General features: G+C 47.2%; 2 protein-coding genes across 2 annotated transcripts; one reads left to right on the top strand and one right to left on the bottom strand.

Moving 5' to 3' along the window:
- The first annotated feature begins 14,295 nt into the window (after window positions 1–14,295).
- Window positions 14,296–35,531, top strand: MASP1 (MBL associated serine protease 1). Its single transcript, XM_021692395.1, has 9 exons — window positions 14,296–14,570; window positions 16,151–16,282; window positions 18,465–18,661; window positions 20,159–20,306; window positions 21,606–21,724; window positions 22,670–22,748; window positions 29,034–29,171; window positions 30,011–30,085; window positions 34,068–35,531. The coding sequence occupies exons 1-9, from the start codon at window positions 14,495–14,497 to the stop codon at window positions 34,949–34,951; spliced, it is 1,848 nt and encodes a 615-aa protein (XP_021548070.1). The 5' UTR covers window positions 14,296–14,494; the 3' UTR covers window positions 34,952–35,531.
- A 26,182-nt stretch (window positions 35,532–61,713) lies between these two features.
- On the bottom strand, window positions 61,714–64,232 carry RTP1 (receptor transporter protein 1). The gene is made up of 2 exons (XM_021692616.1): window positions 63,961–64,232; window positions 61,714–62,233 (listed from the first exon to the last, which is right to left on the bottom strand). Exons 1-2 carry the CDS (start codon window positions 64,230–64,232, stop codon window positions 61,714–61,716), a joined length of 792 nt encoding a protein of 263 aa, XP_021548291.1.
- Window positions 64,233–71,416: the final 7,184 nt, after the last annotated feature.

Here is a 71,416-nt window from a genome sequence, read left to right on the forward strand (position 1 = left end):
TCATGAGTACACACAATTCCACTGGCTTCTGTTAGCTGCTCGTGCAAAGTCACCCACTTCTCCTATCAAGCCTCTAACCTTGACCTACTCAACATTTCCGCCATGCTTCCCACTGTTCACGCCTTCGTTCCAGTCTTATCCCTCTCACCTAGTCTATTGCCATTGTCTCCTAAATGTCTACTGGCTGTCAGTCTGTCCCCATCCAGTCCACCTTCTAGAGGCACGTGTCCAGAGAGATCTTCTTAAAACATTTTTTTGATTGTGACACTCTCAAATCCTTATATGGCTCCCTGCTATCTATGGAATGAAGCCTAAGAATCTCAGTAAGAACCTACTGGAAGCTGGACACTGCACCAAAGACAGGGCCCACGAACGTGAGTGAGACAATACCTGCCCTCGAGGAATTTGCGATTTCACAGTGTGTCATGAGACAAATATCTAATTAATAAATTAAAGCTGCACAAAGTAACACAAAGGATGTGAGGCAGTATAGAGATGGGGAGTAGTCATTCCTGGGTGTTCAGGAAAGGCTTTGGATGTTTGAGGTAAGTCTTGAAGGGTAAATAGGAGTTCACAGTGCAATTCCCTAAGCTTCTCGATCTCCCTAAGCATCAGTTTTATCAGTTACAAAAAAGAAAAAGAAGAAGAAGTTCCTCACAGGTTGTGGGAGGATTTTTTTTTTTTTTTAAGATTTTATTTATTTATTTGACAGAGAGAGAGCACAAGCAGGGGGAGCAGGAGAGGGCAAAGCAGGCTCCTCACTGAGCGAGGAGCCCGACGCAGGGCTCCATCCCAGGACCCTGGGATCATGACCTGAGCCGAAGGCAGACGCTTAACTGACTGAGCCACCCAGGCGCCCCTGTGGGAGGATTTAAACGAGATGCTGGCTGTAAGTGAAATTCCTACTGCAAGAGGCAAGCATGCCCAACGGTTTCCAGATCAGGCTTTAGACCCAGAAGGACCTGGGGTAGGTCCTGCCTCCACCTCTTACTGTAAAATGGGGATAATAATAATAATACCTATCTCATGGGTTTATTGCCAAATGAGGCAAATGTTTTCATGACATATGTCCAGCACCTATGTAATTCACTCAGCAATACTGTTCGAGCGGTAATGATGGCGGCACTGTGAGTAATAAAGTGCATGCTGTTGTCACCAGGTGCTCAATGAACATCATTTTTCTCATCTGCTCTGACTATACCACTAACTGGCTCCCTATGACCTTGCTCATGTCGCTCAGTATTTTCAGACAATTTATGGAAAAGTACTTTGAAAGGACCGATCAGATACAAGAGGTTATTTCCCGTGTGTGTTTACCTTGTAGTAACACACATTAATGCAGTTTCTAATTTATTGCCACACTTGATTCTCGTGGAATAGGAAGAGCCGGGATGATTACATCTCATTTATAGCAAAAGGAATAGCACAGGGGCCCCCGGGTCGCTCAGTCGGTTAAGCATCCAACTCTCGATCTCAGCTCAGGTCTTGCTCTCAGGGTTGTGAGTTCAAGTCCCGCAGGGGGCATGGAGCCTATTTTAAAAAAAAGAGAAGAAAAGAGAAACAGCACGAAGAACCTGAGTGGATTTGTCTAGTCTCTGTAGTTCTCAGCCCCTGGTCTGCTTACCCCCAAGTCATAATTTCATCTCTCCATGTAGTCCTTCTCTGTTAGAACACATTTGTCCTGGAAGAGACCTTGGTGTGCTTCCTGGCTATGTATTATTCCTAAGGCAACACTGCCGGTCAGGGTAATTTAGTAAAATTTATAAAACAGAAGGTCCCTGAGGGTCCTTGTGTTGTCTAGATTTTGTTAAAGAACTTTCTCTTTTATCCTACCTTTGAAAGGAAAAACATTTTACAGAAATAAGAAGAAATAGAGAGTGAGCTGTGAGGGATGAGAGTACTTGATTTATCCGTTGGTGGCGCACAAGCCCTAAAGGTGAGCCCCAGCTCGTTCTCGTAGACCGTCAGCCCCGGGAGCTCCGGGCAGTCAGCACAGTCTCGGGGCAGAGCAGGAGAAGGCCTATGGCTCCCAGCATGGAGCACAAGGAAGGGGCTCTGGTCTAGAAGTCAGCCACTGACTCCTACTGAGATGCTGGACAAGTGAGCTCCCTGCTCTGGGCCTCAGTTTCCCCATCTGCCCAGGGAGGAAAGTGGACTTGCCAGCCTCTCCAAGCCCTTCCAGTTCTGATGGCCTACCACTCCCAGTCCAGTGCTCCCTTCCCCAGGCCTCGCTGGGTCAGTCTGCATCCTGCTGTGTTATTGAGAGATAAGTCCCTCCCAGGGCCCTGCTCCAAGACTGACTTCCCTGACCCGCAGGCTCCTAACTTCTGTGCAGTGCTCTGTGTTTACTCAGAACATGCCCTCGACCTTCAGGCTGTGGCTGACCCCAGCAACAGCAGCAGCTCTGCTAATTCTCTGGGATTAGACAGGCGGCCTTGGCCCCTGAAGGAAACGAGAAAAGGAGAGATGTTTCTCATGAATTTCAGTTGTAGTCCCTAGGGGGATTCTTCCACTCCTGAGATAGCAGATTCTGATTCTAGGCACACGGGAGTCAGAAAGTGGAAATGAGCTTCCGAAGAGTGTGACCAAAGCTCATTTTAGGCAGGAAGTGCCAAGCACACAGGCTCTGGGTGGTGGAAAACAGAAGGGAGGTCCCAGTGCTGGGACAGAGAACACGGGTGAGCTCAGATGAGTGTGAAGTGGGAGTGCTCTGGGGTGCCCATGCACCTGGTGTGCAAATCCGCATGCTCGTGTGGACACAGGCTGCTCTCTGATAGACCTCGGTAAGAAGCAGAGCTTGAATTTCCTTTGGTGTGCTCGTAAAGGGAAAAGGTAGGCAATGGGAGGTATTCGTTTATTCATCTATTCAGCAAATATTTACTGAATGCCTACTATTTACTAGAGCTTAGGGTATAGCAGTAATTAAAACATACAGAAATCCCTGCCAGCAGGATGCTTATATTGCATTGGGGGAAACATAATAAACACTAAACATAATCCACAGATAACGTCTACAGCGAGTAGTAAGGTGAGAGGCAAAGAAGTGCAATAGAGCAGGATAGAGAGGGACTGGGTGAGGAGGGGTGAGGGCTGTGATTTAAATATGTTGGTCAGGGTAGTCCTCAGTGACAGGGTGACCATTGAGAAAAGACTTGAAAAAGCTGAGGAAGTTCGCTGCGTGGCTTTCTGGCAAAAACCCTTCCAACCAGAGGGACCAGCGAGTGCAAAGACCCCGAGGGGGGCAAGTGGCTGGTGTGTCTGAAGAGCAGCAAGGGGGCAGTGTGACTGGAGCAGGAGGGACAGGGACGGGAAGTGGAGACAGAGAGGTGCAGGTCGGGAGCAGGGAAGGAGGGCCAGATCACCAGAGGGCTGGGAGGTAAGGCCCCTGCTCAGTGCTGACAGGCAATGAATGACAGACTTTACAAGCTCTTTCCATGCCATGTTTCATGACCTCTTGACTCTTCAGAGGACAGCATTATATACTGTCCCCACCTTAGATGTTTGTGAGCACGGAGGCCCGAAGACGGTGTGCTTGTAAATGATTAACATGTGGCTCTGGGACCGGGGAGGAGACGAAATGCTCAGTAGCACACCACGCACCACGCACCATTCAGATATGCTAGACGGTAATTACCTCGAGTGCAGAGGTAACAGTCAAATGCTAAAAATAGGAGAGGATGAGTTTTTGTATAATTTGTCTTTAATACAATTTAATTAATTGCAACTTTATGAAACCCAACTTCGAATGATGGCTGTGTTCAACAACAGGGTCCCCAAATCTCTGAAAAGTTGACAGTTTGTGCTTATAAACAGATACGACCCAGCTCCGGCACACTACTTACTGCCTGGGGAGGTTCAAGTGACAAGTGACCCCTGACATAGGAGGGGCAGAGGGGGAACCAGAACCCAGGTCATCTGGTCCTTATTCCAGCGCTCTGTGAGGGTTTCCACGTGAAGATCTGAGGATGTTCGTATAGGCTGGGGCCGGACAGGGTCCTTGGTGGTGGCAGAGGAACACGCCAGCTCACACATTCCCAGGAACTCAGCCTGGCGACACTGGCCTGGGGCAGGTCCCCTCACTGCCCTCAGCTCTTACTCAATCACTGCTTTCACCCCCGTCCCAACTGTGACATACCTTGAGCCAGGCTGCCTCTGCTGCAGAAGAACACAACCCTGCTGTGTTTTCTTGTCCTTGGACTATTTTCCAGCTCCGAACAGTCTGAGACCCAGCCTCTCAGTCCCTGAGGGGATTTGCATGTGAATGAGCTTGGCTCTGAAGTCCCAGAAGGCATGGGGTGGGGAGTCTTTCACAAGCCAGGGAGAGTGAATCTTTCCTGGCCCTCCTGCCCAGCCCCTGTTCCCAGACTCTCCCGCCTACCCCCTCCCAGACTCGCTCCCACTGGGACGGTGGGCACTGCCAGTTTCCCACCTGCGGGACGCCTGCTTCCCAGGCTCCCGGAGACCCCTCCCTGTCAGCCCTCTTTTTCTCCCCTTGCTCCTGCTGCCTGGAGACCATCCCCTCTTCTGTCCAGAACCCTCCTTGCAAAAGGGCAGTCATTCTGGGAACAGTGGGAGTCTTGGACTCCAAGGACCTGCCCACCATGGCTCAGGCCCCACACTGTTAATGGTGTCTAGCATTTGCATGGACACGATACCTTCTGAGGGGTTCACCCCAGCTCCGTTAGGAGCTTTTTACTCTGATCAACACGTAAGTAAGAACACTGTACTGGGACTATGGTACACCTGGTCCCTGAGCCTCGTTCTGCCATCGACTGTGTCATGTGACTTTGAGCCAATTACTTCATTTCTCTGAGTCTCACTTTGCCCATCTAAGACAAAAAAGAGATGAACTTGATAGCCTTTCATATCCTTTCTATCTCTGACCTTCTATGGTTCTCTGATTCCAGTTACTGGACCAGGGCTGGAAGTCAGGCCATCAGGATTTTGTCTCAGGTCTGCCACTCCTAGGCTGTGTTCCCTTGGGGACTTATGTCACCTCTCTGGGCCCAGAATCGCAATGTCTGCCTGAAGTGCATTCACTGCAAGACTGCCATCAGAAGCAAATATAATAAAGAAGGTGAACATACCTGTCTGCTGGAAAGTTCCACACAGAGGAGGGAGATGACTACTACTAGTATTACTGTTATTTATTATTAACCTTACGGCCAAATGACCTGGCCAAAATCGAAGCATCAACCTCCAGCCCCTCTCAGATGAGGTCGTCTTGAGTCTTAGACTCACCAGCTGTGCTATTTTTACTTCCATGGCTTTCAAGAGCTTCTGGAATGCAATACACAACATGCATGTGCACACACATCTCTTTTTTCCCCTAGTCCCAGGCTCTTGTCTGGAATCCTGTAACTTTAATTTGCTCCTTCTGAAATCTGGGCAAGTGGGTAAAGTAGCAAGATTGGGCTGTGGAGCCCTGGCTCGATCCCTGGAGGTGATGGACTTAGTGAGAGGGTGAGCCCGGGAGCACAGAGCACTCCCTTGTGAGTCAGAAGTCCTGGGCGCAGGGCTGTGAGTGAATCACGGGCCTAAACTCACACATCTAGAGCAATCCTTTGAAACACAGGGAAGTGGGGAAGATTCCTGGACTTATATTCTCTTGTGGGATAGAAGCTTTTAGAGATCCCTCCCATTCCTCTGTGAAATCAGTATAATACCCTCTGCCTGTCACCCACCTCCCAGGATTGCCAGGAGGCTCCTCAGAGGGCCAAAGGAACTGAAAACAGATGCCACCTGCCAAATGAAGTGGCCAGACTGTGAGGGCTCTCGAGGTTCCCCTCCTGCGCCATCAGCCTGGGCTCCGGGGTCCTCACAGGAAAGGAAGTCTGTGCTGATGGCTTCAGGGAGATTAGGAAGGAAGGAGTGGAACCCGGAAACCAGAGGGGACCCAGGGACAGTTCCAGTCTCTCATTCTTCTTCACACTGGGAAATAACCCATGCCCACCTAGCAGGGAGTCCAGAAGCGGGTCATTTCGGATGACGGGATCTCAGCAGTCCTGTTCTTCTCACTGAGGTACTGAGTACTGTCTAGATCCCAGGGGACTTTCTAAGTGTTTCACGTGTATTAGCTCATACGTGTTCGCAATAGTCCCATGATACATCCAGAGCATATCTGTGTCCTAGGGCCGCCATGAAAAAGTACCACAAACGAGGTGGCTTATAACAGGAATGTATCCTCTCATGGTTCTGGAGGCTGAAGCCTCATATCAGAGTGTCAGCAGGGCTGTGCCCTGAAGGCTCTGAAGACTCTAGGGAAGAATCCTTCCTTGCCCCTTCGAGCTTTCTGGTGGTTGTTTGCAATCCCTAGCATTCCCCGGTGTGTGGCAGCATGTCTTCAATCTCTGCCTCTGCCTTCACACTTGGCTCAGCGTGTGTCTCTGTGAACAAATGTCCCACTTATAAGGACACCAGTCACTGGATTAGGGTCCCCCCCTAAGCCAGCATGATGCTATCTGGCCTTGATTACGTCTGCAAAGACCTACCTATTTCCAGATAAGATCGAGTCAAATCCAAGGGTTAAGACTTGACTATATCCTTCAGGGAGGGAGGACACAATTCAACCTACAACACAGAGAGTTTAAGTGATTTTCCCAGCATCTAACAATTGGTGAAGACTGATGTGTGACTCATATAAAGATGAGGTCCCTCATGATCCAGTCTCAGTAAGGGGTTTTCAGTAAACAGAAAACTTTTAAAAATTCAAAGCAATTCACAATTCAACTCACTCTCTTGAGAAACCAAAACAGAGCAGAGATGTTCTTACCACAGTCTTAAATGCCCAATCCCTCCCACCTCCCTCCCTCTCTCTCTCTCTCACACACACACCCACACACACACACACACTCTCTCTCTTTCTCTTTCTCTCTTTCTCCCTCCTTCTTTCCCACAAAGTGTTCATGAACTCCACATTAAGGGACTCTTCTTCCTCCCCTCATCCATCCATTTACACCCCATCCACTGACTCCCCCTTGCACTTCACGATCGCAAAGACCATTTCTTGACAGGAGACTCTCCTTGCCACACACTGCCATATGTGAATTTTAGTTATTCTGAGTTTCTTGATTGTTTTATCAGAATTTCATTTTTCACCGTATAATTTTGTGGAAGTAAAGCAAAGATCTCCATGTCTTTTTCAGCTGTGTTGGGACCCAGGGGCTAGAAGAAAAGGTTAGGAAGTGACAGAGTGATGAAGAGTCCCCATACCAGAGACTCAGGTGGTTATGAGAGACAGAGGGGTTGCAAACCGACCCTGAACTTCCAGGCTAGGTTAGTTGCCCCTCCTGTGTGTCCCTTGTTTGTTGACCCTAACTAACGAAGTTTATGCCATTGACAGAAGCTAGAGGGAAGTAGTTGTGGGTCCAGGTTTCTTTTTAAAATACTTTTAAAATATAAAAACAGAGAAAAAGGAAAGATTACCTGTAGTTCAACTAGGCATTGTTAACAGTTTGCTCTGATTCCTTCTCCTTTTTATTTTCAAAGCATACCTTCACCATAGTTGTGATTTCACCATATATATGGCTTTTTTTCCTTTTTTGATTAATATAACCTACTAAGAAGGTTTCCAGATCATTGTAATTTTTCCATTAATGTGATAAGTAATAGCTGTCTAACATTTACTAAGTCAAGGCTAATTTAACTGTTCTCCCTAGAATTGGATATTTACGTTGTTTCTGGTTTTCTACCATTATACATGACTGCTATACACATCTCTGTTCACAAAAAATTTTTCCACACTTAGAACATCTTCCCCTAAGTTATATTCCCAGATAGGGGGCCAAGAGAGAATTTTCTAAGTTGAGGATAATTCAAACGGCCTGATCTATCTTGGAAGTTAGTGAGTATCTCATCTTTGCAATTGATTGTGAAAAAGTGGCATGATTTTTTTATAAGGGTGTGGTAGAAAGATAAGAAGTTAGACTAAGTAACTCTCAAGGCCTCAAGAACCCATGAGATTGAAATTCTCCAAGTGTCAGTTAAAAATGTCAGTCTTACCCTTTGTCGCAAATTGCTTCCTACACCCCATAGCGTATCTATTGCCACTCTAAAACTCAGTAGCAAAAACAACATCCATTTTATTTGCTCAGATCCTGTGGTCAGAGGTTTGGGCTTGGCTCCGCAGGATGGTCCTTTGGCTGGATTTGCCTGAGGCTGTTCCTGTAGAGGCTTGACTAAAGCTGGAAGGTCCAAGATGGCCTCACTCACCTGTCTGGCAGTTGATGGTAGCTGTCAGCTGGTTGGTCTAGAGACCTCAGTTGGGACATTCATCTCTGCCCTATGTGACCTTCACTTCTCCAGTAGGCCTGGCAGCGCTTCCTCACACAGAGGCCCCAAGGCAATACTCCACCTGGGAAAGAGGTACAAGGCCCCCTGATGCCTGAAAGAGCTACCGGGCCCCTTGGAAGTGGCACCCTATCTCCGCATATCACATGCCTTTTGTCAAAGCAAGTCACAAGGCTTGCACACTGAAGACCTACTTCTTCCTGAAGTACCTTGCCGTATACAGCTAGGAACACATACTGACACTTTCAACATTGCCTAGAGATCTCCTTAGCAGAGCCACAAATTTACTGTGTACCTTTTTCTACCTTCTACATTGCCATGGGCAAGTTGTGTCAAATGTTTCACACTACACGACTCAGGTCGCCTTTGCAAGCTTCCAGTAGCAACTGGCTCACTGCTTTTCTAGCCTCGACGTGCTGCCAATCCCAAAACCCAAGCCATGGGTCCTAATTGTTACTACAGCACTGGACTTATGATTCCAGTAACTGTATCAGCCATAGTTCAGTGAGGAAAGCGGCGCCTCTGTGAGCAATGTGAGGTAATGGCTATTTTGGGTATCAGAAATCACATGACGAGAGGAGGTGCTGGGGCAGTGAAGGGCGGGGCTGGGGCGTTAGAGGACCAGTCACTAATCAGCTCCTGAAGCCCTGGCACGTGTGGAGATGTTGGCATCTGCAGGAGAATGTGAGAATTCAAGACCATCTAAGGAGCCAAAGTGCGCCTGTGAAGGGGGGCCCCTGGGGAGAGGTCTGTGAGAAGCTGTTGGCTCTGAGCAGCTCCCACCTCTGTGGGAGCATCTGGCGGTAGGTCTAGGCCACCGCTGGTCATCAGAGCCAGTAGCTGGAAAGAAGTGCTGGATGCAGAGTGGAGGAGAGTGAGGACAAGTTGGAACCTATCAGGCACATTTACATCTGCCCCATCTCTGTATCTGATCACAAAAGGGCACATGTACGTCTGTCCATCTCTGTATCTGATCACAAAACAACCTTCACAGAGCAAGGACGATTGTGTTCTAAACTCACACAAGTGTCTCCTCTGGCCAACTCTACCTCGGAACTATACAGGAAAGGAGATTCTAGGGAATGTAGTTCCCAGACTAACTAAATCAACAGCAGGACAATCCAGCACACTCCCTGAATATCTGACTACATTAATTCTGAAAAGCTCTTCAAAGGCCCAGAGAAGATGTCAGAGAAGCTCCAAGATACAGCTTGGGAACACTGACAAGCAAAGCCTTGAGGTATCTGGGTCTGTAAGACAGCCTTTGTTTGTTTGCCTCAAGCCTTGAAGGAACAGGAGGTTACTGGTTAGGGAATTGGGATGCTGCAATTATGGGCCTGAAGCCACCACTCGGTAGATAATGACCTGGCCTGATTCATTTAAATTATCTGGCCTTGAAGGTTTCCCTTTATAAAATGAGAACAGGGACGCCTGGGTGGCTCAGTCAGTTAAGTGTCTGCCTTCAGCTCAGGTCATGATCCCAGAGTGCCAGGACTGAGCCCTGCATTGGGCTCCCTGCTCAGCGGGGAGCCTGCTTCTCCCTCTGCCCCTCCCCCCTGCTTGTGTGCTCCCTCTCTCTCTCTCTCTGTCTCTCACTCTCTTCCTGTCAAATAAAATATTTTAAAAGAATAAAATAAAAAAGTAAAATAAAATGAGAGCAATCACTTCTGAGTTACCTTCTCCATCATTGCTCCAAGGACTGGTGGATAACTGTCAATGTATCCGTTCAACTCCAATGAGATGACTTTAGAGACACGTGGAAAGGAGCCACAGCTGTGCTCTCACAGAAATTGGGCCGGCGTGTCTGCTGCCCTGCCTTAGTTTTGCCAAGGTTTGTGCTGTTTATACTAAGGCGAAAATTCATAGAAAACAGACTCTGGCTTTTCCTCCTTAGATCTCTCTTCCCGGCTCCCTGACCTCAACAGAACCCTTCCTATGGCAGGTGGTAGTGGGAAGGAAGGGACAGTTGAGACCCTGAGTATCTCTGGGACTTCACTAGTCCCTCATCCTGAAAGCTCTTCCTGCCACCCCCTGCCCTCCACCTACTACTTCCATCTCCCTAAGTCCTATTTATCTTTCAGGCCTCAGCTCAAAGAACATTCTCTTCTTCCTAAATGTTTTATGATTTCCCTCAGCTCGATGTCATTTTTTTTTTTGCCTTCTTTGATCCCCCTGGGGCTTCCTATCTTTCATTGCAATAACTATGCCCTGACAATTCCCTACACATACCCATTTGAGCACCTATATTACTCTCCTAATAAATTTCACATTCCCCGAGGCAGGGGACTTACTCTTTAAGCTCATGCAACAAATAAATAATTTTTGGCATCCTCCACACTGTAGTCCAGACAGAATTTGGTATATAAATACTTTTTGAATTGAGTTGAAAGAATACAAATTGAGGACATGCATCCATGTGTTGGCGCCCTAAATAACAATAGCCTGAAAGGATATGGTTGCCATAATAAGAAATAGAAAAATGAAGAGTCTGTGACTCCCAGCCAGATGGTTCTCTATTATGAATTTTGTGTCTTCATTTGATAAGGTACTTCCCTCCATCATTAATATGATGACCCCAGAAATGGGACAGTCCAAACAGAAGCCAGGGCTCAATCTTCTGCCTGCACTCAGAGGCAAATGATTTCTGTAGAATTTTACAATTCATAGCAGAGGCTACACATATTAACCAAGGTCAGTGACCCCTCTGTTTGCGTTATAGTAGGAGCTGTCACTGAGCCACATCCTCTCTGGGAGACAGTCCATGCACCCAAGATAAAGTTTGAAGAGGCCCTTGAGCCAGAAGAGTTGTTTGGCAAAGTGCCTATGTCTCTTGTCATGTACTCTCTGGGTTGGTGGGTTCCTTTCTTCAGGGTCACAAGAGTTCCCAAAGCAAAACTGACATCGGGAAATGGTCGTGGTTATCTCTCTACTCCTGAGCAAGTCACTGGCCCTCTTTGGACCTCAGTTTCCGCTAGAAGGAGGGGGATTGAAATAACTTTTAGAGGTCCCTCTTTCCCAGCTCTGATATTCCAAGACTCCATTCTGAGCTGCAGGCTGAATTCCTAGGCTTTCTGGGCCTTCTCTTCCCTGCTCCTAAAGGTAGAGATGGCTCAGATTTTCCCATGGGCCTCAGCCAGAACATGCTTACCTGTTCACTGAAATAGTGTGGCTCTGCATGTGATGACTGTTTATCTGCCATCATAAAAATGTCCTTTGTCCGGGGGAAGTTACAAGAGAGTTATTATCACAGACCTTCATTAGGTCTCCCCCTGATCCAAGGTATCTCTGGTTGGTTTCACTTGAAAGTGTCCATGCTGTAGACAATAGCTTCATGGAAAGTGTCCATGCTACAGAGAGTAGCTACATGGAAATTGCCCATGCTATAGAGACTTTGGGGATACCAAAATACGGAAAGGAAGCTGCTGAGTCTGAAAGTATTCATGCTCAAGGCATCATTATTCATTAAGTAACTGACTTGGTATTACATGGTTATAGATCATGAAGAAGTTCAAGTTCATCAAGTTCTTCAACAGAAAGCAATCAGTATGTTGAAACTGCTCACCATCTTTGAGTTGGCCTATTGAATGTGTGGGTATGATGATTTGTTAGAACACTAGTATGTCAGATTGGAAGAGAACATATAGCTCAGCTAGTTCAAACCCCTGTTCTACCAAGTGGATAACAGAGCTAGAGAGGAGGCAGCCATATAACAGTTTATGGTAGTCAGGAACAGACTCAGGACCTCTAACTGCCAGGTCTGTCTACCTTATACTACTCCCAAACAGAAGTCACCAAGGGCTCTCCCCTTCATGCCTTCCTTAAGCCTTCACTATAAATCTATTTAGTTTTATTTTTATTAAGTTCTAATAAGAGCAGCTTAACTAGTTTCTATTTTACGACGTATTTCAGTTAACAAACTGATAAAAAAAAAAAAGACACAAAATAAAACACTACATAAGACAGGGGAGGCATAAGAATTACAAAGGAATTATAGTCTGGGATGTTCCATGCAGGGCAAGTAACATGACACAACGCAATATCCCCAAGATGGTTGACTTTCATAATAATGTCCCGGGATCACCAAAAAGGGTTAGCATGTTTCACCTAAGAAAGCAGGGATTTGTATAAAGCACTTTAAAAAGCATTACACCAAATGATGATGATGATGATGATAGTAATAATAATAATAACAATAATAAATTATAGTCAGGTAAACTCCAGCTATCTGGAAAACTCAGATAACCAAAATCACAAACCAGCCGTGGTGGGTAGAGGAAGTGACTGTGGGCAGATAGGTACATTCTACAGTAATAAGGCTGGTGTGAGTTTGGTTAGTATCTGCAGAGAAGAGGAATAAACAGCAAAGCCATGATCTCATCTTCTGTTTACACTTCAATTCCCAAAGTTAGTGATTAATTGTCCTTGTGTTTTGTTGCCAGGGCAAATTGTTTTTCTTTAAAACTCCCACTTATCTTAAATAAATAAATCATTAGTTTCAAAACAGAAGTGTCAAATGTCAAGATACTTCTGACATAGTAAGCTAATGAACAAAACAATGAATGCGTTAGAAGCTACTAGAGATAGGCAGAGCTTTTGAGAACTTTCCTTTAATGACTTTGAAAGGCAGCAAAATCATTCTTGCTAAGAGGATTTTCTCATGCATCTTGGCTAAAATGTCAATCTAGAGGTTACAAACACAAACACAACCTTAAAAGAACCCAGTTAGTGTAAATGATAGAGTGGCAGGTAGGCCAAGTATCCATAGTCAAATAAATATACCAACCAGCTACCATATTGTGCTTCCCAAACCAAACTCACACAACATCAGCTTACGCAACCAGTTTAGGATTTCTACTTGGGTCCCTGAATTTACACAGGGCCTCTGGTTCTTCCAAAGTAGGGAATTCTTTTAGCAAATAGGTCATTTTTGCCTCTGAGTCTTAATACAAACACAACCATTTCAGGGAAGATTCCAGTCATTTCTGAATTATGAAGACCACCTATTAAATATAGTTCTAATTACACAATTTCCCTGTTCAAAAGTTCTCAGTGTCTCTCCTTTACTCACAGAATGAAGAGTCACATAGTGTTATTATGGTATTCAAGCTCAGTCATAATCTCATTTCAACCTATCCTGCAACATACCACTCCTCTAATCCTCACAGACTCCCTGACTTCTCATTGTTCTCAGAACAGCCCTCGCGGGGCACCTGGGTGGCTCAGTGGTTAAGCGTCTGCCTTTGGCTCGGGTCATGGTCCCAGGGTCCTGGGATTGAGCCCCGCGTCGGGCTCCCTGCTCAGCGGGAAGCCTGCTTCCCCCTCTCGCACTTACCCTGCTTGTGTTCCCTCTCTCACTGTGTCTCTCTCTGTCAAATAAATGAATAAAATCTTAAAGAAAAAAAAAAAAGAACAGCCCTCGCATTTTAGTTCTTGACAACAGAGATTTGTTGGGTAACTGCTAAGCACTAGTCCCCACTCCACATACTGAAAACACATCTGCAAAGAAAACAAAGTCTCCGCTTTCCTGCAGTTTCCATTCTGATGGGATCTTTCATCTCCTTCCGAGTGCGTGATTCCCAGTGGTTGTGTTCCTGTTGAAGCCCTTGTCACACTGTATAATAGGTCTGTCTGTGTTTCCATCCATCTGAACTCTGCCTCCCCATGCACAGCTCCCGTGCTTTGCTCACTGGCAGGCACCCACTGAATGCTCAGTGAATGACCTGGAGTTCGTCTCTCTTCTTTGGAAATGTGATCAGTTCCTATTGCATATGGAATCTATCCGTGAGATTATCGAACTCTTCCTGAATTCTAAAATTGAGTTATTTTCAACAAATAAGCCATTTTGTTGTCAATAGGAATGACAGATGTCAAGCTACTTCTGATGGACCCTATAAAAGTGAATGAAGCAGTGACTGAACAGCCACATAGACTTACCCCATACTGTGTCTTTCCTCAAGTACCACAATCCCGAATCCCCTTTCTCTGGGTTTCCCAGGCTGCCTGGTCTGCTCATGGGCAGGCTCTTCCTCTTTCTTCTGGAGACCAGCAGGGAAGCTAATTTGGGAAGCTGCTCATCTTGTTTCCTCTCTCTTTGACCCCAAAGGTAGAAACAGAAGAGCAGGTGTTGGCAACCTTCTGTGGCCGGGAGACTACAGACACAGAGCAGACCCCTGGCCAGGAAGTCGTGTTCTCCCCTGGCTCCTTCATGTCCATCACTTTCCGGTCAGATTTCTCCAATGAGGAGCGATTCACGGGCTTTGATGCCCACTACATGGCCGTGGGTAAGTGGGAGAAGTGGGTGGCTCATCCCTACTAGGTCTCCCTTTCTCTCTAAAGACTGAAAGTACTGTATGCTCTCTTCTTTACAATAAACACCTATATACTCACCATAGAGATTCTGCCATTAATATCTTATTACATTTTCTCTATCACATATCTCCCATCTGTCTATCCTCTATATATCCATCAATCCATCCTTTTTGATGCATTTCAAAGTAAAATGCAGACAGCAGTACACTTTTTCCTAAATAACTCAGCACGCATATCATTTTGCTGAAGTTCAATATCTATCCACAATTTTCTTTCTTTGAATATAAAATTTACATTCAATGAAATGTATAAACCTTAAGCACACTTGTTGAGTTTTGAGAAATTTATTTTTATGTGACCCAAACGGCTAATAAGATATTGAACTTTACCATTGACCCAGAAAAACTCCCTTACTTCCTTCCCAATCACACTCTGCTCCTATCTCCCTTAGAGACAACAACTGTTCCAATTTTTTTCCACCATAGATCAGTGTTGCCTCTTCTTAAACTTCATATAAATGAACATACACAAAATATATTTGAAGTGAGGATTCTTTTCCTTAGCATAAAGTTTTTGAGGTTCAGTCATGTTGCAACGCATTGGTAATTTGCTCCTTTCCTGGCAGAGTAATTTTCCATTGTATGAATACACTACAATCTGTTTACCCATTCTTCCACCTGCGCTCTATCCATTTTTTTTGGCTCTCATTAAAAAAGTTTCTATGAGCCTTCTTGTACTAGTCTTTTTGTGAACATGATTTCACTTCTATTGGGTAACTATCCAGGAGCAGAATTGTTGGGTCATAGGGCAGGTGTATATTTAGTTGTATAAGAAATTGCCAGACCTTTTCCAAAGTGTTTTTGCACCATTTTATATTCCTTCACCAATGTATGAGAGTTTGATGTTGTCAATATTTAAATTTTTAAAATTTAAAATTCCAGTGGGTTATGTAGTGGTACCTCATTATGGTTTTGATTTATATTTCCCTGGTGACTAGTGATGTCATGCATCTTTTCATGTGCTTGTGGCCATTCCTATATCTGTTGGGGGAAAGTGTACCATCAGATCTTTAAATTGGGTTGAGAGCATACTTTTTAATGTTTACATTTCCACTGCCCAGGGAAGTAGGATGTAGAGAGAGAGGGGCAGCATGGACTAGAAGGAAAGAATGGGTTCTGGAGCCAGCCTACCTGGGTATGAATGCTGACTCCACCACTTACCATCTCTGTGACTTGGAGTAAGCTCTTTAAAGGCCCCAAGTCTCTGTTTCATCATCTGTGGAATGTGGATGGTAAGAGTCCTGCTTGCTGACCACAACTGTTAGAGGGCAGTGGCACCACCAAGAGTCAGCTTGCCTGGCCTTGAACCTGGCTTTCTGTGATCTTGGGTAAGTTGCCTTGCTGCTCTGAGTTCCAGTTTCCTCATTTGTAAATGGAAGGAATGGCTACTTTGGGGCTTTATGTGAAGCTAACACGGGGAGTGGCCCATACGACGTGCTCTGTAGATATTGCCTGTTGTTTTCATCCTCACACATGGACTGATTGCCCTGCAGATGTGGATGAGTGCACCGAGCGGGAGGACGAGGAGCTGTCCTGTGACCACTACTGCCATAACTACATCGGCGGCTACTATTGCTCCTGCCGCTTTGGCTACCTCCTCCACACAGACAACAGGACCTGCCGAGGTGGGGCCTGGGGATCACACTATATAGCACCATTTCGTGCCATGTTTCTCAATAAGATTAGGGGAGGCTCGGAGGAGGGACGGATGTGGAGTAGGAACAATTAGAAATGAAGCCAGAGATCTCTGCCTCAGATACCACATGGACGAAGATGCTGAAATGCCCACCAGCGGGCAAGTCTGGGTTCAGGTTCTCAAAGGACCACATTTGAGAAGCCCTAGCCTCTAGGCCATCTTTCTTCCTCAGCAGCAGGGATTTCTGCTCTCCTACTGTAGGTAACCAGCCTGGCCAAGTTATGGGAAAACCTAGGTTTCCCAGTCCCCTCTCTCTGAGCCATGAGCTTGATCTCACCCAGCAGTTCCTTTTCCTCTTTGCTCCCATGGTCTCCCAAGTTCCTCTGTGATCGGAAGAACCTCAGTCCAAAGGAAAGATGTAGGAGGAGAGACGCAAAGAGAGACAGCAAGAAAATGCCCCATTCCTTCTATCTCTCTTCATTTTCATGTCTAGTCAACGTGCCCACCCAGCTGTTGTGTCCAGGCAGGGCAGGGATGGAGAAATGGAGAAATGGAAGGCTTCAGCCACTTTCCATGAGAGCTTCCCTGGCTAGTGGGGTAATCGCCACAGAAGTAAATGGTGAAATGTAGTCAATGCTGTAAAAGAAGTGTGGGCTCAGCACAATCTGATCTGAGTCTACACGGCATGGCGAGCAGACATGTCTCAGAGATAGTGGCCCTTGGCAGAGATGGAAGAAGAAGGAAAAGGAGAGTGCTCCAGGCAGAGAGGACAGCTTCTGCAAACATTTAGAGGCCTGATAGAACTTGGCATATTTGGGGCATTGACAGCAGATTAGTATGGATGACTACAGGGTAAGGATCTGCGTTTTAGGAGGATCACTTGGAAGCCGACTAGGGGATCATTGGAGGAGAGCAAGGCTGGAAACAAGGCTTCCTTTCCTTCCTCCTTCAAATACTTCCCTTGCTTCTGAATAAAACCCTCATGTGACTCATCATTATAAAGCAGGCATATACAGAAGTTTTCTTCAAGAGGGCTATATTTTCCATGGTTTTCATTCAGTAGGTGTTTACTGAGTATCTACTACATGTTAAGTACAGTGGGGGCTAAGAATGAGCAGAGCTTCTCAATCTTTGTTTTCAGTTTCTCCTCTGCCTCCAGGAGCCTTTTTAAACATTATCTTCCTAATTTCCCCTATCTGTGAAATTTTAATACCACAGATAATACTATAAATGAGTTTATGTACTCTGTCCATCTGTGTATTATGCATAAAAAGAGTAACCCCTCCAAACAATTTTAGCCCCCATGCGGGCAATGTCACCCCCCAGAGAGTGCTTGAGGTAGGAAATGAAAACAGGTGAGGATTCAAAAGCCCTCTCCTAACCATGCTCTGAAGCTCACAGCTATAGGACTTCACATTAGCCCTGCCCCCTCTCTGAGCCAATTTTGTCACTTGCAAATGAGCACAATAACAGGGGCTTAGGAAGGACTGACATCCCAGATCTAGGATGCGTCAGCCCAAAGAGAAAGGTTTTGTGCCCAATAAAGGGTCTTTGCCGGGCTAAGCCATGGCCAGGATCCCAGGACACTGGGTCCTTGTTGCAGCTATAGTGGGGAACAAAGCAGAATCCCTGAACTCAGGGAACATACAATCTAGTGGGGGCAAGAAAATCCACCGGCAAATATATTGCATAATATCAGGTAGTTGTCAGCAGCAAGAGGAGAAACAGCAAGTCCAGGGGCCAGAGAGTGAGGGTATGTGTGAGGGTCCTGTGTTGGATGAGGGATCAGGAAGACTTTGAACAGACAATGGAGTCCTGGGCTGAGGGGAGAACAAGACATAGGAGGTCCAGATGTCTCCCCCTACCACTCCATCTCAAAACCTTTCCATCTCAGACCTCTCCTGCCCCCTCACCAATACCAGAGAATCTGATAAGAAGGCTTATCACACTTACAGCCTTTGAGTCTTGACTCTGAAAATTACTAGGTGTGTGATCTTGGATAAATTACTTCTCCCTGAACTTCAGTCTACCCATCCGTAAAATGGGGATAGTGATGCCTTCCCTGATGGCCTCTCAGGACCAGTGGGAAAAATTGTACAGTAACAGATAAGGGAGGGGTTGCTGTGGCCATGGTTCTGATGTGCCACTTTGCTCTGGTATGTTTCCCACAGTGGAATGCAGTGACAACCTCTTTACCCAGAGGACCGGCGTGATCACCAGCCCGGACTTCCCCAACCCTTATCCTAAGAGCTCAGAATGCTTCTACACGATAGAGCTAGAGGAGGGTTTCATGGTCAGTCTGCAGTTCGAGGACATTTTCGACATTGAGGATCATCCTGAGGTGTCCTGTCCCTATGACTACATCAAGGTAAGCCTACAGTAGGAGGCTCCACCCCTCCTCCTTCTTGCTGGGAAATCTTGGCTGAATTGGGAAAATTGATATTCTTGGCCCTCTACCTTCTCCCAGGATAGGGGACCAAGCTGCTTGCTTCCCAAAATAGCATCTATTTACTTAAAATAGCATCACCAGCTTAATCAGATCCAGCCTAGGGGATTTTCCCTGATTGACACTAGCTCCTTGGCCACCTGTAAAATCCCTTTTGCCATGTTAATTGACATCATCATGAAGTGATGGTCACAGGGAAGGTGAAGGTCACAGGGACCATCTTAGAATTCTGCCTACCATACGCAGTATCCCAGGAGCATTGCTGTGAGCCTTCTCCAGGCGTTTAACCTCATGGGGCTTCACTTTTTCCCCCAACCACAATAAGGGTGATAAGATGGAGATATCACTCAGGATTGTAGAAGTCACCAGGTGAGGTTCAGGAGTCCTGGTCCTTGGAGATGGAAAGAAAAAGAGTTAGAGGACCTGGGCCTGAGAGTCAGGAAATCCAGATCAGCTAATAGTGCCTACTTCCTTCCCTCCATTCCCCACTGACTCCATCCTAGGCTAAACCCCATTATCTCCGCTGCAAAGCTTCCAGCTGGTTTTCTTGCTTCCACCCTTGCCCTACATAGTCTGCTCTCCATGGCATCGAGGCTGATCTTTATAAAAGCCATATTAATTCAGGATTGCTCTTGGAAGTAAATGTAATTCCTCAACACAATGTGGCGCTTGCCTGTCTCTCCTACCTCATGCTATGGTACGCCCTCTGTTTCAGCCACTCTGGCTTCCTTTCTGTTCTTAATACTTGCTGAGCCCTTTCCCACCTTTGACCTTGACCTTTACATATGCTGTTTTCTCTCCCTGGAAAGTATTCTCCCCTCCTCCTTATGTCTCAGTTCCAATGTCACCTCCTCAAAGAAGCCATTTGTGACCACCTATTTAAAGTTTTATTAAAAAATAAATAAAGTGTAATCTATTATATAAATAATGAGTTAGATAGGTTACTTAGATTTTATTACATAAATTATAAATATATAGCATATATTTATATGTATATACCGTCCTGTTTATTTTTATAAGTCTTGCCACAGCATGTAATTATTTTGCTTATTATTTATTGTCAGTCCCACCACCCCCCCATCCTTGCCATCCTCGACTAGACTGCAGGTTCTTTGAGAGCGAGGCCTTTTCTATCCTATGAACCTGGACAGGGCTCTGTCCCTTTCTGAGCCATAGAATATTCATCTTTGAGCAGAGGGTTATTAGCCTGCCTCATCCACTTCCAAGACTATTGTAATCTCTAAATGAGAGAGTGGCAATGGAACTGTTTGGTGAATGGTAATGCCCACTAAAAATATGAGTGAATACTATGGATTCACATGGAGACTTCCAGAAAACCAGGGTGCAGTATAGAGATGGTCCCAGCAGCTGCCACCACTGCTCAGATGTGACCCTTTTTCTCTACCTTGCCCCTCACAGATTAAAGCTGGTCCAAAAGTTTTGGGGCCCTTCTGTGGAGAGAGAGCACCAGAACCCATCAATACCCAGAGCCACAGCGTCCAGATCCTATTCCGCAGCGACAACTCAGGGGAGAACCGGGGCTGGAGGCTCTCATACAGGGCGACAGGTAACACGGCCTCTCTCCGTGGGTCATGCTTGGTCACTGTGCTCAGCCCTTGTGGGGCAATAGCTGAGGGATGAGGGGTGCAGGCCTGGGACTCCTCTGGGGATGTGGCAGGACCCCCCAGCTCTGCTACAGAGGAGGTGGAACCAGGTACATTCTCTCTCCTGACTCAGTTTCCCATCCATAAAAGGGGGGCAAGGACAGCAATAATGGTGGGTTTAGACTAGACATAGTTTTCAAACTTACTACACTTCTGAATCACATAAGGAGATTTAAAAAACAACAAACAAACAAACAAACCCACCTTATTTCCTGAATTCTACTCTCACTCTGATTCATTGGGCCTAGAGAGAACCCTCCCAACTGAGCCTTCTCCAAGCCTCGGGCAAGAATTTGAGTGTGGGCCTGTAGCTCATAATGTTTCATCATGGCGGTTTGACTCCTGTAGCCCCGGACTGGCAGCATTCACAGACCTCATTCCCCAGTACCCCAAGGCAGCCAGTCCTGCCCCAAACCCTGATAGAGTCATTTGCCCCAGGAGTCTGCAGTAAGCCTCAGAAGAAGAGGGTGCTGGGAGTGGCTAATCCAGCTCATAGATCCTGGTCTGGTATCCTGGCCTTGCCTGCATTATCACATTGGTGTCAAGTTCTAGGGAAGGGAATGAAGAGACTGTTAACAGAGAGTTTGTCCAGGAAAAAATGTCAGGGATAGACTCAGCCTGGGAATCCTGTCCAACGTAGCCTTTGGAAGGGAGAGCTCAGAGGCATATGGTCACAATCTCTCTAACGCTTGGAAGAATGGTCTTGGGGAGAAAGAGTGATTAGAGTCATCCTGAGCAGCCCAAGAAGACAAACTCTGCCCCATGAGAGCAAATTACAAGGATATAGATTTTGGTTGAATAGGAAAACACCGTTCCTGAGGAATCCAGTAAGAAAGGTATAGGTTTGGGAGGTATTGAGCTCCCTGTCCCTATAGGAATGCAAATAGGTGTTTGATGTCTACTATGGAGGATGTTGTAAAGGCAGCCTCAGACAAGGGTTGCACTCAGTGACATTTAATGCATGGTCGTGATGAAATCATTTGACCAACCACCTCATTTTACAGATGAGGAACTAGAGATCCAAGTTGGAAAGTCTCCTGCTCAACGTTCCAGAATAAGTCTTCATAGCCTAGAAGGTGCAGGCCCCCAACACCCAGTTCTGTGGGTTTCCCCTGCACCACACCTTGCACTGCGGGGGCTGGCCACCTGCTGCAGACTTCTCCTTGTTTTCTTGCCCACCATCCTTTCATTGCTCCCATCAGGGAACGAGTGCCCAGAGCCAGAGCCTCCTGTCCACGGGAAAATCGAGCCCCTGCAAACCACGTATTCCTTCAAAGACCAGGTGCTCATCAGCTGTGACGCAGGCTACAAAGTGCTGAAGGTACAGGGTGCTGCTGGGGGAGGAAGAGCCACCAGGCCAGAGAAATGCTCCAGTGCCTCCCGAGGCAGATGGGCTTCCAGAACTTGTCATGATCCCACCACAGTATTCGCTAACTTCCCCATAAACCTCCAACGTGTTCCAGAAATTCAGTCCTCTGAAAATCCAAAGCGTGCATCCCAGATTTTCACATCTGGACATGGCACAGAAGTCTTGGGCTGATTTGAATTTCAAAAACAAAGGACAAAGGACAAACAACCTTAACAAAGCTCATCTATCAGGCTTACTGGGGGAAACTGGGACAGGAAGTGGAGATTTTAGAGGTGGCAGACAGACATTGCTCACTCTCCTAGGAATCACCTGGCTAATTTAAAAATAATACAAAATCACCTCCCAGGCCCCTCACTTGAGATGAATTAAAGCAGAATCTCTGGGGCGGGGTCAGTGATTGTTTTTTCTGTTATGTTACCCAGGTGAGTCCAGTGTGAGCCAAACTAGAGGAAGGCTCTCAAGGAATGGGCTTCCACGTGGGATCCCCACCACAGCAACACATCACTTATTAGAAATGCAAACCATGCTCTCCAAGCCAGACCCACTGAATCAGAAACTCTGGGGGTGGGGCCCAGCAGTCTGCAAAAGATAATGATGCCTACTCATATTTGAGAGGCACTACTCTAGAACGAGAGTCAGGGGTAAAAGGTTCCCCTCCCAGACAGTTGTCCAAGCCCTTTCTTCCACACAGTCCTTGGCCCTCTCCAGAGTAGGAAAGGGGACTATGAATTCAGCATCTCCCTTTTCCTCATCATCAAGCTTGACCTTGGAGGCCCATGGTTGGAAAATCTCAGTCAAGGACAACTGGGTTTGGAATTTGAGCTGGTTATACTGGGAAACAACCACCGAGCCCACCCCTCCTCCTTCTTGCCATATCTTCTTCATGTTTCTTCCTAGGATAATGTGGAGATGGATACATTCCAGATCGAGTGTCTGAAGGATGGGACGTGGAGTAACAGGATTCCCACCTGTAAAAGTAAGAAAACAAAATTGGTCTATGATAAGGATAATGAGCTCCCTAGCACTGGTGGGTTCCAACCAGAGACCACACAAGGGTGAAAGCCTGACAGGTGTGCTCAAAGAGGGGTGGCGGCAGGAATTCAGTAAACACATGAGGGCTGGACCAAAAGGCTATTAATGTTTCTTTGAGCAATAAGACATCAAGTTTCCAAAAGAAACTTCTTGTTGGTCCCAGTTTACTTCCTAAATGCTAATTCACCTCTGTCTACAGACAGGTTGCCACACTTGCTAAAGGAATAAGTAGCTTGTCCCCAGCTTTGAAAGTAGCTCTGGCAATTGCTAATTCAGGAAACTATTTCAGCACCAGTGCCCAGAGCTCAGTGACCTTGCCAGTCTCCATGTGGCCATCAGCCATACCCACTAAGGTTTCTGGAACAGCTCATGATTTAAGGCCTGTCAGGAAAGGCTGTGAGGGCAGTGCAGTGGGTATGTGTAAAGCAGGGGACACAGCTCTGCATGGGCTCTTGAGACCCAGAGTTCTTGCATTGGCTCTGCTCCTAACCCACCCTGCGACCATGGACAAGATCCTTCACCTCAAATGTAAAATAAAAAGTTGAACTAGCTTTAATACTCTAGAATATATTGAGGTGTCTCTCCAATAATGTAGTCCATATAAATCACTTAGTGAGCATTGTAAAAATATAGATTACCAGCCACCACCCTGTTCCCTTATCCAGGTAGTTCTGGTTCGAGACTTGTAAAGACCACAGTTTTAGGAAATTCATTATGGCAGCAGTGAGGAAGGGAGGTGTGGTGATGGCAAGGGAAGGAAGAGAAGGGGAAAGGGGGGGATTGGCTTTAGGATGGAGAGGTGAGAAGTCAAGAGTTAGGGTTGGTCCCGCCCGGCCCCATGACTACATATAAACTGTGGAGTGGTGTCCTTGTCCCTTCTTCTAAAAGGCTCAAATTCCATAAGCAGACAGATTCACTCCCACAGCCCCAGGGGGGACAATGTCAGGGTGAACTGTCTTTAGGCAAATCCCAGGCAGAGTTTTGGAGAATATTCTTGCTTTTTAATTTTTCTTTTTTAACATGATGATGTGGCTGGAGTCAGAGCACAGTGTGGGAAAGGGGGGCATCTTATGGCTTCAACAAACATTTACTGGATGCCTATAGGGAATTCAGATAGAAATGACAAGGTCCAGAGACTGAGGAACTCAAATGCCAGGAGACACATCCACCACCTCGTCCGACACGTTGCTCACGTGTAGTGCTGTGACTAAGTTCTGTGGGAAGAAAAGCACTGTGCAGGGCAAAGCAAGGGGGCATTCTGAAGGAGGAAGGAAAAGAGAATGTGGTGTGTGGAGGACAGGATATTTTTAAAGTCAGGAAGTTCTAGATCAAATCCAGACTCAACCAGGTGAATGTTCCCAAGCAATGTACTCAAACTTTTGGCCTCAGTTTCCTGCATTCTTGATTCTTCGAAGGAACAATTGAGTTACTGTACATATCATACCTGTGGACCAACCAGGAATAAGTGAAAGCCCAATAAAAGCTCCTTTCTCCACCCACCCCCCATTAGGCAGTGGTTTGGTTTCTCTCGTTCATGCTTTTGGAAGGTAGAAAACTTTAATAATAATTTTCCCTCTAATAAAGCATGCACACTTTTTTTATTGTAACAGAAGAGCTGATAAGAGTAACACACTACCGTATTTGATGGTACCATTTTATGCAACTTATGTTAGTATACAAAAGAATGCCTGTCATTTTGTACTAAAGAAAAGAGGAATTTTTTTTTTCTCCTGAATATGACCTAGTTCTTCCAGGATAGCCCAGATTACGATTATTAGAATCCCCATTCAGACGTTCCTGGTGGCTCTGCTCATTCACTGAGCAGGTTCTTACTAAGCATCTCTCTGCCCCAGGCATGGGCTGGGTCCTAAGGGAGGTACAAAGATGAGCAAGACTGAGAAATTTCAAGTCCCTGGGGATTGTGGGAAAGAGGTGGGGAACAGACAGGAAGTGTGCATGTGTGGTGAAGTCACTTGCACTGGAACAGGAAGTGGAAATTATGGGTTGTTGTCCCGACCCTGCCTCCACCTTGCCACGGTGACCCAAGACAAGTCCTGCTCCACCCTGCATGCCGTGTGCCAAATGAAGGTTTGGACCAGATGAATACAAAGCTTGCTCCAGGGGCAGAATGCTGTAATCCTCATGAGCCAGGACTTGTGACTGTGCAAATTCTCAGAATGGTACAAATTCCACAATCCCAAACTGTCACCCACACCGGCTGTACCTCAACTGCATTCTTCATCAGTCTAGTGGAGCGATTTCTGTATTTCCTGCATGAACTGTTTCTGCTTTGCTTGCTAATTTTTCTCTTTCTCTTCTTTTTCTCTCTCTCTCTTCCTCTCTCTGTTTCCTTTCCCTGCACCTCCTGACCCTTCTTTGAACTTCACCCTGGTGGCAGAAACCGAAATGGATGAGGAGAACGAACTCGGGTCAGAGCAAGAGACAGAGTGAATGACGGGACCCCACAGAGTACAGACGTCCAGGAATGGACCACTCACAAGACCCTGGGGTCCTAGAACTACTGCACCCCTCCCCACCCCGCCAACACTCCATTTCCAATTTCTGTGCGGATTAGTGTGGATGCTGAACCAGGCAACACAGTCAAGCAGTTGAAACTGCTGCGGACAATTACTGCCCACCTCCTCTCCGCTCTCAGGGGCACCCCTGCCCCTGAGACAATTCTCCACTGGAGGGCTCACTCATCATTCAATCAGTACGCTAGAAAATAATGAAAGGACGAGGGGGATTTTTTTTTTTTTTAGCACCTCCAAGTGGACGGTACTCTTCTCAAAGGACAAATGACTTTGGTCCTAGAGACCCAAGATTTCATATACAACCACATGCCCCTAGGCTGACCAGGTCAAAGTGGGCCCTGGTTCCTAATCCACTCCACACTTGAAGCTGAAATGGGCCAGAAGGCCTGTGACTTGATGACTTTAATATTTTTATCTGTGGCTACTTTCTAATAACCAGGAGTAGGTGAAACTAACAATAACTCATAGAGCATGGGTTTTGTAGGAAACCTAGACATAGTCTCATCCATGAAAGTTTCTATTCCACCTGCACCTAACCCGGGGCTGAAAGTGCATTATCAGAGGTTCTTTCCTCTGGGCCGGGGCTTACAATCTTGCATTTCTGAAAACTTGCTGATTAAAGGTTTCAAAAGAGGTCTCACCCTCAAAAGCAGCAGTCCTCAGCTTTGGTGCAGTGGGACATCACTGGGTCCCACGATAAAGGGCTCTGTAGTGGTGGTGGGAACCTCTGCTTCAGCCTGAACAAAACCGGAATAGACATATCAGAGAAGCCGTGCATTACACTGTGACTACTCAGTCTGTGTGGTGATTACATGGGCTCTTGATGCAGGCAGAACCCTGCAAGGGTGGATGATGGCAGGTGCATAGATTGTGGTGCTAGCCTAGGGCAGGGGTGCCCCTGAGAGCAGAGAGGAGGTGGGCAGTAAAGATGAGCATCAGTTCAATCAATATGGTTATGTCCCCGAAGTGTAACAGATATTGTACTCAGTGAGATAGAGGGAATCCTAATTTAGGTAGAAGATTTGATATGGACCCCAATAATGGCAATACCGGGCAACGTAAGATAAATGTGTCAGAGAGATGAATATGAATAGAGGCCTCTGTAAGGAGAAAGGAGGAGGCAGCCCTATCCAATTAGAAGACTGCAGAAAGACTCTCAAGAAGAAGCAGTGTTTGATCAAGGCCTCAGGGTGGCCAGAGCATGGACCCCAGGGGTTCCGGTGTGGGGGAAGCAGGTGAGGGAGCGGCACAGTGAGGGCTCTGTGATGCTGGAGCTCAGGTGCACCGAGGGCGGGGACCAAGAGGCGCTGGGGTAGGGGGCCGTCCCTGAGGCCGGAGGGCTGGGGGGAGCCCATGGTATGTCGTTCTCCAGGAAGCCCCGGATTGTGGCAGAGCACACTCAGGATGGCGGGTCAGGAAAGATGTGTCTGAAGGAAAATAAACGTCAGCCAGAGATGACAGCAGAGACAGAATGTGGGGTGGTGTATCCCATCCCAGAGAATGAGGAGAAAGGGAGGCCAAAGGAATGGAAACATAAAGGACATTTTGATTCCAAGGTGTGGAAGTGGCCAGAGGGAACGTTAGGGAAAGGGTGAGACCCTTCCTAAAGCAAAGAAGCGAGACCAGCTGAGGAAGCAGCCTCTGGGTGTAGCATCTTTGATTGTGCCAGGGCTCAAGGCCCCTCAGAAAGGGAAGTCGTCCCCAGGTCCCAGAGAGACATGGCCGTTCACCTGCCACAGTAGACTTGGGAGTAGAAGCATACCACCCCCACTCACCATACCCAAGCTGAAGCGACCCTCTATTTTATACTACTTCTCACCTCTATCTGGCTATAGGGTTACTTCTCTGGAGTGACAGGAAAGCAGGCCCTCTACTCAGGAAATAACTCCCCACCCTTGCTGGCCAAGTAACAGGCTCTCAGTAGCCTGACCAGGTAGCCGTGTCCAAGGCCAACCCTGCAATTCCTGCCCCTGGAACTAGGTATTAGGTTCAGGGAATACTCTAGGCAAAATGAACTGCTAGGCCACCGTTAGGAGAGACGAGAGTAATACCAAGATCCAGGCACCAGTCAATGGCATTTCCTAAAAAAGGAAGAAAAATCTGCTTTGAGACTCAGCAAGAAAATACATTTAAAACTGTGTTATGGCTTTAAATAACAGCTATTATGGCCTCTTGTGATCCTAGTGCTGACTCTCACTCACACAGTGTGGTAGAGTGTCTCCATTTTTGGGTGATCAAAATGAATAGGAACGATTTGTCCAAGGGGATTAGAGGTCAAGACCAAAGATTAACCAGTTCTCTTGGCTTTTGCCTTCCTTGTGGATAGGAGGCACCTGTTTTACTCTCAGCCTTCACCCCTCTCCTCCACAATGGGGGGCCTTGGAGTTAACTCTGTTTTAGATTAGGTAACTCTTTATTCAATCAAAATGATGGATTTAGAGTTCTAAATTTAAAAACTACAATTTCTGGGTAGCATCTCAAGGGCAAATTGCCTTCTCTCTGTCCCAAGGAGGGGGAATCTGGAAATTCTTCTTTTTGGAATACTGTCCTCTGAAATAACCAGGAGATTATTAGCTAATGTCCATCATTACCCAGTTAATATTGATTTTAAGCCATTTTAAGTAGAAAACAGATCCTTAAGAACTGTCGGTTGGTTTTCTTAAAAGAACACTGGGTTTAAAGTCAGGTCTAGTTTTCTGATTGTAACTCGCTGTGTGACCTTAGGCCAGCCAAGTCTCCTCTCTGAGCTCATCTGTAAAGTTAAAATGATATTCTGGATTGTCTGCCTTGGGGTTCCTTATCAACTAAAAAGTTCCATGATTCTTCTATGATTCTTCAACTCTGGCATAGCCTGTTAGACCTAAGATGAAGATTTCCTTAGAAGTGAACACCACCCCCTAAAGGAGGCTCCCAAAGAGGCCCTGACAAATTGGGGCCTCAGCCTGTGACTTGGCTTCTGACAGACTCATGCTGGACTCTGTGCTGGCGATGCCCCTAAGACCACCTCTGAGGAGCAGGCATCCTACAGCGAGGCCCAACATCCAGCCCCCAGCAATTGGAGAACATAAGCAGGTGAATAACGAAAACTTAGTCTGCCCCGGATCTCACCTCCCGCCTTCTGTGACCAAGCAAGATGCCCATGGAGAGCCAGCAGGGTAGGGTCCTGTACTCACGCAGGAGCTGCTTTCTTTCTGTTTGATTTGGTTTTTGTATGCCAAGCACCAGTGTGAGCACATTAACTGCTCTTACTCAGCATGTGTTCGGTCAGGAAGAACTGAAGATTCTTCTGTTTGTGTCAGCCAGAGTTTTTTCGCTGAGCTGGAGGCCTCGTGCTTGGGCAGGAGAGACTAAGAGGATTGCGTAATAGAACTGGAAGTCAAGGAAAGGGCTATGTGGGGGAAAGTCTGGGGTCTGCTTAAATCTCAGTAGTCCTGCCCCTTCCCTGGAGTTGACACCAGGCCAGGTGAGTTGGCCACACGGTAGTGCCACAGTGGATGGGAGAGACCCCAAAAGCAGCACCACCCCAAGGCAGACAATCCAGAATGCACAGGCCCTGTACCATTCTCACAGACTATAGCATTGCTCTCTGCAGGTGTGTGCAGTGCACAACCTGCACATCTGTGTGAGACAGACCCACCATATGGCCCCAAGAAGAAGAGCAAAGGTTAATTGGGGGTGTCACTCTCTTTTCTCAGTTGCAGACTGTGGAGCCCCAGCAGAGCTGAAACATGGGCTGATCACCTTCTCCACCAGGAACAACCTTACCACATATAAATCCGAGATCCACTACTCCTGCCAACAGCCGTACTATAAGATGCTCCACAATATCACAGGTGAGCCGTCCATGCTAAACCAGCACATTCCCGCCTCACACCATTTGGGTCTCAGGGTTGGACCGGGGGCTGCAGCAGCCAGACCACTGGCTGAAGTGTGGGAGGAATTGGGAGGAGAAACATTAGGGGGCATGCCTCACCTCTCCCTGCCTCAGGCTGATGTCCCAGGGGTTAGGCCACAGGGCACCGCAGTACCCTCACATGCACACCCAAGGCCCTGGCAGAGAAGGAACCCTCAGGGAGATGGCAAAGCCCTCCAGCTCTGCCTCCACCACAGACTGGTACTAAGAAAATTCTTCCAAGTTCTCTAAGCTTCCAATCCTCACTTTCCAAGAGGGGAGCAGCGGTATAATTCACAAAGCTAATGTAAGACTCAGACAAGATGGTGGACACTAGTGTGGTTTCTTAAAAAGTTTATTAAGCGGGGAAAGGAGAGAAGGCAAGTGTGCCACAGAGAACTCTGGGGGACCTGGTGCCTGAGGGGGAGGAAGGGCTGGCTAGGGGGGGCGGGGGGGCAGAGGGAGGAGCACACCCCGCCCCCCCCCCCCGGGCAGGAGTCTGATTGTGCAGAGCTTCAGGCACCCTGCTGAAGAGTGTGCTGTTTGTTTTTGAGGGCAATGGGGAGCCATTGGTGATTCTGAGCAGAGGGAAAGCATAGATTTCTATTTTAGAAAGATCCTTCAGGTTGCAGGGAGGACTGGCTTAAAGAGAATGGCATCAGAGAGACCATTTGGAAGACGTGCAGTGGTCCACCATAGAATTAAGAACCCAGATCTATTTTCCACGTGCTACAAATCAACCCTTTCTCCCTCTTCTCCCACCTTTTTTCACTCACCCAGGTATATATACCTGTTCCGCCCAAGGAGTCTGGATGAATGAAGTACTGGGGAGAAGCCAGCCCACATGCCTGCCAGGTACCTGACTCTCAAGTCCTCTGCCTCCAGGTCTCCCATCCAAGGTGCTCTGGCTGTTGATGGAGTGGGGATGGGGACCATGATGCTTTGGTTCTTTGTTAAAAGATATCTCAGAGAGCCAAGGATAGAGACGCCCAACCTCACACTTTTGCAAACCAACCAGCTTCTATATTCAGCCTGTGCTATCACACCAAGAGCCTTCCTGTTCTCCTTTCTCTGCAGTTCTGCTCCCTTCCCACCAGGCTTTCCCTCCAACGGTTTGTGTGTGCACCTGCTGTGCACCAGGGAAATTAGGAATGTGGGCATCCTGTCCTCAAGCACTCACTGTGCTGTAGGGGAGATGAACAATGTAAGACAAATAACAAATAAGTATAGGACAGAGTAAGAAGTTCTTCCAAAGAGCAACCTGTTCAAGTCTTACTGACTGCTACAACTCTATGGCTCACCTACTGACCCCATTTTAAGATGAAAAAAGAATTTTGTGGTAATAGAAAGTGTCACGATGCATAGAGATTTGGGGGACATTTTGTAGATATTTGCTTTAGCATTAAAAGTATGGGTGATTTGCATTGCAATCATAGGGCACACTTACATTCAAATCGACTTACTAGAAAATTATAGCCTCAAATGCACACTGTAGGGTGAAACAAATAATCCACACCCAAAAAAATTAATAGTCATGGCACAGATATTTATACTTGTAATAAAAGCAAGAATAGCAGAATTGATTTAATTAATCAAGCAGAATTAATTGAAAGACACAACCATTCAGAGCAGCACTGGGGATCGATGCTGATCCCATCTGCATGTTCGCTGGAAAAGCAGCAAAGCATGAGCTTTGCCGTGTAGTTAAACGTCGGGTGGCATTTGCATTTTATGAATTAGAGTGTTGGGAAAACTAAGTGTATTATCTGAATGGTACATTTTAGTAACCATCAATATCCACTCAGTAAGCTTCTAGATGTTAGATTTAGATGTTAAAATGGAAAGACTATGGAGTTGTCTGCGATTGTCCTCAAGAACCAAAGAAAATGTTAGCATTCCATGTTGGCCATCACAGTGGCTATGAGATCCTAGAGAAGGAGGAATTCACTGCGTGTGATAGTCTGGGAGTGGAGGGGTGAGGACTGGTTAGGAAGACTTCACTTGGGAGGGCTTTATGCCCAAGAAAGAACTTGGAGGAGGTGGAGCAGAGGAAAGGTCAAGCCACTCATACTCTGCTGATTCCCATCATCTCATTTAGGCTTAGTCTGGAGCACACTCGAGGGCACAGTTGGTGAACCCTCAGAGAAGATAGGGAATGGTGGAGCTGTGGCAAACTGGAAAATCTAATTCCCATTTTGCTAAAATACCATGTGGGCCAAAGGAAAAAGCATTTCAGGCAGATTTCGTCCTGGGCAGCCATGTTGCAACCTCTGGAAGGGGAAGAGGCATTGAGCTGGGAGTCAGGGGTTTGGGTCCTAGTCCTGGTGCTATCATTCTCTTATTGTGATCTCTGGTAAGTAATCTCACCTCTCTGAGGCTAGGATTCCATACCTAAGAAGTGAGGGAGCAGGACAAGGTGATCCATAACATTCTATGACCCTTAACGGTCATCATCCTCTATATTTATACAAAGCATCTTAGATACAGGGAGTCATGAAATTCTTTTAATACCTGGCATTGGGAAGAACCATGGTTCACCATTGGACCATGCCAGAGATTTCTAAAGTCTTTCCTCCTGAAACATCAAAATTGAACACAGAAGCAAGCCAGAAAGGAGAAAGCCATTTTATCTAGCATCATAATATCCACCTTTCCAGGGAACCTTATTAAGCAAATATTATTTGCCCTTCATTTTACATGTGAGAAAACTGAGGATCAGTGAGATGTAATGATTTTCCCAAGGCTACCCACAGAGTTAGGAGCAGAGCTGGAAGGTGAAGTGAAGACTTTGATATCAGCACAAGCAATGCTGAGACGTTCTTGACTCTGATTGTGTTTCATGCCATCCTCATGGACCCAGAATTATACAATATCACATTTTTGTTTTAAGGGCCCTCTCTCAGTACCTCCAGTGCTCTAGAGCCCAAATCTGGCTTCAGCACAGCTGAAGCTCTAGGTTTTCAAGAAGATACCTTTGTTCCAGGAAAGACTGGATGGAGAATGGTAGCAGCCAAAAAGAATGGCCTCATTTCAATGAGCTCTCTCAAAGCTTGTTGCATCATTCAACCTCTTGAAAGGACAAAAGCATATCAAGAAGAAAAACTTTAGTGGAGAAAATGAAGCAAGAGTTAGAAGAAATGGGCTCTTCTTCTGGCTCTGTCACTAATGACTTTGAGTATGTCACCTGCCTTCTCTAAACCTCGATTTCTGCATCTGTAAATTAGTGGTTCTCCAAGCTTCCCCAGCTCTGACATCGGCAAAAGGCACCATTCAGTGCTGGCTTTGTTGTAAACATGGACTCAGCCACAGGCCTGGCCCTCACCAGATGAGGGCCTTTCAGCACTAAATGAGCTATTGTGCAGGGCCAGTCACAGATCGCCTTGAGATGTCACCCCATTGGCTGTGGCTTGTAACTAAGAGCCTGGCCTTCCACTCTGGAAGACCAGGCCACAGAAAGTTAGCAAAGGCCACCTCACATCTGGCCTGGTGGGAATGACAGGGTGCCTAAGGATCATGTAAGAAACCTTTGGCATCAGGAGGAAGAACATCTGAAAAGCATTAGATTGCTGAAAACCTGACCTCCCAAAGTTGCCAAGAAAATTCAAATGTTCCTTGGTCTTTAAAGGATCATTGAAAGTATCCAGGACCAAAGAGTATAGCCTGGCTATTTGCAACCAGGAAGAAGCCCATACTCACACCAGGCTTACCTCCTAGGCCTAAGAACCCTGCTGGGAAGGCTCATGTGAGCTTGTTCTTGGCCAGTGGAGGAGTGGTACTGAAGACCCCTGCTCATGGGCCAAAGGCGTTTGGCTGCAGGAGGCTGGTGGTGCATGTGCATGCTCGGGGTACAACTCAGTGGAACGAAGTTTGATCAGACCTTTCTTCTTCCCCTGAAGGTACTACAGGGTTCCTGGGTGCAATGATGGGTGGCTCAGAGCAGGGCCTATGCATCATTGCTTGTAGATTATGCCATGTTTCCCTAACCCTGGACGCCCTGGGCACACATTCACAGCATGAGTCCTTTAGGCCAAAGAAGAAAAAGTTATAGAGCCCATGACCATGATTTGTACATGTAATGAGGCACTGTGGGACATAGGACAAGACATTGATCTTAGAATCTAGTTAAGCCCTCTGCTAATGCCCCTGTTAACTTCATAGCCATGTGACCTTGGGCTAATTGCTTAACGTCTGGAGAGTTTTACTCACCTATAAAATGGGGGTGGCCAGGGAACATGAAATAAAAATTGAGGGAATTTGGAATTTGAAAGATCCACAGAGATCATATTGACCAACTGCCTTATTTAGCAGGTCAAAAATTTAAGTCCGGAGAGACAAATTTACTTACCCAGAATCGCACAGGACATATGAGAGAAAAGCCAGGTCAAGGCCCCAGGTGTCTTGGCTCCCAGTCCAGTGTTCGCTGTGACCTGCTAGACAGTCTTTTAGTTTCCTTCCATCTCTCAAAGCCCATGACCTCTGGTTTCCAGAAGTTTTCTAAGTATCCACAGCATGGGCCACTTCTGGAATATCCAGGCCAAAGTGAACTTGGCTGGAAATGGTTCAGGATGGTGAAGGCCCATGCATGCAATGGTCTGGTCCATAGATGGCACTGGCTACAGAAGAGCTAGACCACACACAGGCCAACTAGAAAGACTTAGGTCAAAGTCACACCCATGCAGAGCTCTCCCGGGCCACCATGGCCCTGTAATGTAGAGTAGGGTCCCGTGTTGGCATAATCTACAGTGGATGAGATGGGAATTTCTTTCTGTGGCTCTTTTCACATGGCTGATCTGACCAGTCCCTGTTTCTTATCCCCATTCCCTCCTTCTCCTTACAGTGTGTGGTCAGCCCTCCCGCTCACTGCCAAACCTGGTCAAGAGAATCATCGGGGGCCGGAATGCTGAGCCTGGCCTCTTTCCATGGCAGGCCCTGATAGTGGTGGAGGATACCTCGAGGGTGCCGAACGACAAGTGGTTTGGGAGTGGGGCCCTGCTCTCTGAGTCCTGGATCCTCACAGCAGCCCACGTGCTGCGCTCCCAGCGAAGAGACAACACAGTAATACCGGTCTCCAAGGAGCATGTCACCGTCTACCTGGGCCTGCATGATGTGCGGGACAAATCAGGGGCTGTCAACAGCTCTGCGGCACAAGTGGTGCTCCACCCAGACTTCAACATCCAGAACTACAACCATGACATAGCTCTGGTGCAGCTGCGGGAGCCTGTGCCCCTGGGGCCCCACGTCATGCCCATCTGCCTGCCAAGTCCTGAGCCCGAAGGCCCAGAGCCCCATATGCTGGGCTTGGTAGCTGGCTGGGGTATCTCCAATCCTAATGTGACAGTGGATGAGATCATCAGCAGTGGCACGCGGACCTTGTCAGACGTCCTGCAGTATGTCAAGTTACCTGTGGTGCCATATGCGGAGTGCAAAACCAGCTACGAGTCCCGGTCGGGGAACTACAGTGTCACGGAGAACATGTTCTGTGCCGGCTACTTCGAGGGTGGCAAGGACACATGCCTCGGAGACAGTGGTGGGGCCTTTGTCATTCTGGATGACTTGAGCCAGCGCTGGGTGGCCCAAGGCCTGGTGTCCTGGGGGGGCCCTGAAGAATGTGGCAGCAAGCAGGTCTATGGGGTCTACACGAAGGTCTCCAACTATGTGGACTGGGTGTGGGAGCAGATGGGCTCCCCACAAGGTCTGGGAGAGCTCCAGGTGGAACGGTGAGCTGACTGACGTCCTCAGGGCCGGCCTGCCCTCCCCCAGCCTGAGTGAGGCTGTACACGCACTTCCGACGGCACACTCCAAGTTACTCACCAGACCAAACGGAATGGAACCCTTCCTCCCAAGACAGCCCCCGGGGCTCTGAGAGGCAACAGTGTGGTACAGGAAAAGGCTGTATGCAAGAGGCCTGGGTCCACGGCCCTGAGCGAGCCCCTTCCCTTCTGTAGGCCTCACTCTCCCCTGCAATACAATGAGGGAACTAGCCCTCTGGCTAATCCCAGCACTCCTCTCCAGAAGGGCTCCACCCCGATGGCCTTATGCACTCCTACTCACTTACCAAACCCTTCAGTCCCACTGTTGGTGTGCCTGAGCTTGGACCTGATTGTTAGAAAACCATCCCTTATGTTGAGCTGAACACTGAGTCCATCTATTTTCTCAAATCGGCCCTCGGCACAGACGAGTCTAGTCCCTTTTAGGGGGAAAGCACTCAGGCTTGAGGAGACAGGGGCCAGACCCCCAGGGCCCTGTCTCCTAGTGTGATGTCTTGGGGTACTTTCATCCCTTGGATTTCTCTCCCAAAAGTTTCTTGTAATCCAAGCCTTATCCCTGTGTTCTCTATTAAAGGAAATCTCTCTATTAAAGGACAAAGAGAAAGCTGGAAAGCTTTGTGGTGACTAAGGGGAGGAGAATATCAGTGGGAGGCTCCCCATCCCTGAGAACTTCCATTGTTGATTCTGAACACATCATTTAGGCTCATATGTCATTCTCCAGTACCAGCTGACAACACAGGTGTCCACACCTGCAGCTCCAGACAAGCATGAAGCAAACTTCCAGCTCTGAAGTATATCATCTGAAAAGGCCACCTGAGCCCCAGTCCCAGGAACAGAGACTCAACTGGATTGCCTGGAAAAAGAGAAGGCCCACACCATGCCCCGCTGTGTGTGCTTCTGGGCAGGAAAATGGAAGAAGGAGTGGGCTCAGGACATTAGGTGTAACTTGATCCCGCCAGATCATCTGGTGTGCCCACAGTCCGAGCTCTTCAGAGAACCCACCTGTCATGGATGTTCACAGAGATCCACTCCTTGGGTTTCCAGGAGCCAGACAAGGGAAGCAGAGACTTGCCCGTAAAAGACAGTGAAAAGAGATAAAGCCAAGAGTGCTGAGTTCTAGCCTCAGCTCTGCCCCTAACTGGCTGTCTAACCTCTCACAAATCACTTTTCCTTTGTGGGCCTCAGTTTCCCCATCTGTAAAAGGAAGACATTAGATCCCCCTCAGGGTCCTTCTGACTCTAGCATTTAGTCTTCTGATTGCCCGCAGCCTCTCCCTGAGCCTCACAGGGTTGATTGTGTTCCTTCTCCCCAGAGCTTGCTCTTCTGGGATTTCTCCATCAGAGCGAGGCAGCCAGAGAAGTCCCTGAGAGGGATTCCAAGAGAACAATTGGGAAGTGTCCACTTTTCCAACCGGTTCATGAAAGCACACTCCTATGTAGAGGGTGCTATATTTTGTATATTTTATATCACAAGCTTCACTACTCTGCAAGCCACCTCTGCACTCTGTTTCTCCTGTCAGGGGTCTAAAGTGGAAATAAACTTCCTGTGGATAACCAACAGCCTTCATTCTGGGGTTTGATGATTGTTGACGCTTGTTTATTTTTGGCTTTTTGAAGAGAGACTGGCCCCTCATTAAGCTACTATCTCTCCCATTACAGAAAAGGTACAACTTTTGTCATCTGGACCTCATTCAAGAAGGAGTAATGAAGAATGGAGTCGGTTATGGACATGTGTCCCTCTAGGCTGTGCACGCCTTCACTGAAGTGCCTGCCAATTAAGTTCTTGACTTCAAAGAGTCAAACTAGCATGCAAGACAGGGTCTCATGCATCTAGGTCTCACACAGGTGAAAGGCGTCAAGTGTCATAAGAGAAGTAGAGATTGCAGCACTGTGGGAGCTTAAAGGCAGGAGAGAGTCACAGGGCTGAAGGGGATCTGGAGAGCTTTGCAAAGAGGCTGCAAAGAATGCACCAGGAGAGATGGGCCAGGGTGGATGAAGATCAAGCCGGGAAGCGTGCGTGAGTGGAGCGGGAGCATGGGGAATCCGGGAGAGTGGAAGGAGTCTCGAAGCCTATACTATGTTTGTGCTGTCCTATAACGAGTGATTCTCTAAGTGGGAGTATATCAGAATCACCTGGAGTGCTCGTTAGAAATGCAGGGTCTCATCCACAGGGAATTCTGAATGCGTAGACCTGAGGGTGGGCAGCAGGGTGTGGGGTGTGGAGGGAAGCACTCTGGAGAGAGATGGTGAAAACCCACCAGACCTAGGGCTAAGCTGGTGCAGATGTAGATGCGGGAGGAGTTTAAGACATCCAAGTAGTGTACTCAGCAGGGCTTGGTGTATAGGAATCCTATGAAATGGTGCAGGCATGGAGCGGGGTCAGGTGCACAGCTAACCTGTTAGTGAGGCTTCTCCATGGATGCACTCATGGTTTGCCTTTGTTTGGGGTTTGTATCATAATGAAAACATCATGTTTTTTACACTATTGAGAACTAAAAGAATCCTAAATTGTGCTTGATGTTTTACATGTAACTGGTCTTGAGGATTATCTGTTTTGGATTCTACTAAAAATTTCAAATTTTTCCTTTCCTCTAGATATTTATGTTGTGACGTACTGAGATACTGAGGTACCATGAGGTTACATGGAAAGCACTCTGTGACATGGCATGGAGGAAACACATTACTCTCTGCTTCTCCTAGTGATTTTTTACCAACTTAGGGGCTGATTGAATATGGGGGCTGAAGGAAATGGAGGAAACCGGGATGCCGTCTATGCGGGCGTTAACAGACATTTGGAATGTCAGAGGGGAGGAGGTCACGAGCAATCCAGCTGGAGATGTAAGGAAGGAATAGCAAGAAAGGAATGGCTCAGAGGCCAGGGCAGGTCAGAGACACGGATCTGAAATCCATCAGGGTATAGGATAGGTGGTAGGGTGCCACGGGAGGAGGCTGGTATTAATCTACCGCAAGTGTACGGAAGAGTGGACAAAGGACCGATCGAGGGGACCCCAGCATGGAAGGCATGGAGAGAAGAGAAACCTCAAGAAAGAGACCAAAAAGGGGTTGGAAACACAGGAAGAGAAGTGCTTCAGAAGCCATGGAGGGAGCATGAGGAGGGATAAAGTAGTCAAGAGAACCAATGCCACAGGGCACTCTAGAGGACAGTCTCCAGGCAGAACATTCCCCAGGGATAAGCATCCAGTCTCTACTGTCAACTCTGAGAGGATCCAAGAAGCAGGCCCCCTGCTGTGTTCAAAGTCTCCAGCTCTCCCTCATCCTTCCCCTCCTCCCCTTCCTCCTCCCCCTCCCCCTCCTTCTTTCTTCTCCCCCTCCTCTCCCTCCTTCTCCATCTTTCTTCTCTCTCTCTCTCCTCCTTCCCTCCCTCCTTTCCCCCACTCTGTGTCCAGACTTCTCCTAGGTTTTATCTCTCTCCTGAGGCAGGAGACTATACTTACATCCTCCTTTCTCTCTGACTTGGAGTAAAAATCATATGATGGTATACTTAGTTCTCTGGGTTTTGGCTCCTTGAAACCTACAAATCTTTTAGCACAATCCCTGACTCTTCAAATGAAAATTTCCACTTCCAACTTTGGTTTCTGCTTTGCTCCTTCAAAACTCAAAGTTGTGTCCAGCCGCACCTAAAGCACTGGATGCTCCAGCTTTAATAATAGGGAGCCAGAGGGCAAGGGAAATCCCTGGAAATGAAATTTCAAATAGTATCTTCCTACACATGTAAATATCACCCTTGAAGTCCCACGTATGGGCCCAGAGCCATTCTACCTCCATCTATGATTGGGGGTCTATTAAATGTCCAAACAGCTACTTTATTCCCAGGAGTGTGCAGAGCCTGGGAATAAAGTAGCTCCAAAGGAGAAGGAAGGATGTGGAGACTGAGTGTCAACTCCTCTTTCCAGAAGCTTGGCTATGGAAAGGCTGAGAGGGAAAGACTATGGAGTGAATGAGAAGCCAGGAAAGCAGAAGCATGGTTTTAGGGTAAGAAGATGTGGCCATGTTTTGGAGGCATAAGCAAAGGAGAGATTCAGGATACTGGAAAAGGGTGAGAATCCTCCAAGCCAGGCCCTCGAGAGTGTGGAAGTGAGGAGATCCAGAGTCCAGAATTACTTCTGAAGAGAAAAATGTTTACAGAGGGGGCAGACGGAGAGAAGATGCTTGGGGGAGTTCTCACCCAGTGGGCTCTGAGATTCTACTGGGAATGGGGACAGGACATTAGCCTGGGGCAGTGGCCAAGGACATGCGGAATGAAGCTACTGGGAGATGCTGAAGATGCATCCCAGCCCTACTCAGCAGCTAGGTGACAGTTACAAAGAAGGCAGATGGTTACCTGGGTATGAGTGCTCTGGGAAGTCACACAGGTAAGAGTTAGTGGTGCTGGCCAGGGTAGGAAAAGCTCAGAAGTCAGGAGACCTAGAATGAGTCTTGTCACTAACTCATAGAGTAACTTTTGGCATGTTAATTCCCTTCTTAGAGCCTCAGTTTCCTTAGCTCTACAATGAGAGGAATGGACTAAATAGTCTTCAAGGGCTGTTTAGCTATAAGATGCTGTGTGTCTGTGTCTGTAAATCCAAGTCAGTGGAAACAATACGGAGCAGGCAGACACTTGTAGGGGTCTTTACCCCCCAAGGCCCTGAGGAAGGGCTTCTCTGAGAAGAGATCCCTGTGGATACAGCATGAAAATTCTTCATTAGTCAGGACTCTTTCATTCATGTGAAAGAAACAGCTTACAGGAGGGAGGGAGGGAGGGACAGAGAGAGGGAGGAAGGGAGAGAGAATTATAGGCTCACATAGCTGAAAAGTCCTTATCACAAGGCTTCAGTTATGGTTAGATCAAGGAGCTCAAATATCAGGATACAGTCTCCCTCTTGCTTCACTCTTCCTCATCTAGACCCACTTTTTTCCATTAGTAGCATCATTCTCAGAAGACTCCCCATGAAGTGATCATTGGCAGACCTTAGCTTATAGTCAGCAATTTAGCAACCCCAACAGGAAAGTCCTTCTCTTTTTTAATATGGTTAGCAAAATTCCCAAGGCAGACCTTCACTGGGCTGGCCACAGTTACATTCCCATCTCTGAGCAATCGTCCCCAGAGGATGAGAGGATTTAATTCATCAGGTCTCGGTCACATTCCTACCTCTAGAATCAGAGGTAAGATCATTCCAACTCAGGGCATATGGACTAAGAATTGAGGGAGAATAGACCCCAGAGGAAAATTGGAGTGCTGTTACTTAAAAGAGCAATGAATGCCAGGAAAACAAAAATAATAGATGTTCCTAAGAAAGGGTGTTGAGAGATGCCTGGATGGCTCAGTCAGTTAAGCGTCTGTGGTTAAGCATCTGCCTTCTGCTCAGGTCATGATCCCACGGTCCTGGGATTGAGTCCCGCATTGAGCTCCTTGCTCAAATAAATAAGAAGAGAGGGTGTTGAGCTGGTATCTCTGGCAAAGAGCAAGATGAAGGCCACAGTGTGATCTGTCCCTCCCTCCTTTGGCTGCAGTGTGTGGGGTCCCCAAGTTCTCCTGAAAGCTGTTGGCCAGGATCTTCAATGGACGCCCAGCCCAGAAAGGCACCACCCCCTGGATTGCCATGCTATCATACCTGAGAGAGCAGCCCTTCTGTGGGGGCTCCCTTCTAGGTAAGGAGATGTGGAAAGGGCTGGGGACCCAGCATTAGGGGGCAGGGTGAAAGTGAAAGAACCCAACCCTCTTCCTGGAGACTGACCAAGATTTCTCCATTGAGATTCACTGTCCACACTAGAAGTGAGACCCAGAAGGACAGTGTGGTAGGAAGAGCCCTTAACTGGAGCTAGGAGATATGTATTCCTGCTCTAGCTTGCTCCTTCAGTCAACAAACACCTATGAAGTCCTGGTCAGTCTCGGGCACTGGGGAGGACCAAGTTGAGGAGTCAGACCCTCAAACATTGATTACAAGGCACTCATGTGAACCTCAAAGGCAAGGTGTGCCAGGGCTATGGGACCAGGGAGAACCAGGAAACTCACCCTGGAGAAGCCAAGGAAGGGAGATTTACAAAGGCCCTGAATACCATCCTTAGGAATTTAGATCTATCCTGAAGGCTCCTGCAGATTTATAGGAATGTTCTCTCCAGGGGCCATACACATTGAAAGGAGAGTAAATCCTAAAGCCAGGATTTCAGTGAGGTGGCTGTGGCAATTGTGGGGAGGGAAGTCATTAGCCTCAGAATAAGGACAGGAGACAAGGGATGGCAATAAGACAGACTCAACAGCATTAGAAAATAGAATTGTCAGGATTTTGCAATGGAGTGAACGTGGGTGGGAGTGGGAGCAAGGGTGGGAAAGAAATGGCTGATGGCTCTTCCTGCCACAGGTTGGTCCCAATGATCAAAGGTCCATTCCAGCTCTGATATTATAGGAAAAATTGATACCCACCTAGAGTCCCTGGCCAGTTCCTGGTCTGATCTCACCACAAGGAAGAAGGCCTGGATGGGTGCACATCTGCCTGGGCAGCCCCCAGACTGCCAGGCCCTCCTCTCACTCACTCACCTCCCCAACAGTGGAGTCAGGCGAAGACAGCTCCAGGCTAGATCAGTGCTTTTTAAACTTTAAAGTGAATAGGAATTACTTGAGGGTCTTGTTAAAATCCCCAGATTTTACTACCGAATGCAGAATTCTATTTCAATAGATCTGAGGTGGAGCCTGAGAGTCTGCATTTCCAACAAGTTCCCAGATGAGGCTGATGCTGTTGGTCCAGGGACCACAAGGCCTGAAGGGTGGCCAGTAAGCCCAGGGTCTTCTGTGGACCCACCTTGGGCTGTCTGGGGTTCACCAAGCCCATAGGTTTAAGGGAGCCCTAAAACCCTGTTTAAGATGTTCAGTCTTGGCCTCTTGGTTAGAATAGGCAGATGAAATCAGATTTAACTCCTCATCTTCAGATTAGGGTTATATGATCGTCTGACTTGGGGTTCCGAAACGCAATGGAAAGGGGTACCCTGAAGCGGTCTGAAGCAATGGGGGGCAGGACGGGGCAGTGTACGGCAGAACATATGTACAATTCCGTTCTCAGGCTCCAGCTGGATCGTGACTGCCGCTCACTGCCTCCACCGGTCGCTCGATCCAGATTACCCAGTCCTACATGACTCAGACCTGCTCAGACCTTCTGACTTCAAAATCATCATGGGTGAGTGAGGGGCAGGCTGACTCCTGAAGCCAGCATTGGTTCTGGGCATGGGGTGTGTCCACTCGCTCACTTATCAGGGCAGGACATCTGGGTTGAAGAACAAGCTGGAACTGGAGTCCAAGCCCAAGGCTAAGATTTTCAGGTGGCGAGACCACGAGCAAGTCACTGAAGTCGAGGCCTCCATTTTTATAATGGTAAAATAAGAGCCCAGTCTAGATCATTCTAAAGACACTTCAGGCCTCTAGGAATCCATGGTTTCAAGGAAGTCATACCCAGACAATCGCAGCTTACCATCTCTTCTGTAAAGTCTAGACCATCAGCTGATTCAGTTTGGTTCAGCACATCGTTCAGCACATAGTCACACTACAGACCCTATGCCAGGATCTAAGAACACAATATAATTAAGACCTAGTCCCTACCCTCAAGGAACTTACAGTCTAATAAAGGAATAAAATATGAGCACAGAGACCTCTAGTATAAGATAGGAAGCAGTAAGTCCTATAGGAGAGAAACAGATAAGGTGCCATGGGAATTCAAAAGAAAGAGCCTTGAAACTGAAGAATCGAACGCGAGAATCAGGGAGGCTTCCTGGAGGAGAGAACACATGCCCCAGGCACTGAGGTGTGATGATATGGTTTGAACATGTGGCAGTGAGCATCAGAATGGGTGTTATAAGGCAATGGGATCAGCTCAAGAAGAAAGACAGAGGTGGGAGCCTATGGGGACACTTGGCGAAGGGCAGGTAGGATGGGACGGCTGGGAAAGGGGAGTGAGGGGCAGCAAAAGGGTTAAAGGCTGAAAACGGGCCAGATGGGACAAGGGGCGACAGGGAACAAGGTGGGACCTTACCCCCGTGCCTCGTGTGCCTTCTCTCGCCCAGGCAAGCAGTGGAGGCGCCAGTCGGATGGGAATGAACAGCATCTCAGGGCCAAACGCCCCTTCCCCCATCCCCTGTACGACCCCAACACGTTTGAGAATGACGTGGCTCTGGTGGAGCTGCTGGAGAGCCCGGTGCTGAGCGACTTTGTGATGCCCATCTGTCTGCCTGAGGGCCTCCCCCAGGAAGGTACTCTGCCCGACGCCTGACCCCACCCCTGCAGAACAGCAGGGGCCTCCCCAGGCACCGCTGAGCCAGCTGAGCCAGCTGCCAGGGTCTGCGGGGTCCCTCGGCTGCCTCCCCAAGAACAGCTGAGTCAGAGGTGGATCCAAGGCAGCACACAGTAAACAGGCAGGCTTGATCAGTCCTTGAAGGCCTGGATCAGTCAGGGTCCAGATGAGCAAACGGAAACCAGACGAGTCATTGCAAGAGGGAGAATTTAATCCAGGGCCCTGGAGGACGAGGGCAGTAAAGGGGATGCTAACCTAACGCAGGTAGTACCCGCAGGAAAAAACCACCCCTCCTAGGCCTGGGGGAACAAAGCGGAGAGGATGGAGTCACAGAACCTAGAAGGCTGGAAAAAGGACTCAGCAGCCTGCGGAGGGGCCCCGTGCTGACATGCTGGGGGGGAATCGCTGGCACCAGGCCCCGGGGCTAGGGCAGCACCAACAGGAACAACAAGCCTTCCGGGAAGTGTCCTTATTTGGGGGAGACGCCCCCGCCGACAAAGTGGAACTGCCACTTCAGAATCTCATCGGCAGCATCACCAAGCAGAGCAAAGAGCAAGTTTGGAGCTGAGGGACAATAGCTTAATCACCTGCACAGGTTCAAAACCCGGTCCTGCCACTTCCCAATTGGGTGACCTCGAGGAAGGGTCTGAACCTCCAGCCCCTTACCCTGACACTGAGGATAACACGCCATAGGGTGGCTGTGATATTTAAGTGAAATAATACACTCAAACATAATACACTCAACATTTTCATCTTGTTCTAAATTCAGTGGTGCTGCGTCATAGCTAACTTTCTTGTGTTCAAACAAATGACAAAAAGTGGTTGAATAGAACTGAGCCAGCAGGAAAGGCACAGGTATGGGCCTGATTTATCAGACGCCATGTGCCCACCATGTATCAGTTGCTCTACTTTCACTAATATATTTACTACTTATAAAAGCATCGGGGGGGGGGGTGTTGTAGTCCCATTTTCCAGATGAGAAAACTGAGGCCCAGCGACGTGAAGTGACTTACCCAAGATACAGCTTGGAAGAAGCATAGCTGGGGCTGGAAGCCAGGTTGTCCCACGTAACCCTGCATGCTGTTTTCAGTAGCCAGACTCTTTTTCACATGAAGAAATGATTGCTCTCCGTCAGTGCTCAAACCATTTCCATCTTGTCCCCACATCTGCCAACTTCACAGACTTGTAGGGTGTCAGAGCTGGGAGAGGTTTTGGAGGATCCCGAGTCCAGCCTCTTCCTTTTATGTTTTATGGGTAGGGAAGTGGGGGGTCAGCAGGGGAGGGTGGGTCGGGGGCTCACCAAAGGCAGCATAGCGCATCGTGGACTGGGCTGAATTTTTACATTTTTCACAATTATTGATTGAGCACCGACTATGTGCCTGCACTACTGGAGGCAGGGGATACAGCACTGAACAGAGAGCTGAGACGGCCGCCTCCGTGGAGCCTAGGTTCTGTGCTACTTGGGAATGAGGGCGAGTGAAGAGCCAATCAACCAGCTAATGACTCCCAGAAATAAAAGCCCAAACCTCTGTTTCCTGTGAGCTCCAGTCCAGCAGTCCTCCTCCCCACCATGTCGCCTTTTCTCTGATGGGGCAAATTTAACCCTTCCTCCACAAGCAGGGAATGATGGGGCTGCAAGAGGCAACCCTCTGAAAACCCCACAGACAGCCACTCCTCCCTCACCGTGTCTTCTTTCTTCCAGGGGACATGGTCACCGTCAGTGGCTGGGGAAAGCAGTTCTTGCAAAGGTTCCCAGAGACCCTGATGGAGGTGAAGTTCATTTTATGTCCTATAGAGAGGGATGCTTCTGCCTGCCCCACGTTGGACCCTCCTGTTCCATGTTGCCCCTCAGGGATTCAGAGTCTCGGGCAGGGGGTGGGTGAGAGAGAGACTCCAGGGGCCCAGGCTCACCCCCAAAGTTCACTGGGATTTTGAATCCCAACAAGCTTGGTCTGTTTGTTCTACGTGGGGCTCTAGTCTCTAAACATTGTTCAATGTTTCCGTAGCATAGTAAAGGCTCAGGTAATGGAAATTCTTCCAGAAAACAGTGGGCTTGGACACCCCACAAGGCATCTGTATACCATAAGTATCCACATACCAGAATAACCAAGAATGAACTAAAGAATGGCCTCTTGAGAGCTGCAGTCCTTGCAGTAATGAACTTGATGGTTGCATTTAGAAGTTCACATTTATATCATTTCATAAAAGAACACTGCACTAGAAGTAAGGAGCTATGGCTCCAAGTACTGGCTCCTACCAACTTGCTGGGTGATCTTAAACAAGTCATTTGCCTCTCTGGGCCATTGTATAGTATCCCAAGCTGCAAAGTTAGGGGCAATGCTGGATGTCCCCCAAGACCTGCCTGGCTCGGACATGACTGGGGTTGGTAACTGCCACAGCTAATCTCTGCATCCTTCAACATATGTTATTGTAACATACTTTAAATTTTCGGATTTGCAACAACCATTCATCCCTTCCTTCATTAACTCCCAGGTATTTACCTGGTGCCTCCCACGTACCAGACGTTGTGCTAGCTACTAGGTATGCTGGGGGCAGGGGGTGGGAGAGAACACATCTGGTCCCCAGCCTCCTTGTGCTGATAGTCAAGTGAGAGGGACAAAAAGTAGTTACCAACATGGTAAATGTGATGAGGAAGAAGTGCAGGAAGCTCCAGCATGTACAACAGGAAATCTAACCTCGTCTTCGGGGTCCAGAAGGGCTCCCCAGAGGAAGTAACACTCGAACAATACCTGAACAATGAATAGAGGTGAGTCAGGCACTTGGTGGTTTGCTGAGGATATGAGTTCATAACCAGCCTGCCCTGACTTTCTCTCCCCACCTATTTGGGAAGGCCGTGGCCCAGGAGGGACCTAAAAGGTGAAAGTCAGCAGGAGCTATACTTTTGGGGTATGTGACTCATGCCATTCTTGCTCTGGGTAAATGAGACTCAGGTGTTTCCTCATGTGGTTCCAGACTTCAACATTTACCCCCAAGCCCCAAGGGCAACACTAATCACAGTACCTTACTTTATTGCTTCAGGTTAAAAAAAATATATATATATATATATATTTATATATATATATATATATATACACCTGAGTGTTGACTATGTTCCAAGCTGTGTAAGTAGAAGTGGACAAAATACAGACCCAGTGTCTAGAAGCTCATACTGTAGTGGGGGAGAAAGTAAGTAAATGCCTGCTGTAAGGTGAGCAGCGGTAAACCCTACGGTACTGAACATTTTTTTTTTTAAAGATTTTATTTATTTATTTGAGAGAGAGAATGAGATAGAGAGAGCATGAGAGGGAGGAGGGTCAGAGGGAGAAGCAGACTCCCTGCCGAGCAGGGAGCCCGATGCGAGACTCGATCCCGGGACTCCAGGATCATGACCTGAGCCGAAGGCAGTCGCTTAACCAACTGAGCCACCCAGGCGCCCGGTACTGAACATTTTTATACAGCGCTTGTAGTTTACAAAACATCTGCTCATTCGTCTCCTCTGTACCGTTCCATGTGATGAGTATGTCAAATATGGTGACTTCCATTCTTCAGATGAGGAAGTGGTCTCAGAGGTCTGAAGGGCCGTGATTACACTCTATGTCGCAGATTCCATAGCCAGTAATTGTAGGGATGGGGGGAAAGTAGACTGACCATAAGTTTTGAATACATTTCCATATTTGGAATAATGAATGCGCTAGGCAAATATTATCTCCCTTCTACAGATGAGAAAACTGAGGCCCAGAGAGGGCAAAAGACCTGTTCAAGGTCACACAGCCAGTTCATGCCTGAGACAGTTGCAGAATATGGATCTCCTGACTCTTTAGCGTTCCTTCACCCGGAGCAGAGGGCAATTGCTGAGACCAGGTCTAAGGTGGACTCAGGTTCATCCTGGAAGGGGACGGGGAGGAGCCAGCTCTAGGGGTGTCAGAGCAGAACGGACTCCTCAGCCAGGGGTGGGGACCAACCATGGCCTTATGTTCCAGATCGAAATCCCAGTTGTGGACCACCGCACATGCCTGGAGGCCTATGCCCCTCTGAAGAGGAAAGTGACCAGGGACATGATCTGTGCTGGGGAGAAGGAAGGTAAGTCAAGAGGAAGGAATACAACAGGGCACCACCAGCCACCGAAGGGCTGGAGACCCTCCAGTCTGGAAGGCTGAATGGAGGAGGAGTCAGAGGAGAGGAAGAAGGTCAGGATTCCACTGGGGAATTCCCCTGTGTCAGAGAAAGGAGCGCTAAGAAATTCCGTCATTCCCTTCCCCAAGCCCAAGTTTTCCCCTATGAAAGGAGAGTCCCGAACCCACACTTTCGGAAATCGCTGAGCTCGGAGGAGGCCCAGCAGAACCGCCCTCAGCCCAAGTTTGGGTCACATGGTCTATAGCGCCCCCTCGCGTCCAATTTTATGGATTACAAGTCAGATATAGGGAAAAGGAGGCTCCTTTGGATTTGGGGCTAAGAAGGGGAGCGCTTTAACCTGCATCTCCTTTTCATCTAGGGGGAAAGGATGCCTGTGCAGGGGACTCTGGAGGCCCCATGGTGACCCTGGATAAGGAGAGAGGCCAGTGGTACCTGGTGGGAACGGTGTCCTGGGGTGAGGACTGTGGACAGAAGGACCACTATGGGGTGTATTCCTACATCTACCACAATAAGGACTGGATCCAGAGGGTCACCAGGATGAGGAATTGAATTCCATTCCTCACCCCCCCACACCCCCTGTCCGTGGTCAGTCAGCAGCACAGGATAATTCTCTGATGCAGGATGCCCCTCCCCCTCCCCCACTTCATTCAGCCCACCCTTTACTCACCCATAACGGGGGCATCTCAGCCTGCTTTTCACACTCTCTAAAGGCTGAGTAGCTGAGTGATCAGAACACAAGGCTGAATCCAGGCCCTGTCGACTACTAGCTTTGCATCACTGGGCAGGTGACTTTACCTCTGAACCCATTTCTTCCTCCATATTATGAAAATGGCATACCTTACCTACCTCATAAATGTCTGATGAGGATAAAATTAATTAATATATACATAGCACTGAGCACAGTGCAGACAAAACCTAAGTGCTCGATAAACATGAATTAGCAAAAGGTCCTTGTGTTTACCAGGCAGACGAAGTTCTCTTACAAATCCCGCTGGGTCTTGGGGCTGATCCATATGCACCCTTCCCCTCAACTTTGACCATCTCCTTCATCTGCCTGCAAAGCTTCTTTGCTACTATGCACTTTTCTCAGTCCCAATCCCTGTCCCCTATAAAAAAGCAAAAGAGAGAAAATTCTTAGTCCTAGAGCATGTCCAATAGCAACGCACTTATGAATGTGAGCGGGACACCAAACCATGAGAGTGCCTGAGAGAAGCAGGATGGGGATGAGGGAGGGACCAAGAGCAATGGAATGGGAAGTCAGATGCCAGGTCCTAGAACTAGCTCTGCCCCCAGCTCCCATGTGACTCTATGGAAGTCCCTTCCCCTCATCTGAAAGGACCCTCCCAGGTTTGACAGTCTAGGATCCAATGAAGACATTTTTCCCTGATGAGATGAATTAAAACTGAAGTAACCAAAAAGCAAAAATCACTTTAAGGTTCAATAGGGCTTTGATGCAGACCCAATACTACATCTGCTGCAATGCCCTCCCCACCCCCACCACATCCACCACGCCCCAGTTCCCAAGAATGTAGCTCCACAAAGTGCTAGTCTAGGGAATTTTCCTCATTCCTAGGCAGAACATCTGCTCCTTCCCTTCCTGGGAACCTGAGGTTCACAAGGGTCAGTCCTGCTGGGCTAGACTCAGGCCCCTGCACTCTTCCTCCTTATGTCCACAGCTGACCCCAAGAAGCCATTCCACTGATTCCTTACCCCTGTCCCTCACCCTGAATGCCCTGGCCTTGCAAGGTCATAAGTGTTTCCCAGGCAGAATACCTCTCCCCTCCAAGAGCCACCTCCTCTCTCAGGAAGCTTCCAGAGACCTCATCCCTTCCAGAGCTCTGAGATTTAAGCCATTCAAGGGGTCAGAAGCTCCAAGTTCCTGTTTTCTGTTCTATCAAAATCGGTCTTCATGGGAAATTTCAATTCTTAGCCTGCACTACAGTTGGTGGAGTCATTCAGGATCTCTTGCTGGGAGAAGATACTGAGGGGTGAGAACTCATGGACACTAAGCCCTAGGCTGAATGCTCAGGGACAGCAGTTCACAGCCTGCTTCTGGTTCCATGAGCAAGTCATTCTACCTCTTGGCACCCTGCAGTCTGTGCTGTAGAGGGAAAATGACAATGGGTACCCAGCTTCATCAGAGATGTGTCAAGCAAGTTGAAGCTTTATCTCGGACACCGAAGAATTGCAATGCAAAGTTTGGGAGTTGCTCTAAGACATTCCAAAACCCCATACCTTTCCATTTCACAGCACTGCCTGGGTGCCCCCATAGGCTAGGTTGTGCTGACTGCTATGGAGAATACCAAGATGAGGGAAGCACTGTTCATGCCTTCCAGGAGCTTCTACAGGAAAGACTGACACATATGCAGGTGACTACCATGAACAGAATGAACCCTGCTAAGTGCTATCCTTGGGAGCAGCATGGCGGCAAAAGAATGGCCACTCTGGTATGGAGGAGTTAGAATAGGGGACTTCAGGAAGGCATCTCAGAGGAGATGATGTTGGCGCTGACCCTTGAGGAGGGTGGGCATTTCCACGGGTAAGAGAGAGGGAGGCCTTCCAGGTGGAAGGAGCCCAAGAGTAAACATCCACTCAGGCTTTCCTGAGATTACACTCACTTCTCTCACAAAAATGACATTTACTAGGCCATTGTTCTGATTCTGGGATCAGAACCAACATCTGAAATAGCCTTTCTCCTAAAAGTCAGACAACTATGGGACTTGAATAGCCTAAAGATTTATGTACAAATCCAGACTTCTGGTTGGACCCAGTTCCTCTTGTTTATTTCCCCAACTACAATTTTAGCCTTATTCTGAGGAAATGTCTAAATGTGCTGTGGAACTTCCAGCTTACCCTTGATCAGCAAACATTTATTAGATATATCAGCCCCCGCACGGCTGCGAATGTTCAAGAAGCCCAAACTTCTCACGTGGTCATAGAAGCAGAGGCTTGGAATGTCTATTAGGACCATCTTATCTAGAGATGAGAAACTCATTACGCCTAGATGTAGCCCATTCCAACTTCAGAATGTGCTGCCTCTTAGGTTGCCTCTTCCATACAACAAAAATCCACCTCCCTAAAATATAGTTTGTATATCTAAAGCTGTGATTCCAGCCGTGAATGTTGTTATTAGCAATAATGATCATGCCAAGTTCATTAGCAACAGAAGCTATTGTTATTGTGAGTAACTACACATTTGTTCCAATAAACATCTGCACTGAGTCAAAGCATTCTGTTGGGCTTGTATGTTTTTCATGCACTGATGATTCTGGTAAGTTTACTTTTCACATCAACATTTCTCTGACTCTGATTAGTATCACTGTACCATGAAGAGGGATGGGGGGAGATCCTGTTGTCAATACAATAGCATGACAGGTTTTTCAGGTCAGTTCTGATTAAATACCTTGTCCTATTATTCCTATCAATTATCAAAATATCCCAGGATGCCAATCTTTCAGCATCCAAATTCCATTTCTTGATTGTCATCCACACCCAGAATAGAAAAAAAAAAATTTTTTTTTTGATCATGTGTTTAATTGTGTGGTTCAGAAAATATGGCACCATGTCTATGAGTGTCCTGTTCTGGATTGTAGTATGTACTTTCTTTTGAGTTGATCTTGTTCCCTGATGGCAGGAATCAAAGAGTAACCACCAACAAGCAGCGTTTCGAGCAAAGATAGGTAAGATCAGGGAGGGAAAAATCTATGCCAATCACATGACAGAGATGGTGGCCAATCTGGGTCTAGAATAGGCCTTGAAATCAAGAGACTTAGGTTCTAGTGCAGCATAGGTTGACTTTCTCATCCACTTAATTTTTCCTACTAGCTGGCAGACCTCACATGGAGACTTCACAACTAAATGGGACATGGATCCTAGATGGCACCCTGGAACAGAGAAGGGATGTTAGGTGAAAATGAAGGCAACCTGAATAAAGAAGGACTTTTGTTAAGAAAAAAATTATTGAGGGCACCTGGGTGGCTCAGTTGGTTAAGCGACTGCCTTCGGCTCAGGTCATGATCCTGGAGTCCCGGGATCGGGTCCCGCATCGGGCTCCCTGCTCAGCGGGGAGTCTGCTTCTCCCTCTCACCCTCCCCCCTCTCATGCTCTCTTTCTCTATCTCATTCTCTCTCAAATAAATAAATAAAATCTTTAAAAAAAAAAGAAAAAGAAAAAATTTATTGAAACTGGTTTAGTAATTGTGAAACTTGAACCAAGATGTTAATAATAGGGGAAACTGGGGAAGGCTTTATGGAAACTTTCTGTACCATCTTTACAACTTTTCTGTGAATACAAAAGTATTTTAAAATTAAAAGTTTGTATTTTAAAAATGTGACCCAAGGTCTCCTAGTCAGGAGATGGGGACACTGCGATTTGAAACCAGTTCTCGCGGGCTCTGGGACCCCAGCTCTTACTTCACTGGCTCGACACCAGTAGTTCTCAAAGTAGGCTGTACACAGGAGTCACCAGAAATACCAGTGTCTGGGCCCTACCCCCACCTCCCCACCCCAGAGATTCAGATAGAACCAGTGTGCAGTAAGTCCTGAGCATTGGCAGGTGGGATTAAAATTTCCCCAGGTAACTCTAATGTGCATCCAGTTTGAGAACCACACTTTTAGTTATCTTGCCCATACGTGACCCCTGCAAAATGTTGGGAACCTCTATTTCTCCAGCTTGGGTCTCTGACTTAGGTCAGACAGCTGGTGGGAAGCAGAGGTGAGATAGATGCCTTGCTGCTCTAGCACACAATCCAGAAATTTCTGTGACTCTTGGCCACAAAACCATCACTAAGACATCTCTGCATGAGTGTTTTCTTGGCAGAATAGTCTTTTTTACTTTGCGCTCATAAACTGAAGAAGGGGAAAGCATTCTAGTCATGGGAGAATAGCAAAGGAGAAAACAAGGATATGAAAGGGCAGTGGGTGTTTGGGAGAAACTGAGTGACTTGGTGTCCCTGGAGAGCCAGAAGAATTGGGAGAAAAGAGAACACCATCAAGAAGATCTGAAGTGCAGAACTTAGATGCTCAGCTTGGTTTCGGGAACAGGGAGACATTTGAGTTTTTTGAACCAAGGAGAGATGTGATCACTTGACCTTTCAAGTAACGCCTTAATGCAGAGAAGAAACTAAGGGAGAAGACAGTGAAGGTAGGGGACTCAACATGACTTCCAGACATCAGGCAAGGGACCTGAATGAGGACAGGCCTGTGGGGAGGACAGGAATCTGCTTTTCAGAGCTCTGGGAATCTAGGGCTGAGCCTCAAGGAGACACTGTTAAGAGACTACCAGCTTCTGTTAACACTTCAAGGTGAATTAGCGTAGAAGCAGAGAGAAAACAGGGCATGGTCCCAAACCCAAGGGCGGTAGTGGTTTTCCAGACCCCTGATCTTTCTGTGAACTGCAGGCATCCACACTTATCTCCAGAAAGGAAGCCATGGGGTTCCCTGAATTTGAGGGAAGGACACAAACAGTGCTTTTGTAACCACCTCCAGCATCTGGTGTATGTTGGCCTATTTTTGACGAAGTTAAGAAAAATCATTTGGATGCAGAAACCCAGACTCAATTCCCAGCAATGAGCTTCTGATGACAGGAAAAAGAGCCAGGACCCTTTTGACACCTAGGTAGATCACAAAGTCTCCAAGGGAGTCCTCTCTGAGGAATGGGGTGTTAGGACAAGATAGTTTTATGACAAGGAGAAGGTGTGTCAAGCCTGGATGGCGCCCAGGGGGAGCATGCTGAATGAACAGATCGGCGTGGGTGGGAACACATCGCCCCCACCAACATCTTCCGGTCCCAGGGGAGGCCTCTGCAAATTTACAGGTTATGACCCCAATCCATACTACAGGCCAGAAGCAGACAGACCAAGCCCTGGGAATCTGGGAGGCACAGTGTAGATGTGGTCCAGGACCAAGATGCTGACCTATTTTGAAAAAGAACTTCATGTCCCCTAGAGCTATTTTTCCTGTGACATTATTCCATCTTGCCCATTTCCTGACACTATCTTGGCTTATTTTATCCATGCCCATTGAAATGCTCACTCGTGGCCCGGGTCTGCCAACGGGATCCAAGACAACAGAATTGTTCATTTAAACAACTCTGACAACATCTCCCTTTGGTCTGAGTTTGCATGTCTAGTGCCCAAATCCATACTGGCAGTCTAAGCTTCCCACAAAGCCTTTTATTTTAGCGCATTTTAAAATTATGAAATACTTCAAACACACTAAGAAAAACAGAAACAAAAACCCATGTCCTTGATGAAATGACATTTCCTGGTCAAGGGAGAGGGGCAGGACTCCCAGCCCAGGAGCGAGCTAACGCCATGACAGGTAAGGTGCTTTGGGCCAGTGGAAAGAGCTCTGAACCTTGACCCTGAAGACCTGGCTTCCAGTCCAAGCCCTGCTGCTCGATGGCTCTGGAAGCTCAAACACATCATGTTCTCTGTGCCTCAGCTTCCACAGCCCCTTGTAGGCTGCTCCTTCTTTTTAACCTCTGCACATGGAGACCCCCAGTCTCAGTCCGTGGCCTCTTTTCTATCTACCCTCACTCCCCGAGACATCTCAGCTAATCTCATGACATTTAATAACATCTAAATGTGATCACGCTCCAATTTTATCTCTAGCTTGGGCCTTTCCTCTGAGCTGCCATCATGAACATTCCACTGCCACCTTGCATTTCTCACATTTAATGCCTCACATTAAATTGTCTAACAGAATGCCTATGATGCATCTCATACTTCACATGTCCAAAACCCAGCTCCTGACATTGCCCCCAGATCTATTCCTCACACAGCCTTCCTCATCTCCTCAAGGGGTAGCTCTATTCTCCCAGTTTCCCAGGCCAAAAACTTTGGGACTTCTTTGGTCCCTCTTTCTTTTAGACCCCATGTCTAAGACATCAGCAAATCCTCTCAGCTCTACCTTCAACTCATACCCAGACCCAATCCCAGTTGCCACCACATTGGATCAGGCCACTATCACCTCTTTCCTGGATTCCTTCAGGAGCCTCCCAGCTAAACTTTCTTCTTTCATTCTTGCTCCTCTCTGGTCTATTCTCAACATGGTAATGGCAAATTGGATGGCATCACTCCACTGCTCAAACCCTCCAGTGACTTCTTGTCTTATTCAGATGAAAAACCAATGTCCTGACCATAACTGATGACTTATATGCTCTGGCCCCCATTACCGCTCTGACCCTTGTGATCCCTTAGTCATGACTACTAAGCCTGAACTGCACCCTGGCCTCACTGGGCTCCTCACAGCTGAACATTCCAGGCTGCTCCTACCTCAGGCCCTTGGCATATGCCATTCCCCTTCCTCAGTTCTTTCATTGTTTTTTAAATGTCCATTTCTTAGTGAGACCCTCCCTGGTTATCCAATCTAAAATTACACCTGCAGCCCTTGCTCTTCCATCTCCCTTGCCTACTTTATTCTTCGTGGTAGTACTGAACACCCTCTAATTTATCACACAAGTCCCTATATAAGGCAGAACCTCTCAAGGTAACTGCCTTTCAAAATGTGAATATCGCTATAGATAGATCTAGTTAGAACAAGAGGTCTACAAGTTTGCTTCCAGAAAGGAAAGGGAAAAAAGATCAAACTCCAAACCCACGTAGGTAGACTGAAGTATGAAACTAGATGACCTGCTGGGCGGGCCAGCATCAGGCACCACCCCAAATGAGTGAGGACAAATAAGGCTAAGCGGCCAGTTTATGAGCAAGGTCAAGACTAGCAGGGACCCGCTGATGGATCACCTCCCCTTTTTGCTTTATGAATGAGGAAACGGAGACCCAGGAGAGGAGAAAGATGAAGTCACCCAAGGTCAGCAGCCAAGATGCCCAGCTAACATCTAACCGAGAGCTGGGACCCATGTTGCCCAAACTCCAGGCAAATTAGCTTTCTGTAGCACAACCCCCACCCCCGGCTACCCTCACAAGCTGTGTCACAAAATAGCCACACAACAGGCAGATTTCATTTCCCTGACGCATGTGGCAGTATGGGGCCAAAATGATTCCAGAGGAATTTCCTTAGCGGGGAGTCCTACAGAGAACCAGAATGGGACTTGGAATCCAGCTAAATTCCTTCTGGGGTATTTCAGCCAGTGGGAATGGAGCCCAGAAATCACTGGTGTTTTCTGTTTGGGGTGATTTTTATATAGCTAGCTATCTTTGAAGAATGAAGAGTGGCCGGCTACCATGCCACTGGAAAAATGAAGTCACTGCTTTGAAATAAATTTGAGGGGAAGAAAAGAAATGACTCTACATATATTAAAATAAACATAAACCACATCTCAACCATGGGCGGGGAACTTAACCCTTACCTTCCCCCCACCTTTTTTTTCCCTAAAGCATTTACCAACAAAGCTGCAATCACAAAGAGAAAGAGCCCCTCAGGACTCGAAGGAGAGGCTACCAGCTGAAAAGGAAAGGGGAAGAAGGAAGAAGATGGCCATATGCTCTGTATCACACAATGTTACAAACAGTGCATCATTTCTTTCTTACCAAAGCCTGACGAGGCACAAGTATTATTCCCATTTTGATGAGAAGGAAAATGGGGCTCAGAGAGTTTAAGTAATTTGCCTAAGGCCATAGAGCTCATAAGAACCAGGACTCAGGGGTTTCTTTTTTTTTTTAATTGGAAAGAAAGAATCATTTATTAGTAAACCGTATATGAATTTCAAATGCATGCAAACTAAATGAAGTATCCCTATATGTAACATACTATAATAAAAGCAAAGGGATTTTAAACACAACATTTAGAATATAAGTTATTCTTTTTTTTATTATGTTAGTCACCACACAGTACATTATTAGTTTTTGATGTAGTGTTCCATGATTCATTGTTTGTGTATAACATCCAGTGCTCCATTCAGTACGTGCTGTCTTTAATACCCATCACCAGGCTAACCCATCCCCCCACCCCCTTCCCCTCTAGAACCCTCAGTTTGTTTCTCAGAGTCCATAGTCTCTCATGGTTCATCTCTCCCTCTGATTCCCCCCCTTCATTTTTCCCTTCCTGCTATCTTCTTTTTTTTTTTTTTAAACACATAATGTATTATTTGTTTCAGAGGTACAGGTCTGTGATTCAACAGTCTTACACAATTCACAGCACTCACCATAGCACATACCCTCCCCAATGTCTATCACCCAGCCACCCCATCCCTCCCACCCCCCCACCACTCCAGCAACCCTCAGTTTGTTTCCTGAGATTAAGAATTCCTCATATCAGTGAGGTCGTATGATACATGTCTTTCTCTGATTGACTTATTTCACTTAGCATAATACCCTTCAGTTCCATCCACATCATTGCAAATGGCAAGATATAATTGGGCTCTTTCCATAGTTTGGCTATTGAGGACATTGCTGCTATAAACATCGGGGTGCACATACCCCTTCAGATCCCTATATTTGTATCTTTGGGGTAAATACCCAGTAGTGCAATTGCTGAGTCATATGGTAGCTCTATTTTCAACTTTTTGAGGAACCTCCATACTGTTTTCCAGAGTGGCTGCACCAGCTTGCATTCCCACCAACAGTGTAGGAGGGTTCCCCTTTCTCCACATCTCCGCCAACATCTGTCGTTTCCTGACTTGTTAATTTTAGCCATTCTGACTGGTGTGAGGTGGTATCTCATTGAGGTTTTGTTTGGATTTCCCTGATGCCGAGTGATGTTGAGCACTTTTTCATGTCTGTTGGCCATTTGGATGTCTTCTTTGGAAAAATGTCTGTTCATGTCTTCTGCCCATTTCTTGATTGGATCATTTGTTCTTTGGGTGTTGAGTTTGATAAGTTCTTTATAGATTTTGGATACTAGCCCTTTATCTGATATGTCATTTGCAAATATCTTCTCCCATTCTGTCGGTTGTCTTTGGTTTTGTTGACTGTTTCTTTTGCTGTGCAAAAGCTTTTTATCTTGATGAAGTCCCAATAGTTCATTTTTGCCCTTGCTTCCCTTGACTTTGGTGGTGTTTCTAGGAAGAAGTTGCTGTGGCTGAGGTCAAAGAGGTTGCTGCCTGCGTTTTCCTTCAGGATTTTGATGGGGACTCCTGTCTCACATTTCGGTCTTTCAACCATTTTGAGTCTATTTTTGTGTGTGGTGTAAGGAAATGGTCCAGTTTCATTCTTCTGCATGTGGCTGTCCAATTTTCCCAACACCATTTGTTGAAGAGACTGTCTTTTTTTCCATTGGACATTCTTTCCTGCTTTGTTGAAGATTAGTTGACCATAGAGTTGAGGGTCCATTTCTGGGCTCTCAGTTCTGTTCCATTGATGTGTCTGTTTTTGTGCCAGTACCATAACTGTCTTGATGATGACAGCTTTGTAATAGAGCTGGAAGTCTGGAATTGTGATGCCACCAGCTTTGCTTTTCTTTTTCAACATTCCTCTGGCTATTCGGGGTCTTTTCTGGTTCCATACAAATTTTAGGATTATTTGTTCCATTTCTTTGAAAAAAGTGGGTGGTATTTTGATGGGGATTGCATTGAATCTGTAGATTGCTCTAGGTAGCATTGACATCTTCATAATATTTGTTCTTCCAATCCATGAGCATGGAACATTTTTCCATTTCTTTGTGTCTTCCTCAATTTCTTTCATGAGTATTTTATAGTTTTCTGAGTACAGATCCTTTGCCTCTTTGGTTAGATTTATTCCTAGGTATCTTATGGTTTTGGGTGCAATTGTAAATGGGATTGACTCCTTAATTTCTCTTTCTTGTGTCTTGTTGTTGGTGTATAGGAATGCCACTGATTTCTGTGCATTGATTTTCTATCCTGCCACTTTACTGAATTCCTGTATGAGTTCTAGCAGTTTTGGGGTGGAGTCTTTGGGGTTTTCCACATAAAGTGTCATATCACCTGCAAAGAGTGAGAGTTTGACTTCTTCTTTGCCCATTTGGATGCCTTTTATTTCTTTTTGTTGTCTGATTGCTGTGGCTAGGACTTCTAATACTATGTTGAATAGCAGTGGTGATAGTGGACATCCCACTCAGGGGTTTCTTAACCCTGAATTATATCATCTTCCCTGACTCTGTGCTATATAATGCTGGTCAAGTTTCCTACTCTCTCTAGGCTTCCGTTCCTTACCCGTGACATAAAGGCCCCAGATCGAATCTGTCTCATAGCTCTGCTGGTCTCTGGACTCACTATGTTGGAAATTGTCCTGAGTTGGTGATTTTCTTGGTTCTCAGGGCTCCTGACACCCAGGAAGTGTTCTCCCATGGGGCTGGCCCTGTCCCAATGAGTCTAAGGGAAGTGATCAAAGCTGCACTGCCTGCTGACCCCACACGGAGGATTTCAGTTTCTGGAACCACAAGTCAGGGCCTATAGGTCTGCTCCTGGCTTGCACATCAAGACCAGCACCCAGAAGCTCCAATGGGAGAGGCCTGGGATCCTGAAATATCTCCGAGAAGTTTACTTATAACGCCTAGGGCACATCTAACAAGTTCATCTTGTGGCATGGGGCAATCAATATGTGCAAAGGGAGAACTGTCCCAGAGAAGTCTTTGCCAAGACGAGGGTCAGGCCAGTGAGCAAACCTAGAAACCCGCCCCCCCCCCAGCCGTAACAAGTGTAAGAACAATAGGGGAGACAGAGGAGCCCTCCATAGATTGCAGACACCTTCCTATAGCAGAGGAAGAGGCTTCATGCTTTAAGAAAGAGGTCTGAACTGAAACTAGGTGAAGGTCAGACTCCTTGCTCTGCCACTAGCTGGCAGTGGGACCCGAGGTAAGTCACTTACACACTGTGGTCACATTCCAGGGGGGAGTATAGCCATAGGCAAGTAATTATAACAAAATTTGATAAGCATCTGGCAAGAGTGGCAGAGCTCAATAATGGAGATTCTCAGAGCAGGACAGCCATTGTAGCAGGGAACAAGAAGGAACCTGGAGTTTTGAGAGAGACTCAAGTCCCCAGGGCAGGAAGTAGGGAGTAAGAGGGAAGCTGAGTCCTAGCCCTAGAAAATCCAAGGCAAGTCACCAAGGACGACCTTGAGGCTCATTACAACAAGACTAGGTGCAAAAGGAAGCCTTTTCCTCAGAAGGATTATACCAAGCAGCACAGGTGGATCACCCAGAAGTCTTATTCTAATTCAAGTGCTCAGAGCTCATGCCCAGAAGTTCTGATTCTGCTGGTCTGAGGTGGAGGCTGGGCACTGATATTTCTTCAAAAGCTCCCCAGGATTTCTAAATCTCAGCTGGGGCTGATAACTTCTGCAATAAGCAGAGATCTCTGAAAGACAGAACCTGCCCCTTTAGTGCCCACTGGATCCCAGTACCCCAATCAGGGCTTGCCAGACAGAAGGTGTTCAGGACACATGGATAAAAGGATAGATAAAGGGATGAGCACTGTGTGAATCGAGCAAAGGAAGTCACCAACCACAGGTACTAGAATTGCACAAGGGCAAGGGTAAGACCGGCCTTAGGCTGAGTCCCCTGGATGACTGACCAAGGGCTGCCCGCATCCTTCCTGGCCATGGACATGATCGGCCCAGACCTTGAAACTGGAGCTAGACAAAGCCTTATGAGGGAGCCCCAGAAAGGGGAGACAGGGAGTGGAGATAGGGGGTGTCCAAGAGCCCATTACATTTCAGGGATGCTGTGGTGAATCTCAAGCACACATTAATAACTGCTAAGCCTGATTGAAGATATCCCATCTTTATTAAAGAATCCCATCTTTATATAAGTGGCCCTCCTCCCTCCACTACTACAGATGGTGGTGACTTTCCATTAAAAAGGGGAGGAGGAGTCAAGAAGGAAGGAGGAGGGAAGTGGGAGGAGTCAGGTTATTAACAGAGGTGAGGTGAATGAGGATTCTTTTTTTTTTTTTTTTAAAGATTTTATTTATTTATTTGACAGAGAGATAGACAGAAGAGCACAAGCAGAGGGAATGGCAGAGGAAGAGGGAGAAGCAGGCTCTGCACTGAGCAGGGAACCCGATGCGGGACTCGATCCCAGGACCCTGAGATCATGACCTGAGCCGAAGGCAGACGCTTAACCATCTGAGCCACCCAGGCGCCCGTGAATGAGGATTCTTGAAAGTGCAGGGTGGCATCCCACCTCCTGCCTTCTGCTTCCCCCCCATACCCAACCCATACTCCGACTATCAGAAAATCTTTCTTCCCACCCCAAACCAGACTGCATGCCATTTTAAAGTGATGTAAGGTTCTCCCACATATCTATGCACTTCTCTATGGGCAAAACACTTCACATCTTTAATGCTTCCTCTCTTGCTAATGACACCCCATCCCTGTGGTTCTAGGTGGACAGCTGATGGCTGGTGAGAGGGCCTATGCATGGCCAATGTGGGAAAGCCTCTCAAGTAGGGTTTCAGCAAAGAGCCCAGGAGGCCAGGCCCCTGTCCCTGCGTCGTGACCATCAGAACTGCTAAGAATCAGGCAGGCTGGGTCCCTGAACTCTGCAGACTCTTCAGTATAATGGCAAGTCATATATTTGTTCCGTAGGGATTTTGTGCTTTGCATCTAACACTCTACTTCTAAACCTCCCCTAAATTCTCTGTCTGTTCATATGCAATGGGTGGGAAGCCTAGCTCCATGGGACTCTGCCCCAGGCACCATCTCTGAGCGAGGCAGGCCTCAGAATCCACCCTGAGTGGAGGGAAGCTGGAAGCTGGGGTTCTGGGGAACAGAAGCAAGGCACCCTGTGTACCCGGCAGCAAAGGGACAGCCAAGCTCTTCCACCTCTCTTTCTTCAAAAGGAACCTCTGCTGTGTGCACGGAGGCAGAGCGGTGGATGAGGCTTCTACACTAGGCACAGGCTAATTTAATGCTGCAGCCCCAGATGTGGGAGCTAATGAGGGGGAGGGGTGGGGGGTTAACAAGAAAGCAAGAATGAGCTCATCACTGTGGAAAGGCCTTTTGAGATCATCAAGTCCTGTCATTTTAAAGCTTTTTTTTTTTTTTAAAGCTGTTGAACCTATTTTCATCCACAACTCTTAAACAAAACTCCAAGTTGGAACTCTTCTGATTAAGGCAAGAGGAAGAAGTAGGAGCCGGGAATGGGCAGTTTGACCAGGATGGGAAACCTACTCATTCAGCCTACCTTCCAAATCCAAAAGTCCCTGAGGGACCTATGCAGAACTTTGGGGCCCTGGGTTTCACTTTGAAAAACCAACAATCCAGGCCAAACCCTTAATGTTATAGATAGTAAAGATGGGTGGGTGGTTTGTCCAGGGTCCCCATGGAGTCAGTAGCGGCACCAGCACTAGAATTTAACCCCACTCCCCGCCCAGGTCGCTCTTTGCCCTTCCCTCCAGCTGGCTGACCCCCACAGGCCTTGGGCCCCTTGAGCCCATCGAGAGAATCAGACAGAGCTGCGGAAGGAGAACTGCAGGTAGATGATCAGCAGCAAGACCGTGGCCCAAAACAAGCACCAGGGGATAGAGCAGAAGTTGCAGCCAGAACCCTCCTCGGCCTGCGGCTTGGTGGGGCTGGGCGCCCGGGAGAAGGTGTAGGTGGTCGCCTCCTCCTCCAGCAGCTTCTCGCTGGGCTTCCAGTGCACGATGCCCTCCTGGCAGGCCTCGCAGAACTCGCCGCGGTGCCGCCGGGTGTCCTGGCGGCTGGCCACGTGGATGCGGTACTGGCCGCCGCGCTCCCCGTAGCACTGCTCCCGCAGGCTGGTGATGAGGTTGTCCACCAGGCTCTCGATGTTCTCCTCCAGCATGCTCGACTCATCCAGCCGCGCCGTGCCGCACTCGTAGCACAGCTGCTTGAAGACGCGCATGCGCACCGAGCCCGCCCGCTGGGCGCGGTCCAGGTACATGTGGAAGAGGATGACCACGTGGGGCGACTGCCAGGTGTGCCAGCACCAAGAGCAGTGGAACCTGCGGGGAGGGGTTGAGGCAAGAGGAAAGGACCGAGGGGAGATGGTGGGAAACAACCCCCCAAAGGCAGGGTGTTTATAGGTGTTGTTAGCTTTCCCGGGGCATCTGTCCGGTCTGCCCCTTCGAGGGCGCCCTTAGGACCAGAGCAGGCTCGTCAAGATGCACCTGGCACCCACCTCACCTGTGCCCTGCAGAGGCCTCAGCTTCCTCCATCCCAGTGCCCTCAGGCCGTGCCCTTGGAGCTTTGGCTCTGGACATATTTCCTCATCTGCAAAATGTTCAGGGTGCACTAGATGAGTCCTTCCTGCTCAGGCCTCCTTGAAGTCTCATAGAGGGGATGGCCCGAACATTTGGGAAATGTGCCACCCACCCCACATTCTTACCTGTTAACACTGAGTGTGAACAGGGTAGACCCAAATCAGGAGGAAAATGACACCATGACTACTTCTCAGCCTCGAAATCAGTGCCTGGGTTAATGCATCCCAAGGCCTGGACTTGGTGGCAGTCTCTGCCCAGAGTTAGGTGACTGAGGCCAGCTGGTGATCACAGGTCACTGACCGAGGTTAGAGATGCCACAAGGCTTCCAGGTCTCCAAGAAGTTCCTGGGCCCTGCCAGCAAATGTCCAGCTCTTGGTAACCCTCCCATCAGCCAGTTTAGGAGCTCCATGTTCTCATTTTCTTCTCTTTCGCTTACATCCTTTGGGGACTATTTTCCCTCTCTGAGATTGAACTATAAAACTAGGATTGGAAAATGTCAGAACTGGAGGAACCTTCGAAGTCACCCAATTAACCTTTTGTTTTACTCTCAGGCACAGAGAATAAGAAAATGATCCATGTACACACAGCTAGAGTTCAGAGCCTGTACCCAGCACAAAACAGGTGTCCAATAGATGTTGAATTGAATTGAATGCACCGTGCCAGGGCAGGGAGGAAGGCCTTGCTTCTGACCCCCACACTGCACCACAGAGCCTCCCCATATTCTGTCCCCAAAGGAAGTCTTTACATAACAGACCCACAGACAAGAGTGCTGGAAAGTCATCTCAGATATTACTGTACATCCCAAATCACTAAGAGACCTTGGTGAAATGTACGTTCTGATTCAGTAGGTCTAGAATGGGGCTGGAGATTCTGCATCTTTAACAAATTCTAGGTGATGCTGATGCTGCTGGTCCATGCCCCACAAGGCAAGGATCTAGACTAACCCCTCCTTTTACAAGTGGGGAAAGGGAGGTCCAAGAAGGAAACAGAATTGCTCAAGGGCCATGGAGCTAATAGTAGAGCCAGTTTCTAGCACACCTCCTGTGTTTAGTATTTTATATTAAGTCAGGCTGAATTAAATAGATTGAAATTGAACTGTCCCAGGACCAGAGCACAGAACTTGATCCCCAGAGACCTTGAGCCTCCTTTTCTTGGTTTTTAACCATTTACATCATTAAAATCTGAAAAGATGTAAAATGTCAGAGTTTACAACTAATAAGTATATCCCACCTCTTTGTCAGAAGCAGAAACTATGACTCAGAGAGGGAGAATTACCGAGGAGTTCAGTGGAAGAGCTGAAATCAAACTCAGGTGTCCTACCTCCCAGTAAGGGACTCTTTCTCTGCTTCTCAGTCTACACTGGCCCAACCGTGAGACTGACCCTAAGTCCCTGGGTCCTCCGTATCTCTGTCTCTTCTTGGAAGGTGCCCCAGGGTTGCCTGCAGGGCCCCTACTCACTGGCTACTCACCTGCCGGAGGCATGCAATTCCAGGTACTGCTTCCAGCCCGGGGCCAGCACATTGTGCTTGAGGTTGGGATCTATGATGAGGTCCCAGCTGTCGGCCGGCTTGGCCTCCTCCATCTTCTCATAGAAGACTTTCTTCCATTCACCTGTGGTCACGCTTTTACACATGGTCTCGTCAGTGGCGAGAGAGGGCAAGCTCCACCTGAGCGAGAACGAGGAGAGAGAGGGCAGGTGCAGGGCAGGGCAGCGCAGTCTCCACGGTCTAAAAATCCTCATCAACAGGACCAGGAGGAAGCAGGACCCAGCTCCCTCCTTTGTTCGCAGTGGAACCTGTTTCCACAGCAACCAGGCAGGGCGCCAAGAGACAGAGAGTGAGGAAGAGGGAATCTCCAAAGGGGTGTTTCCAGGCCCTGAACTGAGGCCGCGGAGGCAGGGTTTGTGGCTAAGTGACCTGAGACAGGTGGGGGGGCTTGGAAAAAGGCTGAACTTCAGACCATCTTACTCTGGCTTGTGAAGGGCGCACAGAGGGAGGACCCGGGAACTGGCTCAGCTTCACCTTGCTGCCCCTGGAGGCATCATCAGCATCTGGCTGCTATGGTAACCATGATGCCTGAGGGAGCCAAAGAGACATAAGGGATGGGAAGATGTGGGCCTCTTAATAGATGCAGCAATAATAGTAAACTCTCTGCACTCCCACCCTTTTGTGACTGGCACTGAGCCACTTACAAAAACTATTGGAAGTCTCTGGACCCACAATTATTATTGTCACTATTCAGATCAGGAGACAGGGACTCATCTATCTTATACATGGCAGAGCTCATATCTGAATCCAAGCTATTGAGCCCATAATAATTCATTAAGACATTCATTTCAAACATACGCATGTGCCAGGCTCAATGCCGGGTGGTTGTAAGCGGGTATGTGCCCAATAATGCGGGGGGATCTATATCCCAGAATGCAACAGGATCTGTACTTTGACAACCTTGGACAGGAGCAGCCACCTGTGCACAGGGGTGGGGGCCATTGCATCAGCCTGGCAGGAGCAGAAACGATGATTTTCAACTTGGTTATAGAAGAGGAGGGTGGTGTCCATGGGGAAAACAGACTGTATTCTAGGTGCCTCTTCTGCTACTCTTTAACAAATTATTTTTCCTTTATGAAAGTCATACAGGTCTGGAGCTCCTGGGTGGCTCAGTCGGTCAAGCGTCCACCTTGGGCTCAGGTCATGATCCCAGAGTCCTGGGATCGAGCCCCACATCGGGCTCCCTGCTCAGTGGGAAGCCTGCTTCTCCCTCACTTTCTGCCCCCCCCCACTCGAGCTCTCTCTCGCTACCTCTCTCTCTCTCAAGTAAATAAATAAAATCTTCAAAAAAAAAGTTATAGATGTTTATTTAGAAAAACTGGAAAATACAGATAAAATAAAGCAAAAGTAATACTCTTCCTAATACCCATGTTCAAAATAATCATTAATATTATAACACACTCTGACTGCCATTTATCTGTACATGTGTGTATGTGTGTATACACACATATATATACATATATAATATATATACACACACATACATACACACCCCACTGTGATCTGTTTTTTAAATAACAATATATCGTGAATATTTTTCTAAGAAATTAATATTATTCCATCTTATAGGCTGCCTATATTCTGTGATCTGGTTGGGCATAATTTATTTAGCTAATCCCCAGTTTGGGGTACTAAAGTTTTTTTTCAGTCTTTTATAATTTCACTCTTGCTACCTATTTGTATAAAACTTACTGATGAAGCTCATGGTCCTGCACTCTAGGTATCAGAGACGATGCCCCCTGCATTCAAAAAACACATCTCTTGACCCTACTCTCTGCAGAAGCTTGCTGCGGCTAGAAGAATGTGAGCGAGCTCTTCAAACAGTGTGATTTACAGGCAGCTTGTGGATCCTGAAGTTTACAGATGAAAAAGCAAGACTAAATCACCTATCTGGTACTGGAGACCATCTTCCTCCTCCTGCTTCTGCATGAATGCTTGATACCTTGACATATATTTTGGCCTCAGTTTGTTCATCTTGACAATGGGATAATAAGGCAGCAATATCTGTAGTGATTAAAAGCAAGGGCTCTGAAATCACTTGCTTGGATTTTTTTCTTGTTTATTTGTTTTTATAATTCTCTTATATTCTCATAGGTAGCTATTCCAATATATTTAATGTGTATCGTTTCATTCTAGCAAAACATGTATTGGTATTTTATGTGAATATATTTTTAATTTGCATAGAAACAGCAATCGCCAGATAACACTTACTAGGTATCAGGCAGTATGCTAAGTGCTTTATACCTATTAATTTATTTCATCTTAGTAACAACCTCTATACATAGGTCACAGCAGCCCCAGCTGCATTTTGCAAATATGTAAGCTACAACAGAGAGGTTAGATAACTTGCCCCAAATTCAACAGCTAATAATTAGTGGAACTGGGATTTGAGCCCATATGACGATCTCCAAAGCCCCAATTTTGATCAGCTTTGCCCGGCATGGAATCTAGAACAAAATATTTGCTAAATAAATGTGTCTTTCTACTCTCTCATCACTCGATCTGGCCATTCCAGACTCAGAATTGGAGTTCATATCCTTCTAGTAGATGGTTCGCTGGGCCCTACTGAGGCCACAACCCCAACATGAGTATGAGTGAGGCGTATTTGACCTGCTAAGCTCCCTGTTACTACTGTAGGTGCTATTCTGCTGGTGTCCACAGACCCCTGATGCCCAGTGTAAATATTTTGTTTTTTTTTTTTTTTTAAAGCTGGAAGAGAAAGTCATCTTGAAATTGTACCAAAGAAAATACAGTACATAGAGCCATCTGTGGGTATACCATTCCCGTGAAGCCATGATCATTTGACGGCAGGCACCCAGGTTCCATGGAAAGAGCGCTGAACTGGAAATCGGGAGATAGAAGTAAATATCCCAGCTCTGCTCCTGGCTGGCTTTGTTTCCTTGGACAAGTCACTTCTCTTGGCCTCAGTTTGTCCATTCGTTCAATGGAGCATTAGAGTATATGGCAACACTAAGGTCCCCTGCGACTATAGCCATTCATGGTTCCAAAGAGCTTTATACTTAGAAATCTGAATCCTTGGGGGCACCTGGGTGGCTCAGATGGTTAAGCGTCTGCCTTCGGCTCAGGTCATGATCCCAGAGTCCTGGGATCAAGTCCCACATCAGGCTGCCGGCTCAGCGGGGAGCCTGCTTCTCCCTCTGACCCTCTCCCCTCTCATGCTGTTTCTCTCTCACTCGCTCTCTAAAAAATAAATAAAAATCTTTTAAAAAAAAAATCTGAATCCTTGGGAGGTGAGATAGAAGCCACTGGATGGAGGAGGGAGGCATTGTGGGTAGCACCTGGAGTCAGGGTCTGTCTCCTTCGGGGCCGCTCCACAGTTGAAGGGCTCTGGGGAGGGGTCACTGCAGTAGTTTTGTACTGGACACAGTAAGAAGGGCAGAAATTAAATCAGAGCCACTGAATGTTAACACTGGAAAGGATTTTTGAGTTTATTGAGCTTTATCCTTCAGGTCAGTATTCTTACCTCTGAATTAAGGCAACTGATGCCCAGAGAAGTAAATGGACTTAACCAGCCTCCAAGGTGTGTTGGGAGCTACCTCAGAAAGTGTGTGAAGCTGAGAATAGCATATAAACTTTGCCCTGGAGTCAAAGCATATCACCCAATACCAGGAACGAATTCTCTATTGGTATTTTGCAGTTGTTGCTACAATAAACACTATGATGAAAAACAAGAACACAGAAGGTAAGAATCACCAGAGTTGTCTGTGTGTGTGTGTGTGTGTGCACGCAGCCATGTGTGTATGTAACCAGCTGATGCAATCCCCATTGGCACAAATTAAGTTCAATTTAGAACTTGAACTTGCTATGCAGAGGCCAATGTGATACATCCTTCTGTATAGCAGAATGTTCTCTCTATTAAAATAATATTTCTATCAAGACAAGTAACCCTATGGCATTCCAACTTACTCTTTATATCAAATGACTTCACTGGGAGGTCTGCCTGCAAGGCAGGTGTGAGTTTGTCTGCTTGCGGGCTGTCTGGGGCACTAGCAGCAGAAGCTGCATTTCTACTCTGTATTTCTTAGTTTCCAGGAGCAATGCCCCTACTCAAAGAGCCTGACAAACCCACCAGAAGGGAGATGGCTTTCACACCAGGGAGAAGGCCAAGACACAAACTGGGGAACACGTGCAGAAGGCCCAGGGACACAAACACGCCAGCCCAGAACTGGCCGAGTCTGTACCAGAGTGAGCTCATGGGTCATAGTGACCCACACTTCCTCTTAACATGACAGCCATTCATGCCTGGCTAGTCTTAGGGCTTTGGCATCCATAGCCTTTTCAGTTGAGGGGAAACCTTTACCATTTCCAGGAGACTCTTCGCCATCGTTTGACTGAATTGCACTTCAGGCATCTGGGACCCATGCTTCTGGAAGCAACTGGCATCTGGTGCCACACACCTCTGCACATAGATCCACATCTGTCTTAGCTGGAAATATGATACTCAGTACATATCTACATATAGAAACTCTCAGAAACTATAGGAGAGAAATAGTGTCAGCAAGAACTGTGTAGAAAGAATTGTGTAGAACGAGAAAGAAACGTTAGGTCTGCATTCTGTCACAGACTTGCTATGTGACTTGGCCTCCCTGGTCTTACATTTCTGTGTCCCTGAAGTTGCTAGAATTGTGCCACATGTCTGTAAGTTTCCTCTCTGCCCTAGCAATTTGTGGGCTCACAATTCTCAACATACCTATAGATCCAGTAAAGGTAGGATTTTCCTCTCCAAAACCCCCCTAAAGCCTCAGAAACATAGCAAGGAGCAAGTCTCTGTTTTCCCAGTGAAGAGATACTGCTATGCCCATAATTTTTCCTTACTAAAGATTTCCTGAATAAATAAGGACTGATGATTATCTAGAATCCTCCTCAAATTTTTAAATGACCAGAGCTATAAAATAACCACCCCCTGACCCAGACAGCTCTAGGTTATATTTTTGCCAAGCAATGTGTCTTCCAAGTTTTGTCTGACTCCAAGTAAACTCAGCAGGGCCTACAAAAGAAAGATGCATAAATGTGGAAACCCACCCCCGTTTTCACACTTTAAGGCCAACCTACTGGGTTAATTGCTTAGTGTGGCTCTCAAGGTCCCCCATGATCTGGTCTCAATCTAACTCACCAAGCATAGTTCCCACCACCTTACCCTTTCTCAACCCCCTGACTGATGCTTCCTCTCTTCTCCCAGAATAGACTCTGGAATCCCACCTCTTCCTTTGTTCTTGATGCCTCTTCCGCCTGAAATGACTTAATCCTGTCTTGATAGGGCACCATTTTACCCAGCCTGGTATGCTTACTCCCCTGTACTGGGTCCCAGGCATGGAGTCCCTAGGTTCTCTGTAGCAACCACATTTCCATCCCACAGCATTTATAAGGATTGCTAGCATTTACTGAGCGCTTATGGTAGGCCAAGCGGGCACCCTGTTAAAGGTTTACATTTTATCCTCACATCAACCCTATAAAGTAGGCTTTTGTTTTGCTGCTTTTTATGGGTGAGTCAAATAAGCCTTGAAAGGGCTCAACAACTTGCCCAGGGTCACTTGGCCAGCAGGTGGTAAAGGAGGGATTTGAACCTGGGCAGTGCCTGCTCTCTCAACCACTGTGTCATGTAATAGTAAATGTTGAATAAATGTCAGTCATTATTATATCATCTCGGAGTTGAAATGGGCTTTAAAGATCATCTAGATCAACTGTGAATCCCAAGGAAAGAATCTTCTCTCCAACCTTGTCTGCATTTACAGCTTCTGCTTAAATTCCTTCTCCTACAGTCAACTGACTACTTCCTAACCTGTTTGATTTTGACAAAGCAATGCCTTTCATTAAACTCTTGGTTTCAGTGAGGTGAGCCATCTGTTTCCTGTTTCATCCATACAGTGACCTTGGGTTTGCCTTCTGGCTCCATATGAACTAAGTGCTACACCCCACTCCACCTACCCTCTTCATGGCACTCTTTGGACACTTAAAGGCAGCAGCTATTACAGTTCTTGGGGCTTTCCCAACCTCATCTCAAGCCTCAGAAATGACTTTGTGACTAAACTATCATTAAATCCAGGATGCTGAAGTTATGGGGTCTCCAGGGAACACTTCCATACCTGTAGCTTCCTGCCATCTTCGAGGTATTAATTCATGAAGACATCTCTGGGGAAAGGCCTCTTGGGCTTCATTTCCACTCCATTCTATCCCTTCTATGCTTTATCCCAAGTCTTTAAAAGACATTTACTTTGAGAAAGCAGCACTTCTTTATGCACAATAATCTGGGGCTTGAAGACCAGCACAGACTCTAAAGTACAGTTGACCCTTGTCAACATGGATTTGAACCGCATGGATCCATTTACATGCAAATTTTTTAAAAGATTTATTTATTTGAGAGAGAAAGAGAGCAGGCACTGTGCATGGGGCGGGAGGGGATGGGTGGGGCAGAGGGAGAGAATCTTGAGCAGACTCCCCAGTGAGCACAGAGCCCAACGCAGGGCTCCATCTCAGGACCCTGAGATCATGACTTGAGCCGAAATCAAGAGTCAGTTGCTTAACCAACTGAGCCACCCAGGCGCCCCACAATTTTTTTTGATAAGTTTAAATACTATACATGTATTTTTTCTTCCTTGTGATTTTACTAAAACATTTTCTCTTTTCTAGTTTACTTTATTGTAAGAATACAGTATGTAATACATATAACATACAAAATATGTGTTACTTAACTATGTTACCAGTAGTTCTTCTGGTCAACAGTAGTCTATTAGTAGATACGTTTTGGGGGAGTCAAAAGTTATACATGAATTTTTGACTGGGCAGGGGATCAGCATCCTTAACCCCCATGTTATCCAAGGGTGAACTTTACTTCAAAATGACTCCCTCTGTCTACATTCTCGCTATCCTATACCTTACATCTACCTATCAAATCTGGTGTTTCTTCCAGGTCCAATTCAAAGCTACCTCCCCTGGAGAGACTTCCCAGATCCTCCTCTGAGGATGTCTCCCTTCTTAATCTTTTTCTTGATCTTTCATTATTTTGGTCATTATTACTTTGTACCTTGTATGAAGAACAAATCCATGTATGACCCTCTGTCTCATTCATCACTGTGGCTAGAGAATGGAGTGTACTGGGTGGATGATTCTAAAGCACCCCCTTTTTTTTTTTTTTAAGTAGGCTCCACACTAGGTGTGGAGCCCAGTGTGGGGCTTTAACTCAAGAGACCAAGACCTGAGCTGAGATCAAGAGTCAGATGCTTAACCACTTGAGCCACCTGAGTGCCCCTAAAAGACCCATATTATGTATATCCCCAGATATGACTCCAGACCTCCACCCCAGATTTTTCCGGAGATGCTCCCATCCCTCAGCTGGAAATATTAAAAATGTTGATGGCTC

The sequence above is a fragment of the Neomonachus schauinslandi genome, chromosome 1 (assembly GCF_002201575.2).
Source record: "Neomonachus schauinslandi chromosome 1, ASM220157v2, whole genome shotgun sequence".
Taxonomy (NCBI): Eukaryota; Metazoa; Chordata; class Mammalia; order Carnivora; family Phocidae; genus Neomonachus; species Neomonachus schauinslandi.

Bases quoted from the DNA above. Each gene is read 5' to 3' on its own strand.
- MASP1 (XM_021692395.1), top strand. From the start codon at position 14,495: ATGTCCATCACTTTCCGGTCAGATTTCTCCAATGAGGAGCGATTCACG. The intron at 18,662-20,158 runs GTAAGCCTACAG...TGCCCCTCACAG, and splicing joins GTCCCTATGACTACATCAAG to ATTAAAGCTGGTCCAAAAGT. The intron at 20,307-21,605 runs GTAACACGGCCT...TGCTCCCATCAG, and splicing joins GCTCTCATACAGGGCGACAG to GGAACGAGTGCCCAGAGCCA.
- RTP1 (XM_021692616.1), bottom strand. From the start codon at position 64,232: ATGAGGATTTTTAGACCGTGGAGACTGCGCTGCCCTGCCCTGCACCTG. The intron at 62,234-63,960 runs GTGAGTAGCCAG...CCCTCCCCGCAG, and splicing joins GAATTGCATGCCTCCGGCAG to GTTCCACTGCTCTTGGTGCT.